The sequence below is a fragment of the Myotis daubentonii genome, chromosome X, assembly GCF_963259705.1.
Source record: "Myotis daubentonii chromosome X, mMyoDau2.1, whole genome shotgun sequence".
In the NCBI taxonomy this organism is placed as follows: domain Eukaryota; kingdom Metazoa; phylum Chordata; class Mammalia; order Chiroptera; family Vespertilionidae; genus Myotis; species Myotis daubentonii.
This window is the reverse complement of record NC_081861.1, coordinates 44285883-44357971: the sequence shown is the minus strand read 5'-3', so window position 1 is coordinate 44357971 and position 72089 is coordinate 44285883. Positions and strand designations below refer to the sequence as shown.

The following is a 72089-nucleotide window of genomic DNA, read 5'->3' as shown; positions in this document are numbered from 1 at the left end:
TCCTGATCGCCCTGCAGCTCTGTGTGTGACAGGGGGCGGGGCCCCAACCCCCCCGCCCCCCTCGGGCCCTGCTCTGTGTGTGACGGGGTAGAGCCATAACCTCCCCATCTGCCCTGCTCTGAGTGTGACAGTGGCGGCACCCCAACCCTCTGATCGGCCCTGCTCTGTGGGTGATAGAGGGTGGCACCCCAACCCCCTGACCCGCCCAGCCCTGAGTGTGACAGGGGGCGGTGCCCCAACTCCCCTATCGGCCCTACTCTGTGAGTGACAGGGGGGAGCTCCTCAACCCCCTGATTGACCCTGCTCTGTGCATGACAGGGTATGGAGCCCCAACCCCCCTGATCCGCCCTGCTCTGTGCGTGACAGGGGGTGGCGCCGCAACCTCCCCATCGACCCTGCCTTGAGTGTGACAGGGGGCAGTGCCCCAACCTCCCAATCGGCCCTACCCTGAGCGTGACTGAGGGTGGCATCGCAACCTCCCAATCTGCCCTGCTCTGTGCATGACAGGGTGTGGCGCCCCAACTCCCCAAACGGCCTTGCTCTGAGCCCCACCAGGGGCTGCACCTAGGGATTGGGCTGCCCTCTGCCACCTGGGAGGAGGCCTAAGCCAGCAGGTCGTTATCTCCCAAGGGGTCCCAGACTGCGAGAGGGCACAGGCCGGTCTGAGGGACGCCCCTTCCTCTGAGTGCACAAATTTTTGTGCACCAGGCCTCTAGTATACTATAATCAAAGACGTTTAAACATGTCTTTCATGAGAAAAAATTGAAATGGAAAAAGTTTTGATACCTTATATAAAGTAAGGGATTCAGAGTACAGCAATATGTCCATTTCTCCAGTGCCATGCCATTGAGAGGATTGGAGGATCCCATTCTTCTTGACAGCTCCATCTCTATAGAAGCAATGGATGCATCTTATTATTACAATCAGATTACATAGCCCATTAAGATAATTCAGTTGAATTATTTTTGATAATTTCTTTATACCAAAGGAAACTTTTATCTAGCAAAATTTTCATTGTAAACATTGCCTATCGAATCCCTGATAAGTATACTTGTATGCATTGTGACACACCATACCCCCCCACACACACACACATGCCCTGTATAGGTATTCCCTGCTTTTCAAAAGTTTGCCTTTTGCCACTTCAGCTTTTATAAAAGATCCACATTAATATCTGGATTTTGCTATCCTAAAGAAATCCAAAGAGGATTTTCGCTTTTATGAAAAAAAGGAAAACTAGCTTTCAGGGTTTATTTTGCAGCAAGCTTTTTTTTTAAAAAAAATTATTGATTAAGTTATTACATATGTGTCCTTATCCCCACATTACCCCCCATTCCCCCACTCACGCGCTCACCCCCCTGTGGTCCGTGTCCATTGGTTAGGCCTATATGCTTGCATATAAGTCCTTTGGTTGATCTCTCCCCCTTACCCCCACCCGCCCCTACCTTCCCTCTGAGGTTTGACTGTCTGATCAATGCAGCAAGCTTTTATAGAGGCAGCGCAAACCTTGAACAGCTAGCATGGCAGGCGGTCAAGCTCCTTCTTGGGATCTACACTCAGTCACCATAGATTTCAACTGTGTCTGTGAGTACCTGTGCTCACAAATTAGTTAAAGCTAATTGCTTCTTCCCTTTATGTCATTTGGGCTTATAAAAGGTTTCATAGGAACACTCTACTTTCAGATAGCAGGGAAACCCTGTAGAGATATCTTGCAAGGTATAGCCCAAGCAGCCAGCCATACTCTCTCTGTGCCATCTGACATAAAACATGAATATACTTGAATTGATACTGTGCCATTGAGAATAGACTTCTTTAATTCCATTCAAAAAAGTATCCCTTATCTTTAAGAGGTATTGACAAAATCAAAAGTATATTACATTGGTACAGCCAGTATGAAAACAAGGAAAGTCCTCAAAAAATTAAAAATATAAATACCATATGGTCCAGCAATCTCCCTTCTGGGAAAATATCCAAAGGAAATAAAATCACTATCTCAAAGAGCTATCTTCATTCCCATGTTCACTGAGGCATTATTCACAATAGCCAAGATATGGAAATAACTTAAATGTCTGTCAACAGAAGAATGAATAAAGAAAATGTTGTGCATATATACAATGGAATATTATTCAGCCACAAAAAGAAAAAATACTGCCATTTCTGACAACATGGATGAACCTGGAAGATACTGCTAAGTGAAATAAGCCAAAGAAAAACATACTTTATGATCTTAGTTATATGTAGAATATAATTAACCAAAGAGTAGAAGAGTGTTTGCCAGAGGTTGGGGACTGAGGGATGGGGGACATGGGGAGATGTTGGTGGAGGGTATAAACTTCCAGTTAAGTTATTTCTGGAGATCTAATGTACAGTATGTTGACTATAGTTAACCATACTATATTCTATACTGGACATTTGCTAAGAGAGTAGATTTTAAGTGTTCTCAACACAAAAACAAAACAACCTATAACAACAAACAGGAAATTATGTGAGGTGACAAATATGTTAATTAATTTCATTATGGTAATCACTTCACAATATATACATATATACTATCCTATCCAATAAAAGAGTAATATGCAAATTAACTTCACTCTGCAATAAAGATGGCGGTGCCCACAGCCAATAAGGAGGGAATATGCAAATTGACATATTTTATTCCTCCGGAGAGCAGAAGGGAAGGCTTGGCATCCTGGGTTGCCCCAGCAGCCCAGGACGCCAAGCCTGGGCAGAGAGCAGGAGAGCTCTCCCCACACCCAGTCGGATTGAGTCTGGCACAAAGCAGAGTGGAACACCCCGAGCTGCTGCCTGCAGGCGGGAAGCTGGTGGGGGTGGGGTATGGATGCAGGGGCCTCAGAGCTGGACCACCCAGCCCCCAGCATTCTCTCCGCCTGGAAGCATCCAGCTGCAGACCTCCGACCCCATTAACTGCATCAGTGGTGGGGTGGAAAGTGACCTGGGAGTGTGAGGAAATGAAACTTGGGGCGAGCACCATGGGTGCAGTCCCCGTGACCTTCCCCTCCCAGGATAGTGCTGCACTCCCTAACCTCCCTCATGCCAAGAGATAAATGTGGATTTGCAAAGAGACAGGCCCCTGAGGAGCTTTAGCTGGGGGGAAGAGAGGAGATACTCACTTCTGACACCCCCACCCTTTGCTTTAAGCCTGCATTCTCCTTCCCTATTATATATTGCTTGAAGTACACAATGGTTAATGTTTGGACATGTGATAAAAGTGGGGAAAGCAAAGTTTTGTGCTTTAGAACACAAGAGTCTGGAGTCTTTGGGAGTCTCTCTCTCTCTCTCTCTCTCTCTCTCTCACACACACACACACACACACACACACACACACACACACACACTCCTTCCTTCCTTCTTCCCTGGCCTGGCGAATCTTCATGCAGAAAGTTAATCCTAGCTCCTCAGAACCCACCCTTGCTTGGAGTGGCCTCTGTTTTGTTTTGTTTTTTTTTCTCTCATAAAGTTTCTTTCTAACCTCTAAACTGGCAGTCGGACATCCCCAGAGAGCGCAGACCAGACTGAGGTACCCCCTCCCATGCACGAATCTTCATGCCTCGGGCCTCGGTACATATATAAAATTATGTTATACAAACTAAATATAATTTTTATTTGTCCACCATACCCCAATAAAGATAGGAAAAAGAAAATAAATAAATGGATCTTATGTTTTATGTAAAATCTGGTGTATTGTGCTTTTAGAAAACTCTAACATATTTAAACAATGACACCAAAAACTGAAATTAGGGAATAATGAATAGATTATTTTAAAAGTTTATTTCTTATAGATTTATTGTATATTTCTCCAAAATAATAAATTATTCTGATAGATTTCAAATATGAATCAGTTGTATACACAACTTTTTAGAAATGCTTCTAATACTTAAAGTGAGTATTAGAATATATACTCCAAATCCAGCTCTGAGGCCCCTTCATCCATACCCCACCCCCACCAGCTTCCCGCCTGCGGGCAGCAGCTCGGGGTGTTCCACTCCGCTTTGTGGAATATATATTAGAATATCTACTCCAAATCCAACCACTTTTCACTATCTTGTTCCAAACTAATATCAACTGTCACCTAGGTTATTGCAATAGCACATTACTGGTATCCCTATTTCCTGTTTCTAGTTTTTCCACCTACAGTCTTTTCTCAACACAGTAGCCAGAGTGATTCATATTTAAAACATAAGACAAGCCCTGGCTGGTGTGGTGGTGTGGTTCATTTGGAGCATCATCCCATGTACCAGAAGGTGGTGGGTTTGATTCCTGGTCAGGCACATACCCGGGTTCAGTACCCAGTCAGGGCACATGCAGAAGGCAACTGATCAATTTCTCTCTCTCTCTCTCTCTCTCTCTCTCTCTCTCTCTCTCTCTCTCTCTCTCTCTTCTCTCTAAAATGAAAAACAAATCAAAAAACCCGTAAGTCAAATTACCACTTTATTTCTCTATTCGAAACCCTGCAGCCCTGGCTGGTTTGGCTCCGTTGGTTGGGCGTCATCCTGTGCACCAAAAGGTTACTGGTTCGATTCCTGGTCAGGGCACATGCCCGAGTTTTTGGGCTCAATCCCTGCTAGAACGTGTGCAGGAGGCAATTGATCCATGTTTCACTCTCACATTGATGTTTCTCTTTCTCCCCCGCCCTCTTCCTCCCTTTCTAAAAAAAAAAAAAAAAAAAAAAAAAAAAAAAAAAAAAAAGCCAAAAATTTTGGTGGTTTTCTTTGCTGTGCAAAAGCTTTTATTTTTTTAAGAATATATTGTTATTGATTTCAGAGAGGAAGGCAGAGGGAGAGAGAGAAATGGAAACATCAATGATGAGAGAGAATCATTGATTGGCTGCCTCCCCTACACATCCCCTATTGTGTAGGTTAATTTCTGGAGTCTCTTTTCTGTTTCATTGATCTATATGGCTGTATTTATGACAGTACCATGCTGTTTTGATTACTATAGCCTTATAGTACAGTTTGTTATCAGGTAGTGTGATACCTCCATCTTTGTTATTTTTTCTCAAGATTGCTGTGGCTATTTGTGGTCTTTTGTGGTTCCATATAAATTTTAAGATTATTTTTCCTAGTTCTGTAAAAAACGCCACTGGTATTTTGATAGGAATTGCATTGAATCTATAGATTGCTTTGGATAGTATGGAAATTTTAAGGATATTAATTCTTCCTATCCATGAACAAGGTATATGCTTCCATTTATTTGTATCTTCTTCAGTTTTTTTCTTCAGTGTCTTATACTTTTCTGAGTACAGATTTTTTACCTACTTGGTTAAATTTATTCTTGGGCATTTTAATTTTTTATGCAGTTATATATGAGATCATTTTCATTAGTTTCCCTTTCTTATAGTTCATTATTGGTGTATAAAAACGCAACTGATTTCTGGATATTTATTTTGTATCCTGCTTCTTTACTGAATTCACTTATCAGTTCTGGTAGTTTCTTGGTGGAATGTTTAGGGTTCTCTCTAAACAGTATCATGTCATCTGCAAATAATGATAATTTTTCTTCTTCTTTTTCCATTTAGATGCATTTTACTTTTTCTTATTGTCTGATTGCTATGGTCAGGACTTCCAGTACTAGTTGAATAAGAGTGGTGAAGGTGGACATCCCTGTCTTGTTCTTGATATTAAGGAAAACACTTTTAGTTTTTACCTGTTGAGTGTGATGTTAGCTGTGGGTTTGTCATATATGGACTTTATAATGTTGTGGCACGTTCCCTCTATTTCCACTTTCTTGAGAGTTTTTATCATAAATGGATGCTGGATCTATTGATATGATTCATATTATTTTCATTTTATTTATGTGGTGAATCAGGTTGATTTATAGATAGTGTACCAACCTTGCATCCCAGGAATAAATCCCACTTAATCCTGATACTTTACTGAATTTATTTATGGTGTAAGTTCTTTTTAATGTATTGCTGAATTTGGTTTGCTAATACTTTGTTGAGGATTTTTGCATCTATGTTTATACTAGACACTATTCTTTTTACTTAGTTATTCTTAATATTTTTACATCTTATTTATATCTTACTTTAGAAAGTTTCAAATAAATACAAAAGCAAAAAAAAATAATAATAATACAATTCCATCTATCCATCACTAGCTTTCACAGTAGCCAACATTCTGACACTATCATTCCATATACCTCCCACCACTTTTTAATCTGAATTATTTTCAAGGAAATCTCAGCCATTATAAAAATTTCTTTTTAAATGTTAGCTTCTATCACTAAAAGTGAGCATACTAGTCATTATTCTTAAGCATAGTTCTGAAAATCATCCAAAAGTTTAGTAGTGCCAGACATGGCAGCTTGATTGCTTTTAGGCATTGACCATGTGGAGCATCTAACAACTGTGAACTATAATGTCCTCAGTTCTCATATTTACTTCTGATGGCAGTCCAAGGTGCTAACTTCTGTCTCTATTGTAACCGAGCAGAGTTTATCCATCTGTCACTGCAGATAACCAATTATGCTGGCATGGGGGGGCAGTGAAAGAAAGTAGTGTTTATTATCTAGTGCTACACAATAGAGAACAGTTGGCTTGTGCTGTAAAAACCTGAACTCTCTGACAATTTAGAGACAAGAGGCTTTATAGAGCAGAAATTTTAAATCATTATGAGTAAGGGATTTGGGGGTGGTAGGTAAAACTGATTGGTGAAGAGTGAGGTAAGGGCGGTAAATCATTATTTCGGGTCTTGAGGTCAGCTTTGGAATCCCTCAATGTGGTTTCATGGGGATGTGGCCGGGGTTGTTCCACTTTAGGGCTCAGGAGCCAAAACACAACTTATGGCATCATGTTATCTTCAGCTTAACAAAACCCATACCTTGTGGCCGTTACTTGGGGCCTGGTTATCGTTTCTTGCTGCCTCAGGGAGTTAATAAATATAAGTGTAAGGGGCAAGGAATGGAGAGAACATGGCTACAGAACCTGGCTGGAGATCCTAGACAGAACTTGGTTGGAGATCCTGGCTAGAGATCCTGGCTAGAGAACCTGGATAGAACCTGGCTAGAGAACCTGGCTATGATGATCACCTGAACGCTGCCTCCATGTCATTCCTTCTTCACCAACTCCATCCACACCTTGGGGAACCCCTGGACCTGCTGGGGTTGGACCCCAGCATATGGCACCCAAACAGGGACCCCTAGGTAAGTGTCCGCACTCGGGACAGGACTCCACCGTAGGAAGAGGGTGGATAGTCTTCGCTGACTCTGTCCACACCTTTGGGAACCCCTGGAACAGGATTCCCCTAGGTAAGCCCCCCCCATTGAGAACCCCCACACTCAGGATGGATAGGACTCCACCAGGGTGCTGCAGACCCCCCTATAGAGGATAAGTAGGGTAAGAAGGTGGATAGTACAGAACTTAGATTGAGAAGATGTGCCATACTGAGTCCAAAGAAAGAAGACGCTGTATAGATCTTTAGATTGAGAAGATGTGCCATACTGAGTCTAAAGAAAAAAGACTCCGTATTGATCTTTTAACACATATGTTTGCTAGCCGAGGAGTTAAGGTTACACCCAGTCAGACGGAACGTTTTATACAAGAAGTATGTCCATGCTTTTCTGAGGAAGGAAAGGTAAATGTAAAGGCATGGGAGAAGGTAGGCCCAAGGAGCCTTATCCTTAACCCCACTGCAGCCTTTCCACCGCGGGAAAGTGCAGGATTGGCAAGCTCTTCCTGGGGTGATAGATCAGGACTCAGGTAATAGCGGAAAGTGCCAATCCTACTCTTAAAATGGATACAAGCGAGCATTTGGGGTTTTTCTTTTTAATGCCTGCTTTGCATTGAGTAAATGCATTATGTGCGTCACCACAATGGACCCAGAGAAGCTCCTTGTCCCATCGTTCCAAAGACTTAGAGTTGCCCGATGACAGAAAAGTGGAAAAAAGAAGAGAAGAAAGGCTATGCAAGGGACTGAGGTGCCAACGTGGGGTCAGCTGAAGAAATTAACTACTGAGGCCCAACAGATGGTAGAAAAGCAAGAAGTGGAAGCTACTCTCTCAGCCAAGTCCGAGGACTCTGAGTAAATCAGCAAAAGAAACTTTCATTTAGCAGAAACTCACTTATTTCGTCAAATGGAGAGACTTACTTACAGGAGCCTGGGAGGGACCTGATGTACTTTTAACCTGGGGGAGAGGATATGCTTGTATATTTCCACAGGATGCAGGCTCACCTGTGTGGATTCCAGACCGTCTAATCCGACCTTATGTCACACCACCCTCCATCTTTGCCTCCTCCTCTTCCTTCCCGGTATCATCCATATCAGCCGACCCAGAGGGCACAGCTGACTCCTCCCCAGACACCGACACCATCATCAAGCACGGCCCTGGTGGACCCATGATCCAGCCGTTCAACACGCTGACACTCTGGGAAGCCTGTCGCCAATGATGCGGCCCGCTAGCCAGATCAACAAGGACAACCAAATCACCGACTTGAGGACAGCTGAAATCCCTTGACTGAAGAGGCCGGCAACCTTCTACAGGAACGGGGCTCCTTGTGCGCTCCATCCACTATGTTTATAGCTATGCTCACTATCATTGCTTGTCAGTCTTCTTCCGAGTCTTAAACAACCCAATCCGAGAGGTGGCCGCTGATTTAAAAAATAAAAAAGGGGGATGTTGCATCCGTTTTAAAACACCAGTTTGCTATGTGAGGCTGTAATCATGGCAAACGCTTTCATATAAAAAATAAGACCAATGGTGAATGCTACTTAACAAAGTACTTAGCATGAATGGATTTTCAGTGAAATGTTTAATGAAAGAAAATCATTGTGATTATTATGTGGTATCTATATATGTAAAAGCCTAAGCGACCATCCGGCCGTTCGACCATTCGACCATTCGACCGGTAGCTATGACACACACAACAGACTGATGAATCTCAGAGGGAAGTGGGTAGGGTAGAGGGCAGGAAAAGATTAACCAAAGATCTTAATATGCATACTAGAAGCCTGGTGCACGGATTCATGCACCAGTGGGCTCCCTCGGCCTGGCCTGCAGGGATCGAGCTGAAACCGGCAGTCTGACATCCCCCGAGAGGTCCAGGATGGTGAGAGGGTGCAGGCCAAACTGAGGGACCCCACCAGTACACGAATCTGTGTACCCAGCCTCTAGTTTTATATAACAGTAGAGAAACTACAAAATGCCCCTTCCTATTCATTTGCAGAAGGTTCTAAACAAAGAGATCATACATTCTTTTTTTAAAATATATTTTTATTTCAGAGAGGAAGGGAGTAGGAGAGAGATAGAAACATCAATGATGAGAGAGAATCATTGATCAGCTGCTTCCTGCACAGCCCACACAGGGGATGGAGCCTGCAACCTGGGCATGTGCCTCGACTGGGAATTAAACCGTGACCCCCTGGTTCATAGGTCAATGCTCAACCACTGAGCCATGCTGGACAGGCGAGATCATATATTTTTAAGAAAACTTCAGTTTATGAATATGCCTAAGAACACAGCTAGTGATACTGTGGACAAAAAGGGGCCACATACTAAACCTGACAAACCCAGAGGAGGCCTGGGTGATGACCGTACAAACTCAGAGACCTAAAGTAACCGCAAGGTTGGTCTGAAATTAAAACTTATAAATTAAAATCAGTTTAGAATCGCCCTTGAAAAAAGTCAATCTTTACCTTAATTAAGCCTGTCTATTGTCTTTTTGCATCTACAATAACATACCTTAAGAATGTCAAAGTAATTTCCTTTTTCCAGACCCCTCAAAGCACAAGCACCGCAACAGAGCTGAGACCCCAAATCCCCTCATTGTTATTGTGCTAACTGTTGACTGTTAACTATCCTGTACCCACCTATGTAAAAGAAGAATGTGTCTATCATTTTATGTTCTATCCAATCCCAAAGCCTCCCCCACCCCCGCTTTGCTTTCTCCCACCTCCCTAATCTATTACCAATGGATTTCATGTAACTCACTTATGTCCTATCTTTTTATTGTAATGTATAAAATAAGATGCAAAACTGCTATTTTTCCAGAGCATTGTCTCAGTCTGTTGATATTTTGCTTCCCGGCAATTGTCGTCAGTTTGGCACAAATAAACTCACAAAAAATTCTCTACAGGTTTGAATATTTCTTACATTGACAATATTTCACTGATTTATCTGAATATCTGAATACAGGAGAGCAACAGACAGGATTCAAGCCAGAAAATGAAAGAGTCACTTTAATGAGGGATGTAGATCCCTTACTGAATGCCTTCTTTTACCAAGAAAACATAAGATATTTGATATTGTAGTAAAAAATATGGCAGAACTGAAAAATATTTTTTCTATTTAAAATATATATATTTCTTAGATTATAGAGGAATATGGTTTTTAAAATACCACGTGTGAAAGGTGGCTTCAGGGATAGATACTAAATTATGAAACCTGAACCAAAATGCTCAGGGAATAGGATGTCTTGACCAAATTGATTTTCTGATGAAATGTAACTAGATTCATATTTGTTCAAATTTTTGTTCAATAAATATATTCTAAAGGATATTATTTTACTCTGTTGAATTAATAAAACCAAATTCTATTGGATTAATAAAAAAGCAAAAATTAAGCTTTTTTATGTTTGAACATGTGGTACATTTTTGGATTATCATTTTAAACAATAATCACTCTCCGGTAGTCTAAAGAATGTGAATTTGTGTGCTTGTTTACTTGTGTTGTCACAAATAGAAAAAAAAAAACAAACCTCTGACAACAGGTTTATTTGTGATGTTTCATTTTTTTATTCCAAGTGGAAGACAGCAAAATACCCTGAGTAATGAATTAGAAGTTGTAGTTAAGTGGCTAATGAGAATGTTACGATTTCCCATATGTAATGAAAGTGAATCGACAGAAAGGAATTTGAATATCTGATACTTAGACATTTTTTTCCTTTTTCTCACTTTTCAAATTCAGCTTTGTGCATGTTCTGCATGCAGCTGTGACAGAAGCTATGTGCCCTGGCCCCAGCTCCGGGTGTTGGTATAGGTCAGGCTTCATGCCGAGTGCTAAACAATTCACCAGCTGTGTATCAGAGTGTGTGAGCACAGGGGGATCAGCTATAAACTATTTCTATTCTCTGCATGAGAAAGATGACAAAAAAAAAAAGAAAGAGAGAGAGGGGTGAGGGGAGAGAGGAAGAAAGAGAAAGAAAATACACAGTTTTCTGAGTTCTACTCTTTAGGAAGGACCTCAATTACATCTCCTGTCTCTGTCTGAGCTTAAATAATGGAACTCATGAACCTGCAATCCTAAATGGAAAATAAAGGCCTGGGGCAAGGGAGGAGAGGCACCGTGTCCAATGTAGTGGAAAGAGAAAAGAAGCAAAGATAGTAGCTTTAAACAGATGAGAACATGTGAAGCATGTTGCTCATGAAAAACCTTTTCATGCCTTTGTGAAGATTTGTGAATTTATTATGAAATGTATATTTTTAATGCCACATAATAAAACACAAGAGATACGAAAAGGAGCAAGCTTACTTGGTTGCTTGCCCAATTTCATTGTTTGGGGCATTTATTTTCATTCCCATTTATTTGAGGTAAGGTGTTTCAAGTGGTAGCAAAATTATCATCCCAAATTTAAACCTCTTAGCTAAGTTTATATATTTTAAGATGTTCTATGTATATTTTGACAATTAGAAAATGAAAACAAAATATCCTGCTACCTTCTTCTCCCACAGTAACCTTGATAGGCAATATAATGTGACTCAGAAAAACTACTTCTTTAGTCCTGCTCTGCTAATTCCTTACTGTGTATTGTGGGACAAATAGCTAACCTTTCTAGAGCTACTAGTAAGTTTTTTTGTCTCCCAAATATCAGGTTTGGACCAAACCATTCTCAAAGCTCTTTTTCCATTATAAAATTCTATATGTTTTAAAACTTATTCTATCTTTAACTGGGGCCCACTCTGTATAGAAAGAGACATCTGGAAGAAAATTAGTTTTAAAAACCCAACAATTTAGGTCAGAAAAAATTGTAGGCTTGAATTATCCAAATGCACATATGAGTTATAATTTATTGAGCTTCCCTTAGCTTTGTAGTGTATAATTACATTATTTTAATGCCATTGATAATATTCACAATGCCTCCATTTTAAAGATTAGTTTAAATTTTTTAATTTAAAAAAATCACTCCTTTTACAAGTACAAAACACTGTTAAAAACACTTAGATGGCAAGTGTCATATTTATTGGTAGCACCATTTGAGTCAGAATTGCTTTTGCCCTGAAGGGGTTTAGAATGAGCCACTTTGACATGTGAATTGTTTTGAGCTGACAATATTCAAGACCCAACAGACTTAAAAACAAAGAGACAAACAACTTCTACTTCAGCCTTAATCACTTAAAAGAATTTAGATAGGGGCTCTGGCTGAGAAAAAGAGCTAGTACCAGAAATAACTTTATCTGAATGACCTATCAGTATGGCAGGGCAAACATCTAATTATGAAACACCTGCTCTTCTTATCCTGGGAATTATCCTCCTCCCCTATGAAGCTCAATTCCTTAGATCAGGATAGTATATAAGCCTCAACTGCACAACTTGCCCTTCAGTTTCATTGTCTTTGTGGGGACCCCTGTGTGCACATACTAAATTTGGTTTTCTCTTGTTAACCTGTCTTCTATTAATTTAATTATTAGACCAGTCAAAGAACCTACAAGGATAGAAGGAAAATGTTTCCTCCTACTGTTGGTGTAGTAGGCAGGATGATAAACTCCTCTATCTGGATACTTCTTGCTCCAAGAGTGCAGCAGCTGAGAGATCCAATGACCTCTGACAAAAGCTGGGAGAAGGTAAGAATTCTTACCACATCAGTCTCCCAGATCTCTGCCTGCAGGGTCTGGTGGAATCCAGAGTGGTGAGAGTCCCTTTCTTTTTCTAAATTTAGATTAGCAGGAGATAATATTTGTGTGAACTAGTTCCTGGGTATAGAGATTCTGGTAAAGATGTGTTATGAGTATTCTTGTTTTCTATTGGTCCTTTTCCTCCCAGAGATGGTCACTGTTTTTCCTTGGCATCATATTTTGTGTTACTTGTCAGAAGGGGGAAAACCATATGCCTGTCATTCCAGCCGGCCTCATAAACGGGTGAGTTCACGGTTCTCACCAGACTGGTGTCTGTTTAGACAAACACTGCTGTGGGTTAATGTGCACATGAGGTGAAAACTATTGCTAATGGGAATCTCAGAAGCTAAAAGCTTCAAAATTGCTGGGCATAGCTGGAGTACTTAAAAGCTGTTAGAGTGCTTGCCAGCTAACTCTAAGACTCCTGTTTTCAGATAAGTTGATCATGGAACCCATTAGATTGGTAATAGGTCAATCACCAACCACAAGAAAATTTTCGTGCAATAAGGTACACTGCCAAACACCACCTAATCTGCAAACCACAGTACGTACTTCCCACTTAGGTATTAATTTGGCTCACAGAAACCCAAGGTTTAGCTACAGCTGTTAATGGGTACATAAAAAAAGAAAAACTGGATGAGGGCTTTCTTCTCGTTGTGTTTTTTGTACTGACAGCTTAGCTTTATGATCAGTGAGCACACTCTTCCTGGTTTCTGCCAACTAGCATGCATCTGGAGGACAGCCAGATATGCTGTGGGTCTGATAAGCAGAGTTCTCTTTGTCTAATTAGCTCTCAGGGGAGTTTATCATAAGGTGTCCTGGTCCATAAGGGACCTCTGTTGTCTCAACCTTCATGTCTTGTTATTACTGGAAGTCCATTCCAGTATCACCTGTTGGTGTCCCAGATTAGTGGGACCCTGGAGACATCATTTTCACTATACCATTCTTCCTACCTGTGACAATGAAATTACTTGCTTTCTCAGACTGACTCTGGGAGTGAACTTTTTCAATCTTGGGGCCTGCATCTTCTGCACCCACTTCAGGGATGCCTCTTGAATTCCTGGTAAAGATTTATTCTAAGGCTCAAAAGTTACCTCTGGGTTTTTCCATGAAAAGACCTATCAAATTGAATTGCTATTGGGGTAAATATACCATTTAGGATCCTACTCATCAATGACCAGATGATGGAGCTTTTGAATTGGAAAAAGTTTTTTATTTGAAAAATTTTAGAGAGCTCTCATCTTAAACAACTGTCTTATTGCTACCTATGAGAAGATCAAATTGAAAAGAATACAAAAAGGAGTATAACAGCCAGCCTTGGGGACTTCCTTAATAAGATGAAAGAACAGAAATAGCATTAAAACAAAAATTGAAGTCCACATCTAAAGTAAATTCACCTTCTCCACCCTCTTTTTTCACCCCCTTATCCCCAACTCCCTATCCCTGACCCTCCAGAAAAGCTTTTAAATCTCTGGGCCTCTAGTCTAAACGCTTCCTTTCAAAACCCAACCTTATCACTTCAGCAAATTCCTTAGATCCAAAAACTCCTCCAAATTCCCCAGAAAATCCCTTAAACTCCCAGCTGCCTGTTTTGACTCCCCCTTCCTCACAAGATTTACAGAGAGCACTCTGGCCTGATCGCTAGGCCCAGGGTATACAGGGTACTTATGTAAATCTTAAAAGCCAGGAAGTGAATTTAGCAGAAGCACCCAAGTTGAGCAGTAGGGCTCAGTTTTCTGTTCCTTACAACTCCTCCTGTTCTCCAGAGCCCTGCAATTAAGCGCTGCCAGCTTCAGGCCTTTCTATGCAATATCATTTGTGAATGTATACTGGACTCCTACCCCAAAGAATTTATGTCACTGGACAACAGCAGATCTTCTAAATTGCAAAGCCCTTTTATCTCCACTTTCAGAATACCCTGTCAAATTTAGACAAGAGTTGGAAAGACTAGTGGCCATTTACAACCCCACTCAAGGGAACCAGATCAGCTGTTAAGGGGTGTTCTTCCCATGTATGATTATACTCTAGTTACCAGACAAACCAGGGTGGTCCCCTAGAGAAACCCCCCCCCACCCCCCGTGCCGCCTGCAACAGGTGGCCAGAATTTCTCCCAGGCCTACCTACAAATGACCAAGAAATGGCTCAGCTGGAGGCTGATATTCAAGAACTCTGATAATAGCAAGAGTAGAGGTTTGCCCTCTGATATAAATTGGTCTAAGGTTGATTGAATATGCACTCAGAATGAAGGAGAGCATCCAAAGGCTTTTGTTGAATGCTTTATAGAGACTTTGCAAAGGCATACTGCACTAAACCCCAAAGCTCCAGAACATAGAGATCTTTTAATTTACACTTTAGGGGAAATTTTCTCCCTGATTATAAAAAAGTAAATTCAAGATGGTGTGGTTGAGTGGTCCAGCCAACTTCTGAATGTTGCAGTGGAAGCAGCTACCTAATTCTTTGAAAATAGCTTGCAAGAGTATAGGAGGGAAAGGGGGTAAAAGCAACAATTCTTGCTTTGCAAGGTGAATTAGAAAAACCAAAACATGATAGTGAGTATAACTTAAAGCCCATTCAGATCCTTCCCTATTTGCCTCTAGATATTTGCTGATTGGGACATTGGAAGAAAAGTTATCCTATTTAAGAGAAAGAAAAATTTAAGAAAAAAACTCCCTAGACCCATCATTTACCAGAAGGATCGTTTTTTCTCCTCCAATGGGACAATTTCACATCAAATGCCTGGGTCGGCTGATTGATCTTCAGTAGCACAGCAGATCCCAACATTAAACTTAAAATAGAGCATCAGGAGCTTGGTTTTTTAATATATTTATCTTTATTGTTGAAAGTATTACAGATGTCCCCTTTTCCCCCCCATTCACCCCCTCCACCCCACTTGCGCCCCCTCCCCAGACCTTCACCACAATATTGTCTTCACCCATGGATTATGCATATATGCATATAAGTTATTTCGTTAATTTCCCCCCTCCTTTCCCTCTAAAATATGTCAGTCTGTGACATGCTTCAATGTCTCTGGATCTATTTTGCTTGTCAGTTTATTTTGTTCTTAGATTCCATGTATAAGTGAGATCATGTGATACTTGTCTTTCTGTGACTGGCTTATTTCACTTAGCATAATACTCTAGGAACTGGATTTCTTAATGACATTGGTGCCTCTTTCACTACCACCCAACTTGAGGATTTATCCCTACTTGTCACCTCTAACTCTGTGCTAGCTGTTTAAGTCTCTGGGCAACCTATTTCACTGACAACATCTCAACCAACCTCAATTTCCATAGACCCTCTCAGCACCATCTTGCCTTCCTAGTTTCCAACTCATCACCAGCAAACCATTTTAGTAGAGATTTGTTATGTAAATTTTATGCCACTGTAAAATGTAATGAGAAAGGCTTTTTTTTCTCTGCCCCCATGTAAGAGTGAAATGCTTGGTTTCTCTTTGACTCCATTTTGTCAGAGTCTGCTTTGTTCCCATGGCCTTCAGGTTAATAGCTTCTGCTTAGTCTTGTATATAGACACATATACTAATCATTAGAGAAATTCTGCTTGTGGCTTGAGTTCTATAAAAACAGCCCCTCTGATTTCCCCTTTCCTTAATATAAAAGAAGCCTGAACTTACTACTTTCTTAAGATAGATTCAAGGTACCAGTAGGGCTCCCATTTTCTCAGTTGGTGCCTTCTCAATCAATAAACCTTTCCTTACTCCAAATTCTGACCTTTTGAAGCATCTGGCACCGGAAGTTTGACCTGGTAGCACTCAGACCAAACCCCAAATTTTCTACTTTTTTTACTGGAAACTCATCTCAATTTAAATTCCTTTACATGCAAATGAAGTTGGATTGTTACTGAATGCATTGCTTGGAAAAGAAAAAGGAAGAAACCTTTCCCATAGCTGTCTAATACTCTTTCCTGAGATACAGAGCAAGGAATCCTATATAATAAAAGGGTAATATGCAAATTGACCCTAACGGCAGAACGACCAGGAACAACCAGTTGCTATGATGTGCACTGACCACCAGGGGACAGATGCTCAATGCAGAAGCTGCCCCCTGGTGGTCAGTGTACTCCCACAGGGGGAGCTCTGCTCAGCCACAAGCCCAGCTGACTGCTGTGAGTGCAGTGTCAGTGGCGGGAGCCTCTCCCACCTCCTTGGCAGCACTAAGGATATCCAACTACAGCTTAGGCCTGTGGGGAGCAAGCCTAAGCCGTCAATTGGACATTCCCCGAGGGCTCCCTGGCTGCCAGAGGGATGTCAGACTGCCAACTGAGGCCCGATCCCTCAGGGAGTGGGCCTAAGCTGGCAGATGGACATCTCCTGAGGGCTCCTGGACTGTGAGAGGGTGCAGGCTGGGCTTAGGGACCCCCCTGAGTGCACGAATTTTTGTGCACCAGGCCTCTAGTTGAATATATAATAGACTGTTTTACAAGGCAGACTTGTCTGCAGCACTCCAAACTTGCCAGTAAAGAAAGAAGGGAAATTTAATTCAGATAGGAACCAAATTTATTGATTCATATAAGATGTAAGAGCTGTAAACTTTCATAATTCCTTGCCACCCCATAGTTCCTAATCCAACTACTATTCTTACCTCAAGTCCTACTGATGCAGTCTGGTTTACAGTAATTAATCTCTGCTCACCTTTCTTCTCCAATTGCATCCTAACTCACAGTTTCTCTTTCATTTATGCTTAAAGGGAGACAACCTGAAGTTGTGTAATTCAGGGTTATAGCAAGTCTCCCTCAATATTTTCCCAAATCCTTAAAACCAACTTGGATTTTGTAGCCTTTGCCCGAGGCTCCACCTTTATTCAGGATGTTGATGTCCTTTTACCTTGAACCAAACTAAGCAGCAAGCTCTTGTAGACTCCCTCATTCTCCTAAGGCACTAGCTGAATGAAGTCATGTAGCCTCCTCATCCAAACTTCAATGGGTATAAACAACTGTACCTATTCAGAACATGAGATATCTCAAGACATTCAAAAACTCGGTCCAAAGCATCTTGAGTCAATTTTATTCATTCTGATATTCAAAACAATTATGTAGATTTCTAGGGACAGCTGGCTACTGCTGCCAATGAATTCCTAATTTTGCCACCCTTGCTAAATGCCTATATGCCCTATTCCCAGATACCTCTCTAGAGCCTGTTTTTTGGGGGGTCTTCAGAGGCATTAACTGCATTTGAAACCCTAAAATTAACATTGTCCACACCCCAGCCCTCAGTGTACCTAATTTTGACAAACCTTTTCACCTATATTGCCCTGAAAATAATGGTAATGCTGTGGGTATTCTAGGATAGCCTTTTGCCTGTCAGATACCTCCTTTAGCATATTTCTCATGTCAATCAAACTATGATATCAGGTATGCCCTCATGGCTGTGTGTGATGACCACAGCTGCCACCTTGATTGATAAAGTTCGTGCTCCCACAATAGGCTTCCCCAGTCACCTCTATGTTCCCCATTCTGTGTCTGCATTCTTAACAAGTCCACAAGATATAACAAGTTTACAAGAAACAACAATTTCACGAGATACAAAAAGTTCAAAAGTTCACAAAATACAAGTATCTGCTCTCTTACAAATTCACAAGATACAACAAATCCTCTACAGGGCATCTATGAGCAGGCTTTATTGACCAAACCTTCTATAATTTTATGTTATTATAACACCTTAAACTCAACTTCTTTATTAACCCTCCCTGATGGTGGAGAGCCCCCCTTTATTCTACACGATTGCGTTGCAACTATAAAAATGGTCTCAAAGGCATGAGAGGACCTTTTAGACATCCCTTTGTACAACCCAGACTTACTTCTATTTTTTGATGGCTCCTGTAATTGAAATTTCCAGGGAAACATAATAACCAGTTATGCCATAGTTTCCCCACATAAAACACTTCCAGCATATTTTTGGCCCACTGTAAAATCATCCCAAGCTGCTGAACTCATAGCTCTTATGAGAGCTTGCACCTTGGTGAAAGGGAATGCTGCCACTATTTACATGGACTCCAGATGTGCTTTTGGAATCTGCAGTGCTGTTGGCACAATTTAGAAATTCCATAGATTCTTAACTTCTGAGGGTACTCCCATAGCTAATGGGCATATAATTGCTGCCCTGTTACAAATTATTCACCTCCCTTCTAATATTGATACTGTTAACTCCCCAGCCCATTCTAAAGAGACTTATACTATGTCTTTAGGTAATGATAAGGCCAACAAGGCTGCTAACTATGCAGCTCAAAATAGACACCCTTATCTTTTCTCCACACAATTTCTAAACCTGCCTTTATCCCTGACTGATATTATTAATGATCAGGCAAATGTCCCCCTATCTGGAAAAGACAAATGGAAACAAAGGATGCAAACAATTATCAGATGGATTATACATTGAGCTAAATGGACTTCCTGTAGCCCCTTTTCTTTTGACCTTTGGCTTGCACTTATCTCCCATCAAATGGTACATGTGCCAACAGGGCATAGGTAAGTAACTAAAAGGCAATTGGTTGTGTCCACAAAATTTCTGACCAAATTATTTCCCGGTACACCACTTGTAAATCTCATCAAATTTTCAGAAGAAATCAGTATGCCTCAGGAAGTCCTCCTAGGCCCACCCTGCCCTTTGTGGCTCTCCAAATGGGTTTTATAGACTTGCCCCTAGCTTTAGGCTATTCTCACTGTTTGGTTATTGTCTGCATGTTTAGTGGATGGACTGAATGCTATTCAACTAAAACAACCAATGCCACAGCAGTGGAAAAGAAATAATGACTGACATTATTCATCATTTTGGCATTCTTCATACATTGACTCAGACCAAGGAACTCATTTTATAGCAGAGATAAATCACTTTCTTGCAAAGACTCTGGGGTACTCATTAAAATTTCAGACCCCACACCATCCTCAATAATCAGGACAAGTGGAACATAAAAATCTAGACATAAAAAAAACGACTTTAAGAAAAATCTGCCCTGACTGGATAGCTCAGTTGGTTAGAGCATCGTCTGGATATGCCAAAGTTGCAGGTTCGATACTTTGTCAGGGCACATATAAGAAGCAACCAATGAATTCATAAATAAGTGGGACAACAAATCAATCTTTCTCTCTTCCTTCATCTCTCAAAATCAATCAATAAATAAAAGAAAATCTGTCAAGAAACTGGACTTAAACAGCCAGATGCATTCCATTGGCCCTTATAAAGATCCAGAATGCGTTTTGAAATAGTGTTTGGTCATCCAATGCCTGCTGGAATCTCTAACCCTTGCATTATTGGGTAGAGTGAGCATTATGGGAAGTGACTAGTTTGATGCTCTGACTATGTACAAAAACTAATGAAGTATGGTACCTATTTGCTTTGTTTAACAATGGACAGGTTACTTTGATTTTCTAAATTGTATAAGTCATCCCATTCGATTGAATGCCTTATCGATTGAATGACTATCCCATTAATTGTTATCATACTGGTCTTAGAGAGCACATTCTACTGTACCTGGAAACAGGACAGCACAATTACCTTAAATTGTTTTAGTGGCCACAGGTGGTGCGTTCCAGCTGACTCAGTGGTCCCGAGACCAGGACAGCACAATTACTCTAAATTGTCCTGACAACTCAGTGGTCAGGAGACCCGAGGGCTCTAGATAATGTGTTTCTATCAACTCAGTGATCCGGAGACCCAAAACTGTAATTTAGATAACATGCCTAAGTTTAACCCAGGTTACCCAAGGACTCTAGATAATGTATTTCTGTCAATTCAGGGACCCCGAGACCCGAAACTGTAATTAACATGCTTAATTCTGCTTCTGTAATCTGTTTTTTTTGGGAGCCAGGTGCCACATTCCAAACCCTGGGATGTAATCAATACCTTTGTGATTTTTGCCTATATAAGTCTGGTTTTGCCACCATCTTATTTGCTATGAGATTTGGGAATGGTCCCTCATAGTCCCGGATTGCAATAAATGTGACTCTTTAATTCGACTTCTTGAGGCGTCCTTCTGTGATTCGCGGGGTACGTTACAACACTAACAGGTATACTTGAAGTATGTCACCAACAGGTCAAAGAGGCATAACCCTCCCTGACTGACAAGCCTTGCCATCCCTTTTGACCAGGAGACATCAAGGTCTTTAGAAGAAAACATATGATGTCACCTTGCTTGAAGGGACCTTATGAAGTACTGCTAACCACCTACACTGCCATCAAAATAAAACAAAAATCCTCCTGGTTTCATATAAGCCAGGCCAAAGTAGACCCAGATCACTGCTCTCAAGACAATTGGGATACAATCTTACAGACGACCATGAAATAAGGATTTCCAGGGCCATTTCCCCGGCCCCAGAAGTAGACAACATCACAAAACAGACAGCTATTTCTAAGGTCACAGATCAAGATACTTTGTTTCTACCTATCCCACCACCCCCAATTAAGTTGGTCCTTTATTATCAGGCTGACTGAATAGTGCTTATCTCTCTTCTACTTGCCCATCGTCATCTTCCACTATGAACTCTCTTTCAACCTGTGTCTTGCTGGTATTAATCCTTGCTATTTTTGCAACAGGGTGGGTGCAGACCAAACACCGCCTTATGCCAGTTTTCCAAATCTTGGCTATGTTAGCTCATCAATCTGATTGTTGTTTTATGTCAGCGTCTAGATAGCACAAAATAACAGAACCTGATCTAGTTTTCTTTCCTGCTCATGTGAGCACCTCGTGAATTAACTATGGAAGATGGAAGAATGACAAGGAATGCTTTGCAAGACCAGAAAAACACCACGCTGCCTCTCCTTCTGGTGAGTTATTTGGGCGTGGGCAAACCTCTATGGAAGCTCAAGGACTATCCCTCGCCCAGATAAAGACACTAGCTGGAAATTTCCCCCTTTGCATTGAAAACAAGCATGACATTGGGCCTTCCCTGGGTGTCTCAGCTGCTCTTCTGATTAAGCTGCCCAATGCCACAAACTGTATATGGGTAGACCAAAAATCTGGACTAACTTGATCAGGTGACAAAACCAAGCTTTATAGGTGCCCGAGCCAGACCACTGGCCTCCTATGTCAGTTATTTTATAATCTGTTCTGCTTTTACAGATTAACAAGAGCTCGTGAAAATTAGAGGTGTAAAGATGTTACCATTACCAGTGGCAAAGTCGTGGAATGCACCTAACCCAGGTAATTACAGGTTCCACTGTAACCTTGTCTGTGACCCACACTGGTCTTTTTATCTTATGTGGTGACAATGTATATAAAGGGTTCACACTTAAATGGTCAGGATGGTGTGGATTTGGCTACCTGGCTCCTTCTGTCACCAGATACTCTGTTTAGCTTAAATGCTAGCCAAATTATAAACTTGTGCTCCTTTGTTCATAAAGTTGTGTCACATAACCATGCTAGTCTAGAACCTGCTTGTGTATCACACTCTGAGTTTTCAGTGTTGAGGACCTCATTCCTGAGTTTGGAACTTATGACTTGGAAAAGGTAATCTTAAATCTCTCCATGGTAATAGAACAAGAGATCAATACCATTATGCAAACTTTGCAAATCATCCAAACAGAAGTTCACAGCTTAGCCTCTGTGGTACTACAAAATCGACATACTATGGACACACTGACTGCTCAACAAGGAAGAGCTTGTGCAATCATTGGTGAAATATGCTGTTTCTATGTAAGTCAAACAAGACAGATAGTATCTTCTTTACATCTGCTAAAAGAGATGATTAACATTTTCCATCAGATAAATGAAGCTCAGCCATTTTATTGGACCAACCTATTCCCAGGATTGAGAGACTGGTTTAAGCCTGGCTGGCATGGCTCAGTGGTTGAGCATTGGCCTATTAACCAGGAGGTCACTAGTTTGATTCCCGGTCAGGGCACATGCCCAGGTTGTGGGCTCAATCCCCAGTAGGGGGCGTGTAGGGGGCAGCCAATCAATGATTCTCTCTCATTGATGTTTCTATCTCTCACTCTCTCTCTCCCTTCCTCTCTGAAATCAATAAAAATATTTTTTTAAAAAAAGAGAGAGACTGGTTTAAAGGGGTTTGGGGAAATGTGATTCGATTTGCATGTTTCTGTTTGTTCATCATTCTAATCAATGGTCATTTCTCCCCTTGCAGACCTCTTACTACTCAGCTACTAACCAGATTCTTCTCTCCACAGCCGTCATCTCATCTCTTAATATGTGAAATTTCCAGGGAAGTTTCAGGAAAAGGAACTCAATGGGTTCAGAGCAAGTCTCCCCAAAATATGCCATTATTCAGCTAAAGGCACTCAAAATCTAGCAGATTCAAGAAAAGCTTTTACCTCCTTCTCAGTTGCCTAAATTTACATTAGATAAGGGCTCTATACCAGGAAGAGAGCAATTACCAGAGACCTATTTACCTAAAAAATTATCTGCATAGCAGGACAATTTTTGTTTTCCAAACATATCCTTTGCTTTTCTACGAATGATCTTCCTCCCCTTTGTATGCCCAGGCCCCTACCCCCTTCTTCACCTCAGGGTATTATGTAAGCCTCAATTATCTGGCTGCCTTCTGAGTTTTCATATCTTTATGGGGCTCCCATATGTAAGTAATTAAATTTCTTTTTCTCCTGTTAATCTGTCTTATGTCATTTTAATTGTTTGACCTGCCAAAGAACCTAGAAGGAAAAAAGGGAAAATTTGTCTACAAGATCATAATCTGTATTTTCTCTTGCAAGGAAACGAGATGTTTGAATTGTATTTTATTAAAGCAAGTGATTTAAAAAATCGATTAATGTAATCCACCACAACAGGCTAAAGAAGAAAAATCACATGAGCATATCAACAAATGGTAAGCAAAAAACCTATCATAAACGTTTTCTAAAAATCTAAGTAAAATTCCCCCAAAAAATGTCAACTGCCAGAGCTGTAGTGAAAATCACAAAATTACGGGTGTATTCCTTAGAGTAAGTATCAACAATATTAAGCAGACTTTTAAAACCATGCATGTAAAGATTTTTTTAGCACCGCCAGTGTGGTTCAGTAGTTGAACATTGATCCAGAAACCAGGAGGTCATGATTGCATTCCCAGTCAAGGCACATGCAGGAGTTATGGGCTCTATCCCCAGTAGGGGGCATGCAGGAGGTAGCCAATCAATGATTCTCTCTCATCATTGATGTTTTTATCTGTCTCTCCCTCTCCCTTCCTCTCTGAAATCAATAAAAATATATATTAAAAATAATAATAATAAAGAAAAGAAATAGACAGGGGCTCTGGAGAACCAGGCTCAAAAAAAGTGCACGAACCAAGAAAGGCTAGAAATTCAGAATTGCAACTAAAATCACACCTCAAAATTAATCTGATGAGGACATTACTGGTATACACTGATATTTTCATTTGAACCACTGCCATTGCTGCCCTAGAGACTGGCTATTGTGGCTAGAATGAATTCCACACTATTTCTGCTTCTGTGTTGTACTGATGCCCGATTCCATGTAGGCTAAGTCTAAGTCATATGTTTTTGTAGTTTTTTAGGGAATTTTCTTGATCAATAATGAGAGACAGGCTCTGCCTTCTAATAAGACTATATTGGTGGGACTTTCACAAAAATGGGAAGGTGCCTTACCAGTATTTGCTGGGAAGCTCACTGATGTGTCAAAAGTTCCTTTTTAGCTTTTGTGTAGAGAATAGACATAATGAGCCAGGACAGAAGTAGATCAGTTAGAAAGCTATTTTAATAATTCAGGCAAGAAATGATGATGGCATGAATTAAGATGGTAGAATGGAGGTTGGTGAGATTCTGGATATATTTTGAAGGTAGAGCTCACAGAATTTGCAGATGGAGTGGATACAGGGTGTGATAGGGGAAAAAAAGAGTCAAGCATGACTTAACTTCTGGCTTGAGCAAATAGAAGAACGGAGTTCCATTTTCCTAAATGGAGCAGAACCCCATGAGGCAGGTTTTGTGAGATAATAATTTGGGCTTGAAAAATTAAGTTTGTCTTTGTGTTGCTGAGACGGCCCCCGTGAGGCTGAGACGGCCCCCGTGAGGCTGAGATGGCCCCTGTGAGGCTGAGATGGCCCCAGTGAGGTTGAGACAGCCCTGGTGAGCCTGAAACAGCCCCGGTGAGGTTGAAACGGCCCCTGTGAGGTTGAAACGACCCCTGTGAGGCTGCGACAGCCCCTGGGAGGCTGAGACAGCCCCTGCGAGGCTGCGACAGCCCCTGGGAAGCCGAGTACCACATGATCTCACTCATTTATGGATAATAAAGACCATTATAAACTGATGAACAAAAATAGATACAAAGGCAGAGCAGCACTGAACAGACTGTCAAACTACAGTGGGAAGCCTGGGGAGGGTTGGTGGGGGGGGTAAGAGATCAACCGAAGGACCTGTATGCATGCATATAAGAATAACCAATGGACACAAGACACTGGGGGATAGTGGAGGCCGGGGGAATGTCAAGCAGGGGGGAGAGACATGTGTAATACTCTTTGTAATACTTTAAGAAATAAAACAAAATTAAATTTTAAAAAAAATTAAGTTTGTGGTGACTATTGTATATGGCAGTAGAGATGTCAAGTAGATAGTCACTTATACAAACTTCCAGTGGAGAGTTCTGAGCTAGAGATTAAAATTTGGAAGTCATCAGTGTTCAGTCACGTGCTGATTAATGACAGGGAAACATTCCAAGAAATGCATCCTTAGTCTATTTCTTCACTGTGGGAACATCACAAACCTAAATGGCATAGCCTACCACACACTTAGGCTATATGGCATACCACTGTTGTATATACACTCCATCTTTGACCCATGAGTGCATAGTTACTTATGAAAACCATGAGACTGGATGTGGTCCCCGAAGCAGTATATATAAATAGAGAAATTATCTAAGGACTGGGCTCTAGTTCTCACGTTTAAAGCAGTGGCTCTCAAAGGGTGGTCCAGGAACATTAGCATCACATCAGAACTTCTTAGAAATGTTCATTTTTCTTCCCTATTCTGACCTACTGAATCAGCAACTCTGGGGGTGGAGCCCAGCAAATGGTGTTTAAATAAGTCCTCCAGGTTCACTCTCTGATGTATGCTAAAGTTTGAGCACCAATGGATTAGAGGTCAGGGAGATGGGGAGGGACCAGTAAAAGAAAATTTAATTAGAGTAGTTAGTAGGATAGAAGGAAACCCAGGAAAGTAGGGTGTCCTAGGAGTCAAGTGAAAAAAAGCATTTCAAGGAGGAAAGGGTGATCAACTGCACCAAACACTGCTAGTATTTCAAATAAAAGAATGAGTTTCAGTCTTTTGGGAGGATAAACTATACTTCATACTGTTGACCTCCACTGGATTCTTCTAATCAATCCTTTTTGTTTAAGCTGGTTAGAGTTATTTCCAACCAAAAGCTCCTTGACTAAAAAATACCCAATTTTTCTACAGTTGATTTGGAGAAACAACATTCTTAACTATACATTAATCCCTATATAGCAGGGGACTCTGTTTTAACCTAAGCCTATTTGAATGAAGTCAGAACTCTTCCTTAAAAAAAGTTATGCAAGATCAGACTCATTAAATAACAAAATAGTATTTGTCAGAGAAGAGAAGCAATTTCATGCAAAGTAATTTTATGAGAGTTCTTTCTCCTCTCAAAGTTGTCTTCTGGCCCAATTTCTACTAGACTCAATTCTGAAACCAAGGGAGAGGGGGGAGTGAAAAAAACAACAACAAAACAAACAAACAAAACCAGCTACTACAACCACCAACAAAAACCTGAGAACAAAATATTTCAGGGAAACTCTTTAAGACATTGGGGTTCTAGAAGTATCACTTAAGTTTCCCTTTAATAGATGTGACACAGAAGGAGGACAGAAGTGCTTTATTTAGCATGCAGTTTTTACTTCTTAAGGCTTCCAATTTCTGGTTTGTAGCAGATGATGGATCCTGGAAAACATGATGGTACCAAGAAAAGGAGTCCAGAGGAAGAGAAAAGAAAAGAAATACCAGATTATACATGGCAACTAACTGGATTGTTTGTTATTACATTTATGAAAGATCCCCTCACCCCCAGGAAATATTATGGGAAACATGTTTGAGGTGGTTGGATGTAATTCAAAAACATGTGGAAATAGGAACCATTGAAACTTGAGTTATTGTTATGTGGGTATTCCTAGTAATACCCACGGGCTGAAGGTGAGGCCTGGGAAAGCTTGTGTAATACATAGGAAAATTTTCATTTATTAAGATTCCACCTTTGTTATACATTTATTTTTTCTCATTCAACAAGAGTTCTTCCAATGGCACTCTTAATTCCATCCTTTCTTTTGCCTCTGGGTTAAGAGATATATCCATTGATTTATTTTTCTACTATCATTCCTTTATTTTTATTGCCTCTTTTTCCCTAGTTCCTTTCTCATAGCTTATAAGCATATTTCATTAAATCATTGCCCATAAAAGAACACCATTCAGTTCTACCTTGAGTAAGTAGTAGTTAAAAGAAGAATTCTAGGGTCAGACTGCCTGGGTTTGAATGTAGCTTCACAATTTGCTAGCTATGTGTCCTTGGGCATTTTTTTAAATGCCTCTGTGCCTTCATTTCCTTACCTGTAAAAAAGAGGTAGAACTAGTTCTTACTTTATGGGTTATTGTGAGGATTAAATGAATGGATATTTGTAAAGCTCTTAGAGCAGCTCCTGGCAGATAGTAAATGCTATATGTGTTTGTTATATAAAAATTAATTAATTGCTCAATCCTCAACTTAGGGCTTGTTAGGTAAAACTCTGTTGAAGTTTAAAAAACCTTATTAATTACTAAATTGAATGAATTCTTTTTTTTTATTGCTTAAAGTATTACAAAGAGTATTACATATGTCTCCTTTTTTCCCCCCGCCCTTGACAATCCCCTGGCCTCCCCTACCCCCCAGTGTCTTATGTCCATTGGTTATGCTTATATGCATGCATACAAGTCCTTCGGTTGATCTCTTACCCCCCCCCCCACCCTCCTGCCCTCCCACCCTCCCCGGCCTTCCTGCTGTAGTTTGGAATTCTTAAGTTGTTAGCTAATTTGACCTTCCAGCAACACTTGACACAGTGGACCACTAGGTTCCTCTTGTACTTCTCCCTTTTTTTCCTGGATACTTCTTTCCTGGTTTTTCCCATATCCTCTGATATTTTCCATTAATTTTCCTTTATAATGTCCTTGATTTCTGTCTTTGGTCCTCTTCCCTTCTCACTGTATAACTCAATAAATCTGATAGAAAAAATTCTTCAAATCATTCTCATAATATAGGAGTCCCTCCATAATTTGATCTCTTTGTTGATCTCTTCAGTCTCATCTTTCAGTACCCCATCACATGAAATGGCTTGAACTTTCCAGAGTGTGGTGGTGGTGTTTTATACAGTGCTGCTTCTTTACAAATATTCCCTAATTTTTCAATTCTTAAATGAATTTTTCTTGATACCTTAGGTGAGTCTTCTCCTTTACATCTCATATATACTTTGTAGATGCCAGAGCCTAAGATTTAAGGAACTCAGTATTTGTTGACAGACTGAATTATAGCACCTATATTTTGCATCTATTTATTGTTTCCAGGCAACTGTATATGCCTTGAGAAAAAGATTTATTTATTAATCTTAAGATCTCTGGTGCTAAACAATGACTTAAATACAACTATATATATATATATATATATATATATATATATATATATATATACACACACACACACACACACACACACACACACACACACACACACACACACGGCCCGGTGCACAAAATTTGTGCACTCGGGGGGGGGGGTGCATCCCTCAGCCCGGCCTGCGCCCATTTGCAGTCCAGGACCCCTTGAGGGACATCCACCTGTTGACTTAGGCCCACTCCCCGGGGGATCAGGCCTAAGCTTGCAGTCAGACATTCTTCTGGCAGCCAGGGAGCCCTCAAGGGATGTCCGACTAAAGGTTTAGGCCCCCAAGTGTCTGGCCTAAACTGTTAGTTGGACATTCTTAGTGTTGCCACGGAGGTGGGAGAAGCTCCTGCCACCATCACTGCACTGGCCAGCCATGAGCCAGCTTCTGGCTGAGTGGCATTACTCCTCGGTCTGACCTAAACCCTAGAGATTAGTACTTCATTTTACAACTTTTTCTCAGTTTATAGGCAGCAGCAAACTGAAATCACACAGTCTGGTGTGTGAGAAATGTTGCTTTCTTTATTGTTTAGTAACCAAACCTAACTTCAACTTCAGCCCCCATTCTGCCAAGTGCAAAAACAAAAACAAAATATTATTTAACTTAGGTTCCCCACCCCCTTCTCTGGAGTTGTACTTTCACGTCAGACAGTTTATATCTCAGGCAGAGGTGCCAAAGAACGGAGCAGGGCCAAGAACATCTGGACCTAAGTCTTCTGTCTGGGCTGGCCCCCACCCAGCTGCCCTTGACCCTCACCTCAGAGCTCAAGTCCATGCTGATCCCTGGTATATTCTCCTCATCTGGGCCTTGAGGCCTCTTGAGTCCAATTTGTTCTCTCCCTCCCTCCCTGCCACCTTCTCTCTCTCACACAAAGAGCTATTGGGCTTTCTGGGGTGAGGTCCTCTGACACCTCCTCAGCCCCATTGCACGGACACCATCTTGGTGCCTTGGTCACGGCCACAGAGCTGTGTGGCTGCTCTCAGACCCTCCGTCTCCTGCTGCCTTAGGGAGTGACTCAGCAGGAGGGGAGGGTCACAGTCCTTTTTACATGGCCACCAACAAACACTCAGTGTTCCTTCCCTCTAGTTCTCCTCCTCCTCACCCCAGTCCAGGCACGTCTATGTGCAGGGCAGGGGAGGGTGGGAGGCAGGCGTGTCTCTGACCCAGCACACAGGCTTCCAGATCCACTGCTCCCCCAGGAGGCCTTCCACGCTCTGGACCTCGACACCCAGAACCTGCCCCCTCTCAGCTAGCTGCAGGTCTTTGCCCGCAGTGGTCAAGTCTGTTTAGAGCAGTGGTTCTCAACCTTGGCTGCACATTAGAATCACCTGGGAATCTTTTTAAAATCCTGATTTCTGGGCCTCATCCTCCGGAAATTCTGTTTCTTTGTTATGGGGTAGAGCCACAACATTAGTAACAAAGAAACAGAATTTCCGGAGGATGAGGCCCAGAAATCAGGATTTAAAAAAGATTCCCAGGTGATTCTAATGTGCAGCCAAGGTTGAGAACCACTGGTTTAGAGGCTTGAAGTCAAGAAGTGCCTCTTTGTTCCTGCTTTCTGGAGGCGGTCATCGTGGAACATTCCTGCCTGGACTGGGGAGCACAGACTCCTCCTAGAGCTCTGAGATGGGAAAGGCAGCACCCACTCACCTCTAACCCCAGGACGTTTCTTTAGAAGCAGAAGCCTCATCCTGTGCAGGGGCCTGTGCTGGCTGCCTCAGTTTCTCAGAGACAACGAATTTGATGAACGTCTTTTCCCCACTGCAGTAGCCTCTTCATTTGTTCGTTCTCGCATTTTTCATTAGCTGCTAAATCGCCCCTGTGGCTGCAAACCTGTTGTGCCTGACTCAGCCAGTGGGGAGCTATGGGAGCTGTGCAGGGACAGGGGAAGGGGGAGGGGGGCCTGGCCTGCAGAGAGGGTCAGTGGTGCCTGCCCGGCTGTCTCAGAGGACGTGGCTTAGGTTAGGTCCTGTCCTTTGGCGACTTTAGGAGGGAAGGCCATGTCCTCCGCTCCCCACTTTGACTCAGGGGTGGAAGTTCTCCTTGCTCTCTGGCCTCATAACTCAGTGGATCACAGTGGGATGCGGCAGGCAGGCGGCTTCTGCAGCCGGACACGGGCTCGGGCTGTCAGCTTCTGCTGCCGCACAGGGGCGCGGGCAGGCGGCTTCTGGGGGGTCGGGGTTGCTGCCTGGCCTGCTCCCGGGCCCTCCTATCACAATGGCGACCTTGGGGCCGCAGGCCAGCCGCCTATCCGGGGAGTCCGGGGTTGCCGCCCAGCCTGCGCCAGGGCCCTCCCGCGCCCCCCCCCCCCATCGCGTGGCGCAGGCCCTCCAATCGCCATGGCAACCCTGGCCCCTGGGGCATCGGGGTTGCAGCCTGACCTGTGCCCCAGCCCTCCCGCGCTCCAGTCACCATGGCAATCGCTCCATGCAGGCCAGCTGGCAACCCCAACCGGATTTCTGATGGCGATCACCGGCTGAAGGCAGCCTTTGCCCACCCCCCAGCTCTCACCTGCCGCCTGGGTTGCAGATCACCATTCTTCAGTCCTTCCCCTTTCACCTCCCAGCATTGCGGCTACGTATGCAAATTAACCGCCATCTTTATTGGTGGTTAACCTCTATCTTGGCTGGCAGTTAATTTGATTAGCCAATGGGAAGGGTAGCAGATGTATGGCTAATTACCATGTTTCTCTTTTATTAGATAGGAGATATATATATATATATATATATATATATATATATATATATATATGCCAGGGACCATCACATTCAAAACAACCAGACAACCGAACAGGCTGAGTGGGGCGACGAGGCCAGCAGGGGGTTTAGTGAGGGATGACCAAACTGAGCAGCAGGCTATATGGGGCAACCATGCCGGCAGGTGGGGCAGTGAGGGGTGACCAGGCCCACAGAAGGGGGCAGTGAGATGCAACCAGGCAGGCCGGGGGGCCTGAGGGGCAATCAGGCCATTGGGGGGTCAGTTGGGGGTGACCAGGTCAGCAGGTGGGGGGCAGTTAGGGGCAACCAGGCTGGCAGATGGGGGCGGTGAGGGGCAACCAGGCTGGTGGGGGGCAGTTGGGGGCAACCAGGCCTGCAGAGGGAGCAGTAAGGGGAAACCAGGATGGTGGGGGGCGGCAGTTGGGCATGACCATGCTGGCGGGGGAGGCAGTTGGGGGCAACCAGGCCGGCAGAGGAGGCAGTTAGAGGTGATCAGGCAGATGAGCAGTTAGGAGCCAGCAGTCCAGGATTGGGAGAGGGATCCCGGATTGAAGAGGGTGCAGGCTGGGCTGAGGGGACCCCCCCCCATGCACGAATTTAATGCACCAGGCCTCTAGTCCTATACTAATAAAAGAGAAAAATGGTAATTGGCGTACAACCGATACCTTTTTCATTGGCTAATCAGCGAGATATGCAAATTAACTGTCAGCCAAGATGGCAGCTGGCAGCCAGGCAGCTGAGAATAGGAGGCTTGGTTGCCCCAGCGATGGAGAAAGTCTAGGATCCCCGCAGCTGCGGGGCTCTGAGCTCCTGAAGCAACAACTCCAAAAGATACAATGTTTTAATTATAGAAGCTAAAAGATGGCGGTTAATTTGCATACTCAGGCTCCAAGCAGAGCGAAGCCAAACAGCCCTGAAGCAGCAGGGCAGAGAGGCCTCAGGGCCTGGGATCAGCAGAGCCGAGAGGCCTCCCGGCCCCGGTGATCAGCGGAGCCGAGAGGCCTCCCGGCCCCTGTGATCAGCGGAGTCCAGAGGCCTCCCGGCCCATGATCAGCGGAGCCGAGAGGCCTCCCGGCCCCGGTGATCAGCGGAGCCGAGAGGCCTCCCGGCCCGGTGATCAGCGGAGTCCAGAGGCCTCCCGGCCCCGTGATCAGCGGAGCAGAGAGGCCTCCGGGCCAGGGATCAGGGGAGCCGAGAGGCGTCCTGGCCCTGGGATCAGCGGAGCAGGGAGGCTTCCCAGCACCGGGATCAGTGTGACAGGGTGCGGAGCTCTAACCCTCTGATGGGCCCTGCTCTGTGCATGACAGGAGTGGCGCTGCAACCTCCCTATGGACCCTGCCTTGAGTATGCCAGGGGGTGGTGCCCCAACCCCCCAATCAGCCCTACCCTGAGCATGACTGAGGGTGGCATCACAACCTCCCAATCCGCCCTGCTCTGTGCATGACAGGAGGCGGGGCCCCAACTCCCCAATGGGCCCTGCTCTGAGCCCGACCAGGGGTTACACCTAGGATTAGGCCTGCCCTCTGCCACCCAGGAGCAGGCCTAAACCAGCAGGTCCTTATCTCCTGATGGGTCCCAGACTGTGAGAGGGCACAGGCCAGGCTGAGGGACCTCTTCTCCCAACCCCGAGTGCACAAATTTTTGTGCACCGGGCCTCTAGTAGTTAAATAATTTACATTTTAAAATTTCTTCAGACATGTACATTTGTGATTTCTGTAACAACTTGAACAAGTTTTTAACTCTCAAAATTAATTAATTTTACTTTCATTTTCTCTGAAGAACTTCTGAAATAATAAATAGGTTTCCTCTAACATTTAACAATAGTGTGTACTAGCAGTATTTAGGCGATATGAGGAATAGTTCTGTGTTTCTTTATTGATTACGATATAACATATGTGTCCTTATCCCCCCATTGCCCTCCCCAACTCATGCCCTCACCCCCCTGGTGTCTGTGTCCATGGGTTATGCTCATATGCATACATACGAGTCCTTTGGTTGATCTCTCCCCCTAACCCTAACCCCCACCCTTCCCTCTGAGGTTTGACGTCTAATTGATGCTTCTCTGTCTCTGGATCTGTTTTTGTTCATCCGTTTATGTTGCTCATTATAATCCACAAATGAGTGAGATTGTGTGATATTTATCTTTCTCTGACTGGCTTATTTCACTTAGCATAATGCTCTCCAGTTCCATCCATGCTGTTGCAAATGGTAAGAGTTCCTTCTTTTTTACAGCAGCATAGTATTTCATCGTGTAGATGTACCGCAGTTTTCTAATCCACTCATCTGAGTTCCCTGTCAATGTTGGAGATTAAACCCTTTTAAAATGTCATGGACACATCTTTAAGGAAATCATCAAAAAAAGAAAGCACACGCAAATAAAATCGCCACTTTGCCCCGGCAGGGACATGTTGCCGACTACCGCTCCTGCCAAACAGCTAAGGCTTGCTCCTTACCCTGGCACCCAGCCATTTATGCCACATGCTCAGACTCCACTCCGAAGGGCGAGTGGTCCCGTTTGTGTGAAGGGAGTGGGTAGTTTGCTGGCATTCCTTAGGAAAGGAAAAAATATGGAGGTAGCCATTTTTTATTCCCCTTGCCCATCCTCTCTCAGCAATCCTTACTCCCCCATGAAGGCCAGTGGCCATTTTCCCACCTGACAGGGGAGAGTCGGAGGGGCAGGAAAATGGGAGCTGAGAAGAGAGGCAGGGGCCTAGCCGCCATCCTTATCCGCTTTGGGGTGGTGACAAGCCTCCCAGCTGAGCTGAGCGTGCCTCTCAATCTTCCAGCAGGCTGCCTGACAGGATGGCTGCTCTCAGTTGAGATCCTGCCTAGAGACATATCTGGAAAAGACATCTTACCCAAATTCTTAGGGTCTGTGGTTGCTCGTTTGGAAAGCAAAGCCATCTCCTCGTCAGGATTTAACTGCACCACCCACTGAGCAGGCTGTGCACCCCATGGTGCCCTCTCAGGTCTTGCTGGGGCCTTTACCAGACTCATCGGCCAATCACAGTCTCTCCCTTCAGTTGCTAAGGCCCAAGGGGTGGAGCCTGGCGTATTCCCCTTCCCAGGTCTCCAATCAGGAATTTGACTCACACACAAAGACTCGCCCACTTCTTTCCAGCTCTTTCTAAAAGCAGTCTTTTCTGTGCATCCACTACCTAGTCAGTTATGACTTTTTTCTGACAGCAAATCAAGTTTATTTGAACATAAAACATACCGCGTGACCCCACAGCCGCCCTCTGTCAGCCCCCACCTCTCAACCCATAAACGTCCCTTGGGGGGAAACTTTGAGGAGATAGAAGGCCAAGAAGTGTGTAAAGTGTATATTTGTTTTCCCCCCATGTCCCGCGTGGTTCAGGGTTCAGGATCTGGAAGAGGGGCCGGCCACAAATGAAAGAGAACAGACAAGAGATAATTTGGAAATTGGGGGGCCAGGCGAGAGCCCATCCCAAGAGGATGGACTATGCTTGTGCTCAGGCCTCGCCATCTTTTTATTCAGTTTGGGATCCACCCATAGCCCTTAGGCAGGCGAGTTCCAGTAACAGGCAGACTATCTTATCAGCAAGTATTTACATGATAATAGATGGGGAAGTTGCTCCAGCTACCATTGTCTGGACTAAATAGTGGGTGCATAGCCCTGACCTTTGCCAGGGCTTCAAGGGTCACCAGCCTTCCGGGCTCCTTGTCCACACCTCTCTGCTAGAGAAGACAATAAGTGGTTTCCCACAAAGGAGCTCATTCCCAATGGTCCGTCCTCCGGAGCCTTCAAGAGTAGACCCAGGGAGTTAAGATACTGGAGGACGGAGGCTGTCACCCCCTAAACCTATGACCCACCACCGTCCTTGACATCCAGTCTAGGCGCCCTCCAGCCAGTCCTCTCTATTCTCTCTCACCTCCCTGGGTTCTAGGCACCTCCACCAACCCCACCAAGCTCCATAAATAGACCCCCATGTGCAGCAGCGAGAATGTCTCGCACCTTTGCATAAGTTAAATAAATATTACATACCCCCCATCACCTAGGTAAATACATAAATACATGTAAATATTAATTAGGAGCAATGAGACATAAATTAATGCCGCTCTCCTTCCCCCATAGGCCTGGCCTGGCGTGTCTGCACTTGTCCCATCCAGGCTCGGGCTGGCGGTTCCCGGGTAAGTGTTGAGAGTTGCCTCCTGAATCCCAGTTTGGGATGCGCTCTTGCACACTAGATACTCCTAGTGTTTATTTCAGATTCTTGTTGGGGGTTGTGGGGAGTCACAATTAGAAGGCAGCCGTGTGTTCCTGGAGAAAAGTTCCGAGATCCATAGCATTGTTCGAGGGCTCTGCTGTCAGATTAAGGGGCTTGAGGGCTGCGGGTGCAGGAATGAACATGAGCGACACAGCACTGGGGGCATCCTCTGGGGCCAGGGCGCCCTGTTTCTTCAGCGTCAGGTCTGGCAGAAGACGATGGTGAGCAGGAGAAAGAGGAGCCTTTTGGCAGGATTCAGATCTTCGGCAGGCAGCTGGCGCCAGACCACTTGTGGGTAGAGGATCGTAAGGCTGGGAGGCACTGAGGCACATGGTGGGGATCACCACTGGCTCAAAGAGAGGGTCAGACATGAAGATCTCAGCACCAGTACTGGAGGACAATCATTGTAGGGAGGGAGCTTCAAGAGCGACACATGGTAGCTTATCCAAGAGTCTTTCATAGCTCTTAGAAGAACCCATTCTACTCTTTGCTATTGGCATTCTTGGCGAATAAAACCTTAATTCTTGATGTGATGAACGGATTCTCTGCTTCTCTCAAATTCAAAGAGCTACCACAAATCTTGCAGTGAGGGTCCATCCACAGGCTTGCAGTACCACATACTTTCTGATTATGTAATCTTTCTGAACTTGTTTATCTGTGTGTGTGTGTGTGTGTGTGTGTATACTTAGGGTTTTCTGCATGCAAGTTCATGGCATCTAAGAATAGAGTTTTACTTCTTGCTTTTCCATCCGGTTGCCTTTTTCTCTCCTTGACTAATTGCCCTGGCTAGAATTTCCAGTGAATTGTTAAATAGGAGATATCCTTGACTTGTTTCTGATCTTAGCAGGGAAACTTTCAGTCTTTCACCATTAATCATCATTTTAGCTATGGGGTTTTTGTGGATGTCTTTTATGAGGTTGAAGAAGTTACCTATCTCCCTACCCCCTTACCTCTGAGGGGGAATGACCATGAATAGTACCTAAGACATTTTCTTGTTTGTTTGTTTGTTTTTTAAGATGTTTTTAACAAACTATATTATAAAAGGCCTGTGGCCCTAACTCTATAACGACCGAAGATGGGAGCGGGTGGGGTGGGCGGGGCAGGTGGATGGGACTGCATGATTTCTCACGCTGGGCTTCTAGTTTGATGATAAGTATCAACAGGCTTTATTCTTCTAAAACATAGTCCCTGTGATTTCATAGTCCCTGTGATTCCATAGTCCCTGTGATCCCATAGTCCCTGTGATTCATAGTCCCTGCTGCTTGCCACCTACACCTACCTCCAACATAAGGTCCGAAATATTTTGTGGCATTAAAATGACTTAAAAAGGCCCTAACCGGTTTGGCTCAGTGGATAGAGCGTCGGCCTGCGGACTGAAGGGTCCCAGGTTCGATTCCGGTCAAGGGCATGTACCTTGGCTGCGGGCACATCCCCGGTGGGGAGTGTGTAGGAGGCAGCTGATTGATGTTTCTCTCTCATCAATGTTTCTAACTGTCTATTCCTCTCCACTCCTCTCTGTAAAAAATCAATAAAATATATTTTAAAAATAAAATAAAATGACTTAAAAATTATATTTGGTCACTGGTTAAGGCTGGAACTATAGTGAGGCAAGTGAGGCATTTGCCAGGGGTGCAAAATTTAAGGAGACACCAAAAATCAAGTGATCAAGATAAATAATATTTTAAATATTATTTTAAATATTTAAATAATATTTAAAATATTATTATTTAAAATTTTTTAAAATAATATTTTAAAAAATCAAACGGACAAAGTACAGCCAGCCCTCTGGCTGGTCACCTGTTTTGGGGGGAAAAAAATTTTTGAAGTAAAGGAATTAGAGTGAGGCAAGGCTGTACAAGTACAGAGTCTGACTTGGCCTTTTTTGTTGACATTCATCAAGGATTGTTCTTGCATTGATTTTTATTTTTGAAAGTATTGTATTAAATATTTTTATTTTGAATACTAAGTTTTTTTATGCTTCCTTAAATTTTATGCCTGAAGTGAGTGCCTCGCTTGCCTTACTCTAGCCCCTGCCCTGTCACTGGGACCTTGAATGAGGGGACTATTCCCAGAAACGAGGGGAATTTATAGCACTTAGTTAAAACCTATTGCTTCCTGCCCTTTGTGTTGATTTTACTGGTGTTTTAGCAGCTGCCTATAGAGGTAAAACAAACAACAACAACAAAAAGTAAACTGATAAATAGCTAAAGCAATTGGTTTTGTTCAAAATTCAGAGAAATAAGGGCCACAGTTGCAGAGTGGTGTAGTTTCAAAAATTTAGTGGTTGTATGACTTTGTGCAAGTTGCTTTATCTCTTACAGCCTTAGTTTCATCAACAGAGTACAGTAGGATCTGCATCATAGAGTTTTTGAGGATTAAATAAGCTAATAAGACAGGTAATGTGCAAAAGAGTTGAATAAATGTTTGCTATATGTCCTTCAGAAAGTGAGTCTAAAACCTCTCTTTAGGGTAGTTAGAAATTTTTAATTTTTTAATTACAGTTGCTATACAGTATTATATTAGTTTGGTTATATAATATAGTGATTAGATATTTATATAACTTATGAAATAAGTGATCTCCCCCGTAAATCTTGGGTAGCTAGCAATTTGACAAGCTGGAGTAGATACCTCCTTTCTCTGGATTTATATATCGAACTTTAGCAATGGTAGTAGACTTGAAAGAATTGAAATAACATCCCATTAAAAGGTGGATTTTAATAGGAAATAATGCCAAGCTCTGGCAGGCTGAAGGGGCGGGGGGTGTTTGATGTAACCTGGATAATAGCAGATTCAAGGGATTCAGGAGGCACTGTCATTAAGTAGCTTATTACAGCCATGAGGATATTGGAGGGTCTGATTTGGCTCAAATCATATGTGAAAGACTGAGGAAAGATGTTGAACAGAGTACAGTAAGTTGGAGCTTCTGTATGAGAGTAAAAATTCATGTAATCATAGGGTTGTAAAAAATCTTTAGAGGTCACTGTTTCACGCTCTTAAACATAAATTCCCTACTAGTGGCTCGGTGCACAAAATTCGTGTGTGTGGGGGGGGTGTCCTTCATCCTGGCCTGCACCCTCTCCAATATGGGACCCCTTGAGGGATGTCGGACATCCCTCTCGCAATCTGGGACCGCTGGCTCCTAACCACTCACCTACCTGCCTACCTGATTGCCCCTAACCCCTCTGCCAGCCTGATCGCGCCCCCAACTGCCCTCCCCTGCTGGCCTGATCACTCCTAAATGCCTCTGCCTTGGCCTCCACCACCATGGCTTTGTCCAGAAGGAAGTCGGATATCCAGAAGATGGCCAGTCAACCCGATCTAATTAGCATATTACACTTTTATTAGTATAGATATCTATATTTATAACATTTCAGACAAATGAGAGTCCAGGTTTTGATCTTTTCAGGAGAACAAGTAAAACTTTTGAGTTAGTCATTAAAAGCCCTTCCAGTTTGAGCCAAGAAAAATGCATCATGAAGAGTAAATACATGTTGTTTGTATGAGATGATGAGAAATCCATACTTTTCCAATAAATTTCCCCATGTTTTTACTAAAGTGAAACTCTTACCTTTAAAAATAGGCATCTTTGTCTTTGGATAACTACCCATGTAAATTAGAAAAGCAATTTTATATTATACCTACATTATTTTATATTCTTTATATACATGTTATTTATATTATATTGAATAAAAAATATTACTTCCATTTTAATAAGAGGTAGTAAAATAAGAAAAGGCTCTACAAATTTCTGTTTTTGTCCGTAGTAAACATTCCCAAAACGTTGTTGTAATCTCTTTTTAGAAATAAAAGGCAAAAATAAGACCAAAATTGGAACTGGCAACAGTAAGAATTTAATGGGAACTGCACTTCTGTTTACCACTACCAGCTAAAAGAGAACAAAAGTACTGAAGTTAGACAGAGAGGAACCCCTTTGTGCTTGCTAGATGTATTGGATCATAGCCCCATAAATATTTATGGAGCATCCACTCTGTATTAAGCATTGTGCTAGGCACTTAGGACACATGAACTATGGTCTCTTCTCAAATAACTCATAAATCTAGTTGGAGAGGCAGCTAAGTGAATATGTGCAATTATATGTGTTCAGGAAGCATGTATAGTCATTCTCTCAGAAATTGAGGGGAACCAAAGTCACTTTTTTTTGAAGTATTTAAAAAATGACAAAACTGTGTTTATAAAAATTGGGATGTATTTTAAATGTTCACAAATAATAAACTAGTGAGCTTATAATTTAAAAACCCGTGTTCTAAAATATAAAGCAATATAATTATACTTTTCACAAGAAAATTAATGATATAATTTATATGAAAATTAATTATTCATATGCTACCTTACACAGTCTAATCTATTTTATTTTTAAATGTGTTTTTGTTGATTTCAGAGAGAGGAAGGGAGAGGGAGAGAGGGATAGAAACATCAATGATGAGAGAGAATCATTGATGGGCTGCCTCCTGCGTGCCTCCCACTGGGGATTGAGCCTGAAACTGGGGCAAGTACCCTGTGCCCTGATTGGGAATTGAACTATGACCCCTTGGTCCATGGGTCGATGCTCAACCACTGAGCCACATGGATCGGGCTGATCTGTTTTAAACTGTATGAAGGATGTTGTTTTTCTTCAATCCTGACAATATACTTCTGAGACTAAGTATTTCTAACTTAGGTCAAAAATTCAAATTTGAGTTTCTTTGGTGCGATCTGGGCCAAATGGTTCTCCTTGACATATTAGCTACGTGTTTTCTTGATGGATTCAGTGAAGCATATCACTACAGAGAGTAGCATGAATAAAGCACCATGTTTTTGTGATAATATTCCTGAAAACTAAGGGAAAGGGCATGAGAATCTGGGAAAAGGTTGATTGTTATATTAAGGACACTTTCTTCATAACCTTATAGACTATGTTGAAAGGGTCCTTACCCAAGTTCAGAAGCATTTGGTTTCTCTTCCCTATGAAGAGGCTGAACAGCAATTGAATTTCATCTCTAAATCATAGCTGGCAAGACCTTTGATTTTTAGCTATGTGTATTATACAATTCCATTACAAATCAAATGGTGGTCTCTGAAATTACAAAATCCAGAAATTAAAATTGTGCATAATTTTACTTTTTAAAAAAACCTGCAACACATTGCAATACTCTTAAATAATTGAAATATTTAAAAAGTAATTTAGTTTTTTAATAAGTTTATTAATGACCATTAGTTTGAAAGTTCAAAATCTTTGGCACTTCTCAGGTGTTTTCTCAGATGTGAAGCCATCTAATATTAATTTTGTCCCACTTAACATACACACCTGTATACTTAAAAGGGAAAATTACTCAAAATAGAAAATTAAGTATTTTTTACAGGTTACATGCATACACATGAGAAAACCTTTTAGTGTTTCAGTAGCTATTAAATGTCAATTCAGCCCTGGCCAGTTTTGCTCAGTGGATAGAGCGTCAGCCTGCGGACTCAAGGGTCCCAGGTTCGATTCTGATCGGGGGCGTGTGCCTTGGTTGCGGGCGCATCCCTAGTGGGGGGTGTGCAGGAGGCAGCTGATCGATGTTTCTAACTCTCTATCCCTGTCCCTTCCTCTCTGTAAAAAATCAATAGAATGTATTTTAAAAAAAAGTCAATTCAGTTGAACTAAAATATTTATTATTAAACAAGTGAGAATAAAATATAGCATTAACTAAAATATAAAGATAGAAAAAGGCCTAGAATCACCCTGAGCCTGGAATGGAAACATTAACCGGGAAAGTGCTGATCCCTCATTTTACAAATCAGAAAACTGAGCCCAGAGAGAGGAAGTGATAATACCCAGAGTTGCCTAACAGCAGAACTGGGATTACAATATAAATCTCCTGAACATGGAAGATTTTTAAAGTCATGTTAAGATTTTCAAGTGTTATACTATAGGTCAGTGGTTTTCTACCCTGGCTGTGCATCAGAATCACCTTGTTACCTAACAGTCAAATAAAGAACCATTTAGAAAAAGAATGAAAGGAATTTCATAACTGAATTCATTGATACTTTCACTTAGGCTATATTGAAGTTTTGTTGCTGTTGTTTTTAGACTCATTGTATATTTTTATGTTGGGGGCATAGATATTGTTTCATAATTTTATATTTTCCAGTTACTTGTCAATTTGAAAATTTGTGAATTTTATATTAAATACTGACGACATCCCAAATACAAGGTTTATTTTCAGAAAATCTAGCACAGAATGGATGTTTAAGTTTATGTAGCTGCCTGGCTGGTGTTGCCCAGTGGTTTGATTCCCAGTCAGGGCACATGCCCAGATTGCAGGCTCAGATTCGATCCCCAGGAGGGTGTGTGTGGGAGGCAACCAATCAATGATTCTTTCTCATCACTGATGTTTCTATCTCTCTCTCCCTCTCCCTTCCTCTCTGAAATCAATAAAAATATATTTTTAAAAAGATTATGTAATTGAAGTATATCTATATTCTCCCCTTTAAATCTGAAGCACTTTCAGGTTTAAAATTTCCTACTCATATGATTTCAGTTAGTATTTTAAATACAGATGTCTGGACCCTGCATTAGTTTAGATGAGTTCTGTGCCATAAGGCTTGTCCTGAGATGACACCATGTCAATGTTCTAAGCACAAAGAGAAATAGAATAGTCAGCATTTGGCAAAAGGTGAGGTAACAGATCTGTGTTAGGTAGAGCTTTTCTACTTTATTGGGAGCCATGCAGAACTTGACTTGGAAAAAAACCAAACATTTGCTTTTACAGATTGAATGTTGTATTAAATGTGCCCATCATTCACTTTTTCTTTTTCTTTTTTTTTGGGGGGTGGGGGGTGGGGTTGCCTGTGGTCAAGATTAGTCCAGACTAGAATTAAGGGTTATTTTTTATGTATTTGCTTTTTAGTTTTTTATTGATTTCAGAGAGGAAGGGAGAGAGAGAGAGAGAAAGAGAGAGAGAGAGAGAGAGAGACATCAATGATGAGAGAGAATCATTGACTGGCTGCCTCCTACATGCCCCCCACTGGGGATGGAGTCTGCAACTCGAACATGTGCCCTTGACTGGAATCGAACCCTGGACCTTTCAGACCGCAAGCTGATGCTCTATCCACTGAGCCAAACTGGCTAGGGCCATCATTCACTATTTCTTTGGCTATCCTCCTATTGTAGCCTAGGCAGCTGTATAGTTTTTGCTAAAATTAGTTTCCTTTAAAATGTGGACTTTCTAAAGACAGTGAAATGAGATAGAAATAATTAGGTAACAGAAAAGATGGTGGCTTCCTTTCAAATAGCTGTACAGTGATAATATAAATTGTCTTTCTATTTTAAAAGCATTGATCAATTTCCAGATTTCTATGTAAGTCATATAAATGTCTAATCACTATGCACATATGCAAGGGTCTTTCCACAACTACTAGGGTTCAGGAATCTGGAGAAGGGGCTGTATATAAATGAATAGCTAGAGACTAGACAAGAAATATAAATTTGGAAGGCATGTTTGAGGAGCCAGGGGAGGCTTAGCTCTAGTGACTAATCTCTCCGAATGTCCAGACCCATGGCTTTTTATTCACACATTTTGCCCTTTAGCACAGCAGATATACATATCAAAGGTAAGGTTGGTAAACAGTCAGGTTAGGGCAGTGGTCGGCAAAATGTGTCTTGGCAAACTGCAGCTCACGAGCCACATGGGGGTCTTTGGCCCCTTGAGTGTGGCTCTTCCACAAAATACCAACTTCTGCGCATGGGCCACGAAGTTTCAATCGCACTGTATGTGCGCGCCCGCACATGGTATTTTGTGGATGAGCCACACTCAAGGGGCCAAAGAGCCACATGTGGCTTGGGAGCCGCAGTTTGCCGAGCCGCAGATTGCCGACCACTGGGTTAGGGGAATTGCCTTCAGCTGTTCCAGCAGCAGGTAATAACATGCAGATTTTCAGTCCCGCTGAAATTGTCCTTTCAACCTTTTGAGGACTTCTCGCATTTATTATGACCTGCTGGACTTAGCCTCCAGCACACACACCTGAAACTAATATCATGTTGAATGTCACCTGTAATTGGAAATTTAAAAAAAGTATTTTCCTGATTTCATGTGATACCTAGCATATTGCCAAGCACATAGAATGCTCGTTATTAGTCCTCATTACAGAGGGGCCTTGACTTATGAGTTTAATTCGTTCTGAGACCGAGCTCATTAAGGAGCTCGTTAACTCAAATTACTCTGTCAACTCAATGCAAAAAATCGGCGGAGAGACAGCTGGTATCTCCAAAAACTCGTTAGTTGGGACACTCATAAGTCAAGGCCCCCCTGTACTTATGCCTTAGTTCCTATGCCTTATTATATATATCAAGGTACTGCCACTCAAGGCTTTTCAACATCTACCTTATCTAACCTGTCCTCACAGAACTCTGTAGCACTAATCTTCCAGTGTCTGGCTAAAGCTGATATTTTCTATGAATATACTTTATTAATTCCTGAGTCCAAGCTTTTTTTGTGTTGTTTGTCTTTTCTGGAGCACCGGAACCTTTTCCCTCATTTAAATTGTCTCCACCTTACCTACCTCCACCGCAAGGATTTTGCCATTGTTCCTGTACACAGTAGTTTGTCTTTTCTCTGCAGTCCTGGAGAATTTAGTTTCTATGTTCCTCAGTTGGCACTTAATCATATACAGGCAATTCCCATCTGGCAAATGTGTTGTTATATTCTGATACTTCATTTATATGCCAGCTGTTGGATGTATAAAGAATTTCCTCCATAAAAACAATATTATAAAGGATGAATAGTTTTCTAGGACATTGCACAAATGTCTATTTGGTGTACTGATATTTGGGTTACAACAATCATTTATAAAATATTTTATGCAATAATGTATTACAGGGTGAAACTGAGAATTCTAGGAAAGCATCCCTCATGCCATAGGTCTAACATCTTTCTATGGGGTCCTCCTCACCCGTTCAGCCTCATTTCATTGGTAACCTGGGTGGTTCAGTGAGAATGCTGTGAGCTCTGGAGTGTCAATGAAGAGAACTGAACCTCTGTAAGTTTAAGAAAAGACATTTTTTTCACTTGGGCCAAACTGAGGACAAGCCCAAGAGCAGAGCTCCAAGAAGCCTGGAAATGGTGCTCTGACTTGGAAGAGTGAGAGCTGCTTATGTAGTTAGAAGAGTGAGAGACAAATATATAGCTAGTGTTTTAGACATTGATTTCAATTAGGGTACATACATTTCGATAATTCGGAGTTTTATATTAAATGGAGAGAATGTACAGATAACGTTGGGTCATCGTGCCCCCTTGGCATCAGGGAGGCTGAGGATAGATTTGGAAACACTTATTCTTCAAGGCAAACTTTCTATCAGGATGCAGACAGAACAGGCATTGCTTTGTATAATCATTTATCTTTAATGTTGAAACTGTTGAAAATTATACGTGGTTATTCCTGTGGAATGTGCCTGGTAAGGAATTTGAAGGGCTCTATATTCTCTTGGTTACTGATTTTTAGTTAAAGCGGTTAAAACACCCTTTCTTTCTCAGGGGAAAGCTTTGTGTTTACAAGGATTTGGGTAGAAGAGGGTGAGGCTGTGGAGGCCCCTACAGTCAATGTTCCCTTTGGATCTGAGGTGGGTAAGAAGAGGACTTCCTGTTTTTCTTTTTCTTTTTCTTTTTCTCTGATACCACCTTAGTCTAAACTATTATCTCTTCAGGCTTGGACTGTTGCAACCCCTCTGCCTACCCCAATAAACTAGTCTTCCTTTTTATAGTCTTACTAGTGGCCCGGTGCACGAAATTCATGCACGGGAGGGGAGGGATGGTGTCCCTCAGCCTGGCCTGCACCCTCTCCAATCTGGGACCCCCTTGAGGGATATCCTACTGACAGTTTACAGGGATCAGGCCTAAACCGGCAGTCAGACATCCCTCTCACAATCCGGGACTGCTGGCTCCTAACTGCTCACCTGCCTGCCTGCCTGATTGCCCCTAACCACTCTGCCTGCCAGCCTGCTTGACCCCAACTGCCCCCCCGATGGCCTGCTTGCCTCCAACTGCCCCCCAGCCACCTGATCACCCCCAACTTACCCCCCTGCCAGCCTGCTCACCCCCAACTGCCCCCCCGCCAACCTGATCAACCCCATACCCCCCCCCCCACTGGCCTGATCACCCACAACTGCCATCCCATCCTAGCCTGATAACCCACAACTGCCCTCCCCTCTTGGCCCCTAACCGCCTCTACCTTGGCCCTGCCACCATGGCTTTGTCCAGAAGAACGTCCGGAAGGTCTTCTGGAAGGTCTCCCAGTCTAATTAGCATATTACCCTTTTATTAGTATAGATAGAGGCCTGGTGCATGGATGGGGGCTACCTGGTTTGCCCTGAAGGGTGTCCTGGATCAGGATGGGGGTTCCCTTGGGGGGCAGGTTGGCCTGGGCAAGGGGCCCGTGGTGGTTTTCAGGCCAGCCACACCCCCATTGGGGTAGGGGTCCCCATTGGGGATGGTGCTTGCCTGGGTGAGGGCCTGATGGCTCTTTGCAGGCTGGCCACGCCCTCCAGCAGGGACCCTCACCCCATGGGGGCATGACCAGCCTGGGTAAGGGGCTGAGGACTGTTTTCAGGCTGGCCACACCCCCTTCAGGGTGGGGGTCCCTGCTGGGGGTCTGGCCAGCCTGGGTGAGGGGCTGAGGGCCATTTGCAGGACCCTCCCTTGGTGGCCAGCCTGGGCAACCCAAGCCTCCCGTGCTTAGGCCAGCTCCATGGCCGACACCCATAGACCCCTCCTTCAGCGGCTAGCCCAGGCAAATGGGAAGCTTGGCTTCCTCCATCACAGGGGGCAACCCAAGCCTCCTGTGTGCTCAGGCTGGCACCATGGCTGCTGCCACATTTGTCCTGCAAATTTGCATACTCACTCCTGATTGGCTGATGAGCATTGTGAAGTGATGGTCAATTTACATCTTTCTCTTTTATTAATATAGATTCCATTCTGTAATTTACTGCCAATCACAAATTGATATTCCCTAAGCCATCAATTTCATAGTCTCACTTCTGTGCTCTTTGAAGGTTCTCCATTGCTCATAGCAGTTGTTTTCAGTCTTGGCTAACCATCAAAGTTACTTGGAGGACTTTTTAAAAGATACAAATACTTCAGTCCTACTTCAGTCTTACTAACTCATAATCTTGGATAGGGGCTCTGTATTTTAAACTAAATTTCTCCAGGTGATTCTGAAGCACAGCCAGGATAGAGAATCACTGACATATAGGATAACATTTAAAAATCTTAGCATGACCTTTCTAAGCCTTCCATCAGGAAATTTATATTCTAAGTTCTCCCATTAGTTGACCTTTGGCCTATCACTTACCCTCTCTAGGCCTCAGTTTTCTCATTTTTAAAATAAAGGATAGCTGCTTAATGTTTCCATTCCAGATTCAGGGTGATTCTAGGCCTCTTTATACCTTTCTGTTTTAGTTAATGCTATATTTTAGTTTTCTTTCAGAAAAGCTGATTTAAGAGTCAGTGTAATGAAACAAATGTGTGGGTGATTATTTTCAAGTCTAAAATATAACCATGACATCCTTTTCATCTTTTAAACAGAATTTAATTTACCTGTGCTACAGATGTCAGAACAATTCCCTGCTATCTATGTGTAGCCTTCTTTTCTGCACTCTTCTTTGATGTGCTTATCTTCTCTTGCACAAGTGACCCCCTTTGGTGTGAAATTCAATAATGTGATACATATAAGAAAAAATGGAAAAATACAAAGAGAAAATTGAATTTTCTATTAGTTAAATGAATTTAAATGGCAGCTGTAGGTGTAGTCATTAAACATGAACTCATATTACAGGGCTATTTCTATTTATCACTTATGAGTCTAAATTGGATGAAACAGTGACCATTTTTAAGAAAATTTAAGTGTCAACACCATAACAAAAGCCTTTGTAGTCTAGGGTGATGAACAACCTTAGAGTAAGACTAAATAAGTAGGAAAATAATGTATTATTGACCTAGAGAGTATCATTATTTTAGATTTGGATGGATACCATAGTATATTTTATCTTCTCTTTTCTAGAACAATTACTATGAGTCAAAATATCTTGGTGCTGTTGACCAAATAGCAGATATGAAAATTATACCCATTTGTTGAATGTGAACTATGACAATCAATCTCTGTAAAGCCTGTTTGGGAATATAATTTTATAAAAAGTCCATCTTGTACAAAATTTTCAACATTTTGCTTTTCGTAATACTATTGCTATTCACTACTCTTCCTGTGATGTTTGTTCATTCATAGTACTAGGGAGTTCTATGATATTTGCATTGGGTCAAACTGATATGGGAAGATGCTTCCATACAATAATATATTAAAAAGAAAAGGATTCAGAAAATTCTGTTGAATTAATGTGATACTAAGAGCGAAGACTTTATAATGTTATGTGTAAGCTAAAAAAGTAAACTGAGGAGGATTTTATTATGGAGTAAGAGAAGGACTCTAGGTATTTCTGAAGCCATAGTATCACTGAGTGGCTAGATTATTATGACTACCTGACATTTGTAGGCAAATTAGCTATAATTTCACGCTGAAGTTGCTAGAGGGCCAAACCATTATAAATAAGGAAGCAGGTTGTTTACCACGAGAGTAGAAGTGATTTTCTTCTGAAGATATGGGTAAACAATGCGATTTAACAGCCTTTGAACATGGGAAATATATATATACTAGATGCCCGTTGCAGGAAGATTCCTGCAAGAATAGGGCTTCCTGCGGCTGGAGGAAAGCAGAGAAGGGAGCGAAACCTGCTGAGGCAGGCTTCACTCCCACTCCCAGCCACTGCGGCTGGGTTTCCCCTCCTGCTCCCAGCTGCTGAGGCTGGGCTTCCCCTCCCACTTCCCGCCTCCCGCCTCTGCAACCTTGGCTCCGTTCCTGTCTCCGCCAACTCTACTTAGCTCCCTTCTGTAGCACTTCGCTTCCATGTTGTCTTCAGTCTTCGCTCCCAGCCGGTATATGCAAATTAACTGCCATCTTTGTTGGCGGTTAATTTGCAGATCGTGCTGATTAACCAATGGGAGGCATAGCAAAGGTACGGTCAATTACCATGTTTGTCTATTATTAGATAGGATATATATATATATATATATATATATTGAGTGGCCAGATTATTATGACCACCCCATCAGTACTTCGTTGGGCCACCTTTTGCCTTCAATACTGTGGCGATCCTTCTTGGCATTGATTCCACGAGATGTTGAAAGGTGATGCGAGGAATCTGACACCATGCCTGATGAATAGCACTGCCCAGTTCTGTGAGATCTGATGGTTGTGGAACCAGCTGCCTGATGGCTCTTTTAACTTCGTCCCACAAATGCTCAATTGGATTGAGATCTGGTGATTGTGGGGGCCACCTAAGCAAGGTAAAGTCTCCCTCATGTTCTTGAAACCACTCCTGCACAATACGAGCACTGTGGCATGGTGCATTGTCTTGTTGGAAGAAGCCATCTCCATTGGGATACGTCATCAACATGATAGGATGAACCTGATCAGCAATGATACTTAGGTATGTTGTGCTATTCAGATGTTGTTCCACAGGAATTAAAGGGCCCAAATCATGCCAGGAAAATAATGCCCCAAACCATAACACTGCCCCCACCAGCTTGAAGGGTTGTACTCACGCATGTGGGGTGCATGCTTTCATGCTGTTTCCGCCAAATTCTCACTCTGCCATCTGCATGATGCAACTGGAAACGTGATTCATCGGACCACATGACTTTTTCCAAATGCTCGACTGTCCAATCCTTGTGTTTCTGTACAAATTGGAGACGTTTTATCTTGGTAACTGCAGACAGCCAAGGTTTTCGAACAGGCCTTTGGCTTCCATATCCCATACGATGCAGTGTACGTCTAATTTGCCTACAAACATCAGGTGGTCATAATAATCTGGCCACTCACATTCAAATATACCCCATGTTCAAAGGCTGTTAAATTGTGTTGTTTACCCATATCTTCAGAAAAAAGTCATTTCTACTGTCATGGTAAACAACCTGCTTCTCTATTTATAATGGTCTGGCCCTCTAGCAACTTCAGTGCGAAATTATAGCTAATTTGCCTACAAACATCAGAACCTTCTGTATTCAAGTCTGGACAAAGTCCTTTAAACAGGAAGTATTTAACTAAGCAGGTAAATAAATAATGAGAAATAACCAATATAAAAGGTCCTACATTTAATATATTTTTTAACATTAAAGATTATTTTTAAGTCTATTGAGAGCAGGGATTGTTTCTTAGTATTTCCCCATGGTGCCTTGAACATAATTTAAGTTCAATATTTGTTAATTGATTTTTTTCTTGTAACTTTTAATAAACATTTAATTTTTGCTACTTTAATCTTCACTTCTTTGAATTTATAATGCCAGAATAGATTGTTGGTTTCGTGATTTGTTTTGTATAATCATTATTATTTTTGTCCTCATGTAGAACCTTTGATATTAAATTATAGTATAAAGGCAGTTTTAGTAGCCTGTGGATGAATTGTAAAAACTAGAAGTCAGATGATATAGGATATGAAATATACTCTGGAGCTAACATGTGGAACATACTATAGTTGTACAAATCCATCACATCTAAACTTGTGTAGGTGAGTCAGTCACTGAGCAGGATTTTGAAAGTTGCTCATATCCAGATTCATAAACTAACACTGATGCTAATGTTTCAGCTTGGCCTATAACCTGATTCTTCTTAAGATGTTCTGTGGTCATTTAGTAAAAATAGTGATTTTGGGAGTTTAAACCATTTTGGCCAACTTATGTAAATAGTTTTTTGGTGTGTATTTTTTTTTTTTTGAGGAGAACATGTTGCATTATTTTTATTTTTTTATTTTATTTTATTTATTTATTATTTTTTTTTGGCCAGCGAGGGTCGGGTCCGGGTGTGAGATGGGGCAGCGGGACCCACCGCGCTTTGATATCAAAGCTTTGATGGGCAGGGGTTGCCTGGAGAGGCCTCTGAGGGTGGACACGCAGACCCCCCTCTGGCCCCCTGAGGGTGGGGACCCACCTTTCTGGCTGCCTGAGACCCTGAACCAGGGCTGAGAGCCTCTCTGGCTTTAATTTCCGGGGTATCTGCAGAGTGGAGCTCCCCCAACTGGAGAGGCTGGGGTGAAGGCAGGAGGGTGGCCTTGCAGGAGGACAGTCTATGGGGGGCGAGGCGAGCCCAGGGAAAGGAGCTGGGCCCCCACCTCCTGGACACCCTGTGTGACTCAGGAAAGGGCACCCCTCTGGGCCAATTCCAGCCCCCACCAGCCCCTCAGCCAGGCAGGCACACCTGTCTGTCCTCCCCGCTCACCTCTGTGAGCCACGGGGTTACAGGGGCCCTGCTCTGCCCCAGGCCAAACCCAGGAAGTGAGTCCCCAGGCCCTGAAGGCCTTCTGGGACTTCTACCCGACCATGGAGTGGAGCTCCTGGACGACATGACGGTCATGCTGCCGAAGTCAGGTGCCCGGCCTCGCCCTCCCCCCAGCACCCCTCCCCCCCCACCCCCGCCTCGCCCGGGCCGAGCCCCTCCCCCCGTCCCCCCCCCCTCCGCTCCGACCAAACCCCCATGTTGCATTTTAAAATATTTAGAGGATTCATTTAAATTGATTTAGTAAATATTGATTAAATGTCTTCTGTGCAGGCACTATGAAAGGTTCAAAACAACCCTGCTTCAAATATATGTGCTGGCAGGAAAGAAAGAAAAGAAATTTAATGCCAGGCAGGTCTCAGTACATGTTCTAATAGGATATAAGTTATATATTATAGAGATGCAGTAATTCATTCTGATTGGGGGGCTTGAGAAAGTTTGATGGAGGAGATGACATTTAATCTAGGGTGAGGAGGTATCTGATAAAGTTTGGGAAGGAAGGTCATGAGCTTACATCTGCTACAGTCAAGATGAATACATGAAAGAAGAATACTGGAAAAGAGTATTTTCAAATTAAAAGCACCTTTTAATCTCTCATACTTTTGAGACTGTCATGACAGCAGAACTCTCCAGACAAAAGTACTCAGCAGTAAAGAAATATATTAAAATTTAAGCATAATTACTTTACCAATAAATTAAATAAAAATTACAGTTTTCAATCATGCTTTGAAAATTCTAATAAGTTAGTATTATACTTTTTAAGATTTAATGCTCATATTAGTAGAATAAAGTAGTATTTACTCAACACAATTCTTTTTTACAGAGAGTTTCTGCAACTTATAAGGAAAGAAAACTAATACATATTTTGTTTTATAAACTTAAAAATCAATATTATCCAATTGAATGAAAGTATTTCTTATTTAAACATTTGTCAAAAGACTACAAGTCCTTTGGAAAGATACTTTGATGCATATGGGCATTTAGGAGATGAGTCTCCATTCTTCCTGCTGACCCACTGTGCTCCCTACTAGTCACCTGAAAGAGAGGAGGTGCAAGTGCATTTCACCCAATCTCCTTATTTATGTTTTACAGTAGGAAACATGACTATGGCTTTATGCTTTATCAAGCAACAAGTTTGACATATTTTAAATTTTTATTACAGTTTTATGTGAATAAGATTCTTTATGCCTTTTAACAATTGCTTCCAGCTTCTGGTAGTGTTATACTAGAAAGTGACAATGCCAGATCTAGGGCATGTTTTGTTTGCCAGGCAATATTTACTAGTGGAAAGCTTAATTTCTCCACACGGTCCCTATGACTTTATCCTTTTATATTTATGTAGCATCATAGAACTTTGTCAAAGCTTTTATTATTTCCATTTGGCTGAATCACTCTACTGCCATTTCGGATTAAAATTTGAAAAGGTAGAAAAGCTGAGTTGTTACCAAGCCAATTTACTTAAACAGTATTAAGCCAAACTTTTGCTTTGCTTATAGTCACCTTTCCCCTCACTTATTTATCTTTCTGTCTAGAATTAAATATTAATTTATATTGAAGAGATATATAACTTCTTTTTAATGATCCTGAACAGTGAACAATAAAAGTATGATTTTGAACACTTTTCTCTTGTTTTAAGGCAGCGGTTCTCAACCTGTGGGTCGCAACCCCTTTGGGGTTCGAACAACCCTTTCACAGAGGTCGCCTAAGACCATCGGAAAACACATATATAATTACATATTGTTTTTGTGATTAATCACTATGCTTTAATTATGTTCAATTTGTAACAATGAAAATTCATCTGGCATATCAGATATTTACATTATGATTCATAACAGTAGCAAAATTATAGTTGTGAAGTAGCAACGAAAATAATTTTATGGTTGGGGGTCACCACAACATGAGGAACTGTATTAAAGGGTCGCAGCATTAGGAAGGTTGAGAACCACTGTTCTAAGGGTTTGTGCTACAAAAGCTTATTAAATATTCTTTCTCTTCTTATCTGTAAAGTCACAAAACCTGTTGCTTCTTTAGGGAAAAAAAAAAAAGATTCAGCAAATGGTAGGTAGAACATGACCTTGGGATACATTCAAATTTGTAAAGCAACTAATTTTCCACATATAAAAATTTCATTAAAGTTTTATTTGCATAATAGCCTTTCTTCTAATGACATGAGACATCAGGATTTTCTGCAAATTAGTTCTGAAAACTGTTTTGTCTATAAAAGTGGGGTCAGTGGAATTCTAAAAAAAAGAATTTGCCCATATATATGGTCTTTACAAAATATCTTTGTGACTAAATGAAACCATGGGATATATGTTTCATTTGTTTTGTAAAATTACGGTTCATTACAGGAGAAGTGCAGTGATAATTCCAAGGCCCAAGTAAAGAGGAATGGAGGCCAATCACACACACACACAAAAAAAAACCCCAGCATCAATTGGAAGCTTCTCAAGACCAACCGGAAGAAAATAGACACTATTCGGAGAAATCTAGAGGCTCTCATCATCAATCAGAGAGATCTAGAGGCCAATTAGAGAGATCTCATAGCCCCTGAGAAAGATCTCATGGCCACCAAGAGAGATCTCATGTCCACTCAGAGATCTCATGACCAATCAGGGAGATATTGAAGATACTCACCAATAGGAAGATTTGAAACTTCACCCCAAATTAGGCATGAATTTGACAGGTAAAAACATAATGAATAATTAATCATTAGTATAATGGGTTAAGTGATGTGGAAATCTAAAGGCATACCTTATATATCTGTATATTTTTAAATTTATTTTCTTGATCAGCTTAATTAAAGTTTATGCTATCAGACTAACCTGGGTTTGAGTCCTTTAACTTTGGTTAAGTTATATAACCTCTTTTGGCTTCAGTTTCCTCATCTGTAAATCATACCTCCAACCTTAGGCTATTTGGAGGATTAAATGAGATAATGTATGTATAGTGCTTAGTATAGTATCTTGTCTAAATTATAGCTCAGTTAATGTTAATAGCTACTGTAGTAGCATTTACTACAGTACCACTGTTATTACTAAATAAAATGACTAATTTCAAAATAAAAAAAGAAAACAATTTATACTCTAACTAAATCATTATACACTTGGAACTAATATAAAATGATATTGAATATCAACTGTAATTGAAAAATAGAAAAAATAATTTATAAAAATAATAAATTAATATAACATTACTGAAAGTTTTCTATATAAAAAATGGCCCTACAACAAGCTTTTCTCCAGAAACAATTTTATATAGCTACTAGAGGCCCAGTGCACAAATTCGTGCATGGGTGGGGTCCGACCAGCCCAGCCCCAATCAGGGTGGATCAGGGCCGGGCCTGTCAGGAGGAGGAAAGAGCAGCAGGTTGGCTGGCCGGCTCACCCAAATCGGCCGATCAGGGCCGGGTCAGCTGCGGGGAGGGGCCATGGGCTATTGGCCAGCAGGCCCCGCCCCTGATTGCGGTGGGGGTGGCCGATTGGGGGTGGGACGAGCTGTGCAGAGGGGCTGTGGGCTGTGGGCTGGCTGGCCCCGTCCCGGAATGGTGTGTGGGGGTGATCGGGGGTGAAGCTGGCTGAGGGGAGAGGCCAAGGGCCAATCAGGGTGGTGGGGATTGATCAGGGTGGAGCCGGCCATGAGGACGGGCTGTAGGTGGTGGGCTGGCTGGCCCCACCCCCTATTGGGGTGGGGGGGGTCAATCAGAGGAGGGGCCGGCCAGGGGGGAGGGGCTGATCAGGCGGGTTCACTGGCCACAGTGGGCATCATAGAGACCAGTCAATGCAGTTGTTATGGCATTCTGGTCTCTGGCTTTTTATATATATAGATATTTTAACCACTAAGTGTGTATTTGTTGTAACAGACAAATTTATTGGGACAAAGATATTCATAAAAGAGATAACATATAGGGTGTTCCAAAAATTCATACACATATTTTTTTAATATATATTTTTATTGATTTCAGAAAGGAAGGGAGAGGGAAAGAGAGAAACATCAATGATGAAGGAGAATCATTGATTGGCTGACTTCTGCATGCCCCCTACTGGGGATCAAGTCCACAACCTGGGCATGTGCCCTTTACTGGAATCAAACCCAGGACCCTTCAGTCTGCATGCTGACACTCTATCCACTGAACCAAACTGGCTAGGGCTACTCAGATTTTGAACAATTATAAAGGCAGTATTTATTAAAATACATTTAATTTTCAACACAACAAGGCACCACGTACCAGGCACTATACACAAATATATTCACGATATTAATAACTCCAAATAAAGGTGACCACCTGAATTAAGAGAATTAGGGGATAAGGAAGAAGGAAGAGAAAAAGATAAAAGAAAAAAAAGAAAAGAAAAGTAGGGACCAAAAAAAGGAGTGCAAAAATGAAATCGGGAAAAAGGAGGGGGGAAAATAAAAGCGAGAAAAGAAAAGAAAAAAAAAGCGAAAAGAGAGAATGAAGTGGAAGAGGGGAAGAGACTTTTTATATGAGGAGAATACTCCTATAGAACAGCCATTAATCCCAAAAAATTCCAGCAACAGCTCCCTGGATATGAATGCAAACTAGAAACAACCAATAATATAACAATGAAAATAGAATGGAGAACACTAATCCCAAAATAAAATAAAGAGAAAATAAAATGGCACTTTAAAAAATGGTAAAATGGTAGCAGTAATAATACTGGTTAAAAAATAAGAAGGTAGTAATTAAAAGGGTAAAATCAGGTGATGGAAAAAGAAAAAAAAAAAAGAACAGAAAAAAAAATTAAAAAAAAATTGATTTCTTAGTTAAAAAGTGAAAAAAGAAAAAAAAAATGCAGTAGTGAAGGTCCTTCGGTTCTTCTATTCTTCAGTGTGGCTCGCCTTAGACCTTCCAGGTATTCAGGAGAGTGTTGAGTTTCCCTGCGATATACTGTTCCTCTGTGTTGTGAACCACAGTCCTTATTTTAAAGCAGGTCGCATTTATTTCCCAGACTGCCTTATTTTGTGTTTAGCAAAGAGTCAGTTTGTGGGTCAGCCTCTGGGTGGCAGTGTTCTGGGGTTGGCCTCTGGGGCTATAGGGCCTCTCTTTCCAGTGGAAGTTCACTGCCCAGAGCTGACTGCGTAATAGTTAGTTACCGGCGCTATGTTGTTGCTGGGATTGAAAATCCCTCTATAGGCCAGACCCTGTTAACTCCCAGGGACTGATAAGGTTATTTTAATCCTTGATCTTGTACAGGGTGGAATCTGGGTGTGGCTGTGCTCCTTGCCTGGGGGCCGGGGGGAGGAGCCTCACTCTCTGGAGAGAATGGCTGCCCCAGTCTTGGGCTCAGGGGTGTCTCAGCACTCAATTCGCTGCCACCTCTCCCGGCTCCCCCTCTCTCCCCAGTCTCTCCCCAGATTCCACTCCTCCGCACACTCTCCCTCTCTTCAGCACAGGTGAGTGTCTGTATCCGAAATGTCCCATGAACAGGATTCAGTGAAAACAAACAAACAAATGCCGGCCGCGGAAACGGGGAAGGCTTGGTTTCTGTAAGCTTCTTCTCTTACCGGGACTGTATGGTCAGGTCAGCTCTTCAGGCTGCCCCCTTTAGGCTCAGTCCTCCGCGGTCACAGAACCCAGCTCTCAATTTCCCTGGCGGCGCCAGGAGTCCCGCGGTTCTCCTTTCCCCGTCAGGGGCTGTGCCTGTCCCAGGGGACGCGGCTGTCTGCCACGCGGTCTCCCTCCGACTCTCTGGGCTCAGAGGTCTGGCAAACTTTCCTGCCCAAATCCCTGGTTTTACCACCTTTCCAGGGGAGTTCTGCTCTTCCCGGCTGCAAACCCTCTCACCAGCTGAGCAATTTCGCCAATTCGGTGTGGGTGTTACTAGCTTCAGCTGTTCATTCCATTTGCTCCGGGACACGACCTGGGACGCGTCTGCCTATATCGCCGCCATCTTGGTTCTCCCTACATTTAATTTTCAAAATTGAGTTCTTAGCTCTTATAAGGTATATACATTTTGGGGGACACCCTGTATACATGGGATCACTATTCTTTCAACTTGCTGATGTTCTCTAGCTATCATCCATTTTCCTAATGTACCCAAATTAAGTAGTTTCATCTAGGTCAGCTTTCCCAGGCAGAGCTCCATGTATTCAGCCTTTCCTACTGAGTCTTCTCTACAATCAAACAATATTGACTCAGAGTCAATATATTGACTCAGAGTCCAACTATTAGGCTAGCTAATCTAAAAACCAACTGTGATGGATTGATAATATATAATCTCTGGTAATGAATTTCTGTATTTCTCTCCTCTATCTTCTTCCTAAAGAGTCTTCAGAGAGTCCTCATCAGGCAAATGATAGGTGTATCATTGAGCAGCTGAACTTTTCTGCTTTCCTCCAATCATGCCATAGGAGAGGATGCTATTCTATGCATACATCTACCCTAATCTTCTAAATATATTTTTTAATATATTGCCTATATACACTGTTGCCTTATAAAACTGTTAGGCTAGGCGTGTCTGCCCCAGCAAAAGAACCAGAGAAATTTAAAAGTATTGCAGATTATTTGAGTTTTAAAAACCATAGCCTGATTTTATTGTGATTGGTTCGGTAATTGAGTAAAAATTTATTTTTAGCTTGAAAATCTCAGTGATTGTCTTCAGTTTGTATTGTCCATAAATAACCAGTGAAATATTTTAGCTTATATTAACAGCTGCACAGAATTGCTGATATCAGCTAAAAAATTATTTCCAAAATGTGTCAGTTATTGTGCATATAGACAATGTCTGATGTAGGTCTAATTTAATGCTAAAGCTCCCACACTATTTATATCAGCAGTATACAAATAATTTGCAATAAAAATGAAAAAAATGTTTAACACTAAAACAGAAATTCATATTTCTGCGTTAAGTAGGGATTTTCATGTTTTATTTCACTTACACTTAATTTTTGTTTGTAAAATGGTATAATATTTCCACTAAAGCACTTGTCACTGAGCTATGTCTTGCTGGCTAATGTGCAGAGAATCTAATACTATCACACTGGCTATTCCCAAAAGGCTTTTATTGGGAAGTTAATTGGCCAGGAGACAGAAGGCAAGGCTCAAATCTGCCTCCTCCACCCAGAGTTCAGGGTGAGGGTTTTTTTTCCATTACAATTGACATTCAATATTATTTTATGTTAGTTTCGGGTGTAAAGCATAGTGGTTAGACATTTATATAATTTATGAAGTGATCCTTCCTGATAACTCTAATACCCACCAGGCCCCATGCATAGTTATTACAGTTTTATTGACTATATTCCCTACGCATTACTTTACATCCCCATGAATATTTTGTAGCTACCAATTTGTACTTCTTGATTCCTTTACCTTGAGTCCCCCACACCCTCTACCATCTGGCAACCATCAGTTTGTCCTCTGTATCTATGAGTCAGTTTCTATTTAGTTTGTTTAGTTCTTTAGATTCCACATATAAGTAAAATCATATGGTAATTGTCTTTCCCTTTTACATAGCATAATACACTCTACATTAGGAGTGGGGAATGTCCAGCCTGCGGGCTGTATAAGGCCTGTGAAATCATTTGGTATGGCCCTACCAAGGCATTAAGGATGAGTTAATTAAAAATTTGACCAAAAATATAGCAGGATAATTTTCAAGTTGATACTTTTGTATGGCCTGCGAATGATGTTATAAGTATCCAAATGGCCCTGGGCAGAAAAAGGGTTCCCCACCCCTGCCTAGGTCCTTGCATGCTGTTTCATTCTTTATTTTATGGTGGAGTAATATTCCATTGATTATATGTACCACCACTTTTTTACACACTCATCTATTGATGGCCACTTGGGTTGCTTCCATAGCTTAGCTATCCTATCTAATAATAGACAAACATGGTAATTAACCATATCTCCGCTACACTTCCCATTGGCTAATCAGGGTAATATGCAAATTAACTGCCAACAAAGATGGCAGCCAGCAGCCATGCAGCTGAAGCGAACATGAGGCTTGCTTGCTCCAGTGACGGAGGAAGCCAAGGTTCCCTGCCTGCCGCAGCCCAGCTCTGAGCTCTAGATGCAACAATGTTGCAATTATAGAAGCTAAACAAGCCCAGAAACCTCCTTTCAGCTGCCAGCGGGCTCAGAGCTTAGAGCGCCACTGATGGCAACAGAGTTTCAATTATAGAAGCTAAACAAAAACCAGATACCTGTTTTCAGCCAGCCACAGCCTCAGAGCTGGAGCCGGCTCTCAGCTCCAGTGACAGCTATAGAAGGTAAATAAATCCCAGAAGAAAAAATAAGAGGCTGGGCGCTTCAGTCTCCCGCCAGCCTGAAAACGGCCTTCAGCCTCTCACCCAGACTGGCCAGGCACCCCAGTGGGGGACTCCCACCCTGAAGGGGATGTGACCAGCTGCAAACAGCCATCATTCCTTCATCCAGGCTGGCCAGGCACCCAAGCGGGACCCCCACCCTGATCTGGATCACCCTTCAGGGCAAACCAGCCAGCCCCCGCCCGTGCACCAGGCCTCTATCCTATATAGTAAAAGGGTAATATGCAAACTGACCCTAACAGTAGAAAGACTGGAAATGACTGGTCACTATGACACACACTGACCACCAGAGGGCAGACGCTCAATGCAGGAGCTGCCCTCTGGTGGTCAGTGCGCTCTCACAGAGGGGAGCTCTGCTCAGCCACAAGCCAGGCTGATGGCTGCCAGTACAGTGGTGGTGGTGGGAGCCTCTCCTGCCTCCTCAGCAGCACTAAGGATGTCTGACTGCAGCTTAGGTCTGCTCCCCGCTGGCAAATGGACACACCCAAGTGCTGCCAGGCTGCCAGAGGGATGTCTGATTGCCATCTTAGGCCCAATCCCCTGGGGAGCAGGCCTAAGCCAGCAAATGGTCACCCCCGAGGGGTCCCAGACTGTGAGAGGGCATAGGCCAGACTGAGGGACCCCCCCTACCCCTGAGTGCACAAATTTTTGTGCACCGGGCCTTTAGTCCTATCTAATAATAGACAAGCATGGTAATTAACCATACCTCCGACACAGTTCCCATTGGCTAATCAGGGTGATATGCAAATTAACTGCCAACCAAGATGGCGGCCGGCAGCCAAGCAGCTGAAGCGAACAGGAGGCTTGCTTGCTCCAGTGATGGAGGAAGCCGAGGTTCCCCGCCTGACGCTGCTGGCCTCTGAGCTGGACTCTAAGAAACAATGTTGCAATTATAGCAGCTAAACAAACCTCAGAAACCTGCTTTCAGCCAGCCAGGCCTCAGAGCTGGAGCTGCAACAGTGTTTCAATTATAGAAGCCAAACAAACCCAGATACCTGCTTTCAGCAGCTAAGGTCTCAGAGCTGGAGTCGAGCCTCAGAGCTAAAGCCGGCTCTCAGCTCCAGTGATAGCCATAGAAGGTAAATAAATCCAAGAATAAAAAAAAAAAAAGAAAAAAAGGAGAGACTGGGAGCTTGAGTCACCCGCCAGCCTAAAAACGGCCCTCAGCCCCTCACCCAGACTGGCCAGGCACCCCAGTGGGGACCCCCACCCTGAAGGGAGTGCAACCAGATGCAAATAGCCATCAGCCTCTCATCCAGGCTGGCCAGGCACCCCAGTGGGGACCCCCACCCTGAAAGGTGTGTGACCAGCTGCAAAGAGCCATCATTCCCTCATCCAGGCTGGCCAGGCATCCAAGAGGGACCCCCACCCTGATCCAGGACACCCTTCAGGGCAAACCAGCCAGCCCCCGCCCGTGCACCAGGCCTCTATCCTATATAGTAAAAGGGTAATATGCAAACTGACCCTAACAGCAGAAGGACTGGGAAGGCCTGGTCACTATGACACACACAGACCACCAGTGGGCAGACGCTCAATGCAGGAGCTGACCTCTGGTGGTCAGGGTGCTCTCACATGGGAGGAGCTCTGCTCAGCCACAAGCCAGGCTGATGGCTGCCAGTACAGTGGTGGTGGTGGGAGCCTCTCCTGCCTCCTCAGCAGCACTAAGGATGTCTGACTGCAGTTTAGGCCTGCTCCCCGCTGGCAAGTGGACATCCCCCGAGGGCTGCCGGGCTGCCAGAGGGATGTCTGATTGCCATCTTAGGCCCAATCCCCCGGGGAGCGGGCCTAAGCCAGCAGGTGGTCATCCCCTGAGGGGTCCCAGACTGCGAGAGGGCACAGGCCGGGCTGAGGGACCCCCCATCCCTGCCGAGTGCACAAATTTTTGTGCACCAGGCCTCTAGTTGTAAATAACGCTGCAATGAATATAGGGGTGCGTATATTCTTTCAAATTACTGTTTAGGGTTTCTTTGGATATATTGCCAGAAGTGGAACCAATCAGTGGATCATAAGGCAGTTCCAGTTTTTTATTTTTTTGTAGGAAACTCCATACTATTTTCCATAGTGGCTGCACCAATCTGCATTCCCACCAAGAGTGCACTAGGGTTTCCTTTTCTCCACATCGTCACCAATATTTGTCATTTATTGATTTATTGATGGTAGCCATTTTGACAGGAGTGAGCTGATATCTGATTGTGGGTTTAATCTGCATTTCTGACAATCACATCGAGCATATTTTAATATGTCTATTAGCCATCTATGTCCTCCTTGGAGAAGTGTCTATTCAGGCCCTCTGCCCATTTTTTAATTGGATTGTTTGTGTGTTGTAGGTTTTTGTTGTTGTTGTTTTTTTGCTGTTGAGTAGTATGAACTCTTTTTAAAAATATTTTTTATTGATTTCAGAGAGGAAGGGAGAGGGAGAGAGATAGAAACATCAATGATGAGAGAAAATCACTGATCGTCTGCCTCCTGCATGCCCCACACTGGGGATCAAACCCACAACCCAGGCATGTGCCCTGACCAGGAATTGAACCATGACCTCCTGGTTCATAGGTTGATGCTGAACCACTAAGCCATGCTGGCTGGGCAAAGAAATGAACTCTTTATAAATTTTGGTTATTAATCCATTATCATATGTACCATTGGTGAATATTGTCTCCCATTTAGTAGGTTGTCTGTTCATTTTCTTGATGGTTTCTTCTCTGTGCAAAAGCTTTTTAGTTTGATGTAGTCCCATTTGTTTATTTCTTCTTTTGTTTCCATTGCCTGAAGAGATAAATCAGAAAAAAATATTGCTAACAGAAATGTCAGATTTTACTACCTGTGCTTTCTTCTAGGATTTTATGGTTTCAAGTCTTACATTTAAGTATTTAATCCACTTGGAGTTTGTTCTTGTATAAAGTGTAAGAAGGTGGTTTAATTACATTTTTTGCGTGTGTCTATCCAATTTCCCCTGCACCAGTTATTGAATAGATTGTCTTTATCCCATTGCATGTTCCAATTTCCATTTCTGTCCTTTTAAAGTACATTTAAAACTTAATGAACAGCTTGGCTAGTGTGGCTCAGTGGTTGAGCATGGACCTATGAACCGGGAGACCATGGCTCGATTCTTGCTCAGGGCACATGCCTGGGTTGTGGGCTTGATCTCCAGTGTGGGGCATGTAGGAGGCAGCCACGATCAATGATTCCCTCTCATCATTGATGTTTCTATCTCTCTCTGCCTCTCCCTTCCTCTCTGAAATCAATAAAAATATATTTAAAAAACAACATAACAAACAATTTTGTCCAATTTTTTCTCCTTTATGTTCAATTATAATTCTTTTATATCCTTAACACAAATAAGTAGTATTTGTTTGGTTAAATTTATTTAAAAAATATATACATATATATTTTTATTGATGTCAGAGAGTAAGGGAGAGGGAGAGAGAGAGAGAAACATCAATGATGAGAGAGAATCATTGATCGGTTGCCTCGTGCATGATCTCCAGTGTGGGGATTGAGCCTGCAACCCGGGCATGTTCCCTGAACAGGAATCAAACCATGACCTCTTAGTTCATAGGTCAATGCTCACCCACTGATCCATACTAGCTGGGTTGTTTGGTTAAATTTAAACTTATCAAACATAGAGGGCGTCTATCAGAACTTGACCATGCTGGCACCTTGAACTTGGACTTCCCAGCCTCCAGCACTGTGAGAAATAAGTTTTGTTGTTTATAATCCACCAGGTCTATGGTATTTTCTTATAGTTTGTATCTCTTCGCTGATCTCATTTTGGTCACGCATCATTTTCCTGATTTCGTTTAGTTGTGTATCAGTGCTCTGTTTTAGTTCGTTGAGCATCTTTATGACTGTTATTTTAAATTCTTTGTCAGGCAGCTCCATTTTTTTGAGGTTTGTTTCTGTCATTTTATTTTGGCCTTTTGATTAGGCCAAGTTTCTGTTTCTTTGTATACCTTGTAAATTTTTGCTGAGATTTGGACATTTGAAAAAAACAAAACACCTTTCCCAATCTCTGCATAGTAGCTTCACAAAGGGGAGGATCACCAAATCTGCCCATCTAAGAAGTTCAAGTTGGACCTCTCTAACCTCTTATGAACTCTTACTCCCGTTGGTATTTGCCTGTAGAATTGCAGCTCTGATGTGCTGCTTGCCTCTATTTTCAGTGGCTTCCAAACTCTGGCACCAGTTTCATCAATGCCCAGAGTCTGAGAGACAGAAACCAGCCCTTTAGGCAGCCCCCAGAGAAACTAGAACATTCAATGCATGTTCCACTCCATTCCAAGGGAGGAGCCCTGGTATATGGGTTTCCTTCTGGTTGCTCTGTGCTGTGATGTTTAAGGAGAGATACACAAATGGGTGCACTAAATGCCATGAATATCCCTACCTCATTCACTGGAATTCCTTCTTGGCTTTCCAATGGCCTGGATGCTGTGGCTTCTCAACTGGTCTCTAGAGTTCTCACAGAGATATTGTAGTCTGCACAGGTGGGGCAACTGTAGGTTTACAGTTGTTCCTATGGAGGATAATAGAATAATTAATAAATAATCATACAAGAACAAACTGTAAAGCTGTAACGCTACTTTTGCCTCATCCTGTATATTGCTGTTAACTCTGTTTCTCTGTCAGGGAAGGAGGACTTTATAGCTTCCCAGTCTCTCATTGTCTTGACTTAGTCGGCTTGGGTATCATAAGAAAATACCACAGACTGGATGGCTTAAACAACAGCTATTTGTGTTTTCACAGTTCTGTCGGCTGGAAGTCTGAGATCAGGGGGTCAGTATGGTTGGGTTTTGGTGAAAGCTTTCTTCTTGGCTTATAGAGGGCCAGGAAGAAAGAGCTTAGTAGACAGAGCTTGAACTCTGGTCTCTTCCCCTACTTATAAGGCCACTAATCTCATCAAAGGGGCACAACTCTGATGACCTGAGGCCCCACCTTCAGATGCCATCACATTAGGGGTTGGGATTTCAACATATGAATGGGGGGGGGTACAAAAACATTCAGTCTATAACAGCCATCTTGCTGACATCACTCGTGAAAAAATGTTTTAAACAAAAATTTATATATTCAACCATATACCTGGTTAACTTCTGATCGTTGTAATGCATGCAGAAAGGAATAATTCACACCTAAGCTGAAACTAGCCTGTCAGAGTACTACTCTGGATTTTAATTTCATGTAGTGTCCAGTCTTAAAGCACATGCTTAAATATGTATTGTTACTGAAAATGTTAATCAGTGTAAAATACAGAAAAGAAGCACCTTGTGATGAGTAAGAAAGGCTTTTGCATGATTTGTTTCAACCTTTTTCATTTAGGTGTCACTGGAAAAGAATCACAATGGCAATGAAAATTATGAAGGACGTGAGAGGTACTTGCATTACAGATGTCTGTACATGTGAATTTTATTGTTATTTGTGGGGAAGTGAAACACAAATTAATAAATGTAACTTCCACCAGGGGGCCTCTAGAATCTGATTCTGAACAATCCATAACAATTTCTGTAAACAGTCCTAATGTAGAACTAGAATATTCATAAATAAAACCGCCTGTTTTGCTTTTCTGCTTATGTCTGTGTTTCTGTGCATCATTTTTCTATGGTGTGAGTATAAATGTCTTGATGTCGTAGCCTTTCCACTTAAAGCATGCAGGAATTGTCACCCTGAAGAATTCGGTGTCACAAAGATTTTTGCTTATTTTCAATCTTAAAATTAAAACCCTTGGCTTTTTAATTATAATGTATACTAAACATACTAAGTAAATTTCAGTATTTTAAATGACCTTAGCTTCAATCATAAAGGACTTTGCCCATGATTATCAGAAGCATCTGTGTGTTCTTTCAGAATTACAGCCGGAAAGGGGAAAATGCTTACACTCCCTTTAAAATGGGCTTAAACAAAGGCACCTGTGGAAGCGTTAAAAGAGCTGTGAACACAGGAGCAGAATGATAATAATAGCGAGCATTTACTGAGTGCCTGTATGTGCTAGGCTCTGTGCTAAGCACTTTGACATTCGTGATTTAATTTAATCCCCAGCAGGCTCTGGCAGGGTAGCTCAGTTGGTTGGAGTGTCGTCCTGATATGCCAAGGTTGTGGGTTCTATCCTTGGTCAGGGCACATGCAGGAGGCAATGATGAGTGCATAAATGGGTGGAACAGCAACTCGATGCTTTTCTCTCTCCCTCTCTCTCTCTCAAATCAATAAAAAATTTAACTTAATCCCCAACAATCCTGTGAAGTAGGTATGAACATTTCCATATTATAGATGAATAACGTAAGTTCAACAGAGTATATGAACTTCCTTGAATTCATACAACTAATAATACAGGGTGTGGCAAAAGTAGGTTTACAGTTGTGAGTACATGAAACACAGAGCCAATAAAAAATTTAACTTAATCCCCAACAATCCTGTGAAGTAGGTATGAACATTTCCATATTATAGATGAATAACGTAAGTTCAACAGAGTATATGAACTTCCTTGAATTCATACAACTAATAATACAGGGTGTGGCAAAAGTAGGTTTACAGTTGTGAGTACATGAAACACAGAGTTTATCCTTGTATTATTATTTATTAATTATTGTATTATTTTCCATACAAAAGACTGTTAACTTACTTTTGCTCTGCCCTATATAAATCAAAATTTGAATAATATACTCAAATTTGGTTGGTGTGGCCACAAAACCTGTGGGCTTCCTACTATATTAAATTGTCTCTTCACAAACACAAGTAAAGATGAGGTTAAGTTCTTTAAAAGCCAGCTGTATTAGCTTTCTATTACTGCTTAAACAAATTACCATGAAGAGCAACTTAAAGCAGCACTCATTATTGAAGTGGAATTTTTAAAATTTAAGTATAGTTGGTAGAATGTACAATTTTAAGATTTTAAGTTTAATCTACAAATTTCATTATTCCGTTTATGAATCTAGTAGATTTAAATGATTGCATTTAAGGAAATTTGTAGGTTAAACTTAAAAACTTAAAATGACCAATAAAAACATATTTTTTAAAAATGTAACAAAGTAAGTGTATACTTAGGATAAATTTTTTTCTCTAAATATGTTTTTATTAATTTCAGAGAGAGGAGATAGAGGTAGAAACATCGATGATGAGAGAGAATCATTGATCGGCTGCCTCCTGCACGCCCCCCTACTGGGGATCGAGCCTGCAACCTGGGCATGTGTCCTGACCAGGAATTGAACTGGTGAGCCACACCCAACTGGGTTAAATAGGGTGAATATTCAGTTCTCTTAAACATTTCAAAACTTTCACAAATTCAACCAAATCCTCTTTCAACATTCTGCTTAAAATCATAAGCACTCAATTACCCATTTTAAATTGGAATTACAAGTCTAATCTGTAGGTACTCTGATATACCTAATTTTCTTAAATGTTACAAATGTGTGAAATACCAGATTTATACATTCCTAAATTTATCTGAGCTTGATTTACTTCATTATCTCCTGGTTTAATTGAACCCTTTCTGGGTTAAGAACACTTTATCACCAAGAAAGCAGTTTTACTCTTCAGAGCCAATGAACCCAGGGATAAGGTTGTTCGGGTCCTGAACTCCAAATGCCACCTCCAGTGGGTGGTCTCAGCCCACATCCTCTGGTACAGGTATGTTTCCTTTTCTCCAGTCCTCACTTCTCCCCCACCCCTAAACTCGTCCTCCTCCCCCATCCAGGTGGCTTCATGGCTGGATTAGATTCTATTTATTGCTTGATTCTTTCGGAGTTCTTTCCCTATTATTCCAGTCCTCAGGGCCCCACCTCTTATAAATATTTAGTGGCATCCTCTTGGATGCGGTACACATTCACACCTTTGGGTCTGGGATCTTGCATTCAAGGCCATGACAAGAATCACAGGGAGCCAGAGGGGATATTTTTTAGTGGTTACCTTCCCTCTTGGTACAGAAATACCCTGTTACAGCAGAGCCGACTGCTAGTGTCTCTCGGCTGCTTATATCCTTCCAATGACTGTGAGCACACTTGTTTTTGTGTGTTTTTTTCATTGTGGTAAAGTATACATAACATAAATTTTACCATTTTAATCACTTTTAGGTGTGCAATTCAATTGCATGACATACATTCACATTATCTTGCATCCATTACCACCATCTATCTCCAGAACTCCTTTCATTTTCCCAAACTGAAACTCTGTACCTGTTAAACAACAAACTCCTCCCATTCCCCTCACCCCTAGGCCATGGCAACCACCATTCTACTTTCTATCTATGAATTTGACTACTCTAGCTACTACCTCTTTTAAGTGGAGTTACACAGATTTAGTCCTTTTGTGTCTGGCTTATTGCCCTTAGCATAATGTCCTCAAGGTTCATCCTTGTTGCATGTGTCAGAATTCCCTTTGTTTTTAAATGTTCTTTCTTATATTGAGCTGGGAACCATCTTAGGACAGATGGTCCTACAGGAAGCTTTTCTGACTGGCCCCAGACCTGCCTCCAGGAACAGAGAGCAAAGGAGATTGTGTCGGGGTTTACATGCACCCAGAGGACCAGGGCTGATGAAACAGCAAGTAGGTTTCTGCCAATAATGGTCCTTGCTGTCCACGGCTATATTCTTGGCTGAGGTCAGCACCACAAGAAGGGAGAGTGTCCCAGCTCACTTGCCCTGACCTTTTCTCGCTGGTGTATCCCCTGAGGGGAAACGCCACTTCTATTTCTATTCGGTGTATTATTTTCCTAGGGTTGCCATCTGTAGTTCAGATTTCCAGGCTAGCTTGGCTGGTTTTTACCTAGGGTCTTATGGAGCTGAAATCAAGGTGCTGGCCTGGGCTGCACTCTTTATCTGGATGCTCTAACAAAGAAGCTTCTAATCTAAACTCATTCTAGTTATTGGGAAAATTCAGTTCCTTGCGTTTATGGGAATGGAGTTCTTGTTTCCTTGCTGCTTTCTAGAGCAGGGGTGGGGAACCTTTTTTCTGCCAAGGGCCATGTGGATATTTATAACATCACTAGAGGCCTGGTGCACGAATTCATGCATGGGTGGGGTCCAGCCCCCCCCCCGCCGGCAGTGCGCATCACAGCAACCAGTCATTCCGGTTGTTCAGCTTGCTTAGGGTTTTATATATATAGATTTGTGGGCCATACAAAATTATCAACTTGAAAATTATCCTGCTATATTTGGTCAAACATTCAATTGACTCATTCCTAATTGGCAGGGCTAGACCAGATGATTGCGTGGGCCTTATACAGCCCAAGGACTGGATGTTCCTCACCCCTGCTCTAGAGGCAGTCTGAATTTCCCTTCCATGGGGCTCCCTCCATCTTCAAACCAACAACATCGTGTCCTGAGGGAAGGAATGTGCATGAAACTTCATAATGTAATTTGTAAAAAGTGATTCAAAGAATTTTTCTTCTGATCACAAAGACAATACATATTCATTGAAGAAATTTTAGAAAACACAAGTGCCAAAAACATCATACACACAACCGCTGTAATATCTACTTCATATTTATCTTCTTTTTTTAATATATATATATATTATTGATTTTTTACAGAAAGGAAGGGAGAGAGAGAGAGAGTTAGAAACATCGATGAGAGAGAAACATTGATCAGCTGCCTCCTGCACATCTCCTACTGGGGATGTGCCCGCAACCCAGGTACATGCCCTTGACCGGAATCGAACCTGGGACCTTTCAGTCCGCAAGCCGACGCTCTATCCACTGAGCCAAACTGGTTTCGGCCATATTTATCTTCTTGACACTGAAATTTCTTCCACAGCAAAGCTTTCCACCGTCTTTTTCCAATACCCCATTGCTAGACATTTAGGCCGTTTCTAGTTTGAATTTTTGTAAATTAAACTTATGATTGTAATTGTACCCATATGTGTATGCCTGATAAGTAGTAAGACTAATCACTAAAACATCGAGTATGTAACAAGGAACGACTTTATTTTGAAAGGCTGCCAAATGAGAATATGGGGGGAGAAAGGCCAAATCCATCTCCCAGAGGGAGAAAAGTCTAGGGGGTTAACGGGTTTGAAAGGGACCTCTACGTGTAAAGGGAGAGGAACTAAGGGATTCTAAATCTTGATAAAGGGGGTTAATGATTTGAGGTGGAAGGCAGTTGTGTTTTTTGCAGAAATCTTGCGTCAATTCTCCGTTGCCATGGTATCTAAGGAGTCTTCTGCTGTTATTGTAGACTTCTTGGAGTCGGTGGACTTTCCCCCATGTTATCTCCAGATTCCGTCAGTCTCCTGATTCCTGCAAAACAACTAAATCACCATCTTATGACTCTATCGTTAGTAAAATCACTTCTTTTAAATTATTCTAGTTTAGTTTTATCTATCCTTACATTTTTGGGAACTGGCTATTGCTTACAAAAGCAGATTGTTAGCTAAGATTTCATGTGTAGGAACCATAAAGTTTAACTACAATTAATACTCACACTTCTACATTTCTGTCTTTAACTTAAAATTTTATTTTTTTTAAGTTACAGTTTCAAGATGAACACCCATGTACCTATATCTTTGCAGTACCTCTCAGATTCATTCCATATGATCATTTTCTAGAATTAGACTTGCTAGGTAAAGTAGTACTTATTTAGAATGTTACACATGTTAAAGCATTGCTGTACAGAATATGAAAGGCTTTTTTCCTAGTACCCTCATCAACAAAGAATATGGGATAGATAATATCATTTTTAATGTCTTGCTTGCTTATGGATAATGAGTAAAGAGAAAAAGCATAAGTCAATGAACCTAACAATATTTTCCAAGCTCCCAAAGATCTCTTTTCTATATTAAACACCAATCATAACCCACAACTCTTTCCCTCTCTACCTTGAATAACATTAGAAGTATAGTTTGGTTAATGGCAAGAGTTAAACACTCTAGCATTTGTCAGTACATAAACTAAAGCTGACTGAATTTTCCATTTTGCCTCATTTGGCAGAAATCACAGCATTACTTTTATATATATATTTCAGAGAGGAAGGGAGTGGGGGAGAGAGATAGAAACATCAATGATGAAAGAGAATCATTGATCAGCTGCCTCCTACATGCCTGCAACCAGGAATCGAACCGTGATCTTCTGGTTCATAGCTCGATGCTCAATCACAGCCACACCAGCCGGGCATTGCATTAATTTTTTAAGTGAGGTCCTCAAACCAGCATATCTGCATCACCTGGGAACTTGCACATTCTCAAGCCTCAACCAAGACCTAATGAATCAGAAGGTCTGGGTGTACTTATCAGCAATCTGTGGGAAGCATGCTAAAGTCTGAGATTGTACAGTATACTACTCTTCAGTGGTAACTAAAATTCTACCCAAGACTAGGTGAAATTGTCAAGCCTACTCCCTGTCTCTCGCTCCATCTGTTTCAGCCTTTCTGCTTATTACTTTTTTACAATATCAAATGCTCTCCCTCGCTCCTCTCTACTACATTCCCATTCGGATACTCTATCCAGTATGTAATAGTAGATGTTGGAGGACCCTCTACTTGGTTGCATCTGTAGCACTCTATCAATTTAGGCACACTTATCTGATCTTAGCTTTCCTAAAGATGGGACGTGAGGCCTGGCTGGTGTAGCTCAGTGGTTGAGGGTCGACCTATGAACCAGGAGATCACTGTTTGATTCCCAGTCAGGGCACATGCCCACGTTGTGGGTTTGATCCCCAGTGTGGGGCATACAGGAGGCAGCCAATCAGTGATTCTCTCTCATCATTGATGTTTCTGTCTCTCTCTCCCTCTCCTTTCCTCTCTGAAATCAATAAATATATATATATTTTTAAGAAGATGGGGCCTAGGATGTACCAACTGATTATATGCTAATTATTGGTTGGGGATGAGGGAATCATAGAAGCTGTGGAGCTGGAGTTTTTTATCCAGACTTTTCAGGTTGCAGAGCCCATACTCTTAACCTCTATGGCATTCATGTTTTTGCTTCAATATTGTTGACTCTTTCTGGGATGTTCCTTTGTCCCTTTACTGACTGAAAACACTGCCCATCCTTCAAGCTGCAGCACTGTTATGTTACATGGTTTTAAAAGGGGAAAACTGCCTGACCGGTTTAGGTCAGTGGATAGAGCGTCGGCCTGCGGATTGAAGGGTCCCGGGTTCGATTCCGGTCAAGGGCATGTACCTTGGTTGCGGGCACATCCCCAGTAGGAGGTGTGCAGGAGGTGTGCAGGAGGCAGCTGATCGATGTTTCTCTCTCATCGATGTTTCTAACTCTCTATCCCTCTCCCTTCCTCTCTGTAAAAAAATCAATAAAATATATTTAAAAAAGGGGAAAACACTACAAAGTTATCTATACATAATTTGGCCTCCTTGTGATGTAATCCTTGGCTATGCTCTCTTATTTCCTCCTGGCTTTCTTTTCCCACACATTTTTCAGCCACACTAGCTTCCATGGCATGCTTTTTCTAAAACAATAGACATGCTCCTGCCTCTGAGCATTTGCATTTGCCTTTCCATCAGCCTAGAACACCTTTCCCTTGGGAAGACTCTTCCCCCAGACATCTGCATAGCTTCTTCCCTCTAATAATTCAGGTTTCTGTTCAAATGTTACTTTTCCCACCACTTCAGAGGGACCTGCAATGACCACCTTATCTAAACTAGCACTGCAATTACTCTGCCTCCTTATCATGCTTTCTTTTTCTGCACAGTATTTATCAATATCTAACACTTGATTGTATCTGCATTTGTTTATTGTCACCCCTACCCTCGAATGTAAGCCCAAGGGACTGGGCCATGACTTCCTTAATTCTTTTTTTTTCTGTTTTATCTCCAGTGCCTAACAAAATACCTGTTATATAGAAGGTGGTAATAAATATTTGTTCACTGAAAGTTAGAGTCATGTAAAAAAATACATTTTGAATAAAAGTATCACCAAAATATGCCTTCAACAAAGATTGGCAAAAATGCACCATCATGTGTTAGAATTTGGGAACTACAGGAAATTGGTGTTTTCCCACATCCACTTTTCCAGATTTTCTGAAATAATCACGTTTTATTTATATCAGAAGAAACAAATACATGTTGTAGGTAAAATAATGTCATAAAAGTATGTAAGTTGTGCCTTGGCTGGTG

The 72089-nt window shown here is 42.2% G+C and overlaps 1 protein-coding gene across 1 annotated transcript; it reads right to left on the bottom strand.

Moving 5' to 3' along the window:
* Window positions 1-35435: 35435 nt before the first annotated feature.
* LOC132223470 (radiation-inducible immediate-early gene IEX-1-like) lies at window positions 35436-35774 on the bottom strand. Its single transcript, XM_059678643.1, has one exon. The coding sequence runs from the start codon at window positions 35772-35774 to the stop codon at window positions 35436-35438; it is 339 nt and encodes a 112-aa protein (XP_059534626.1).
* Between the last annotated feature and the right edge of the window lie 36315 nt (window positions 35775-72089).

Bases quoted from the DNA above. Each gene is read 5' to 3' on its own strand.
- LOC132223470 (XM_059678643.1), bottom strand. From the start codon at position 35,774: ATGTCTGACCCTCTCTTTGAGCCAGTGGTGATCCCCACCATGTGCCTC.